The sequence below is a fragment of the Diadema antillarum genome, unplaced genomic scaffold (genome assembly GCF_040938485.1).
Source record: "Diadema antillarum isolate AM-2024a unplaced genomic scaffold, OU_Dant_1.0 seq00000161_RagTag, whole genome shotgun sequence".
NCBI lineage: Eukaryota > Metazoa > Echinodermata > Echinoidea > Diadematoida > Diadematidae > Diadema > Diadema antillarum.
In genome coordinates, this window is record NW_027271232.1 from 2274586 (window position 1) to 2338953 (window position 64368).

Here is a 64368-nt window from a genome sequence, read left to right on the forward strand (position 1 = left end):
AATGACAAATCAACCGTACGTTGCAATTATTTGTGTTTGATTCTACTAAGATGAATTCAGTGCAGTGATGGTATTACTTAGTGATAATGGAAGTAAGACACAATGGGATAACAGATAGCGTACTTTCAATGTATACGCCACACTGGCTTGACACAAGAAAAGCCTTTGCAACCGATTGACACATTGCCCTACATCAGTGTAAAGTGCCATTTGTCAATCAGTAACAACAAAAGCAAATTAATGCAAGAATTTCATTACTTTGAAGTAAAGCCTTGAGCTGTGCAGCAGACTGGAAAACTATTCTTTTCATGAAAAGATATATATGATTTAAAAGGGTAGAGGGAGAGACCAAGCATCATGATATATTAATATCACACAGCACAATTTTTCTTGTTGTTCAGATTCATATTTACACTGTGCTGACAGGAAGTAAATACACAAAGAATAAAAACACATTGGCACTCTCAATATGGAGCTACTAAATACCTGGTCCTTTCATTGATTGCAAGATGTTTAAATGAGAAGCACAAGTGAGGGCAGCATTTGGAAAAATCATTCAGCATGTTACGTGAGTAATAGCTATATATAATCCCACAAGGTAACACATGACAGAAAAACCTTGATGTTCAGCAGCATTCACCTTTCAAATGATGTGACCTAACGAAAGTGAAAAATCAAATCATGCTAGTATTTGTCTTGGTGTCATGTAGAGACAAAAGTGTAATGTTTTGCTAGTTAGAGATATCATGGCAATGACACAAGGTTGCACTAATTTTTTTATTCCTCCTCATGAGTTGCATTTATATTCATACTGTTTTACTTTACAGAAGTTACAAGCATGAATTACAGCAGGCATAAAGAGTAAACTTTCCTTGACACTTCGACATTCTTTACATGCAGGCATGTATGACTTCCTACACCAAAAAGGCTTATAAATGCTTGTATATCTACCAGTATATGACTTTCATGACAATTCTTCTGCAACCTTTTTCTTGCAGTGGCATCAGTCCTATCCATGGACATAATGCCTATCCCTTACATTTGCAGGATGATGTGGAATTCTTTAAGGTCCAATCATCACACTTTTCTCACACTATGTAACTCATCAAACTGCATGTCCCAAAGAAGGCATTCTCTCATGTCAATGTACTCTGTACACACCAATTATAGTTGAATTTGCATTGTTGTAGTCACTGTATGCCTACTGACATGGACTGATAAATGCACACTACAGAAGCACACATTAGGTAGTATTATCATTATGGAACTCCAACTTTGGCACCACCTGACAGTTCTACAGTAAATTTACAGGCCAACAGAACATCCCAGTTAAGCTGCTACTCTCAAGCCTACACAGACTAATCCAAATACAATGACATTCACTCTCCTACCAGGTACCAATTTACACACCTGCCAAGAGGGGAGTTTGGATGAAGTGCTGTGATCATGTACACCAGTGCTACTGGAAGGCTTGAACCTAGAACCTTATTGATTGAAACCATAGTTTGCAACCCACTAGACCAAGATACCTTCACATTCCTGAAGAGAAGCCACAGTATCTTTGTGACTACTGCAAGACCTGACACCAGTCAAATATGACAACACCAACCTGGAATGTTCTTGATTGGCTTGACATGTACAATCTAGACTCCCGGAATACAGAGGCTTGATTAAGAAATCACTTTTAAAGTATAAGGCAATCAGGCAACAGACTCAAACAAACTTTATCACAAACACTGAATACCTTTTTCATTTTCCATGTATCTTTCGACACATACATTGTATGTATGTGCAACTGGGATGCATACTCCACTAGAAACAAACTGACAAAGAAGAATATCTAACTATGTGCATTTATCACTATTAGCTGCAGCTTTGTTCAAACTGACTCTGGCTAGAAGGTGAGCCCTATGATACCAAAATGTTGCAGAACTCATTGAAATATCACTTATCTACCAGAAGCACTGAATGTCATCATTCCTGTTTCAAAACAACAAGTCCTCACTAGAACAGGGACCCTGGCTGGGGAGAGATAGATAGAGGCCAGGTGGGAGGAAATGTGGTTATAGTGACACCAGCAAGCTGAGTGAGCCCAAGAAACCAAGACCCTGATGTCACCTGCAGCACCAGCAACAGGGCCTGGTGCTTGAGGATTGGATGGTTGCTTGAGGATTGGCCTGCTTGGTGAAGCAAATCAATAACAGATTGGCCACACCAGGCACAACATTGTTGCCTTCCAAGACAGATAGATGCCAATGTTTGCTAGTTTTCTCAATCAAAAAACCTGGCATATATTCGATGAACACACACTTCCGTACATCTTTTGATAAACCACTCCTTCTCATGCATTTCTCTGAATAGATTATATTCCAGCATAAAATGGTGCTCCACTAATTTTTTTTTGTGCATAAATGAATGAAGTTCAAAACATTGCACTGTTCAAGAAATGTTGATTGCAACTGGAGTATCACAGGCACAATGATCAACTGCATGATTATTAGAGGCTAATGACTACTTTTAAACTGTTTATAATCGTGTCAATCATTCGTTCTTCATAAAACAGGATCTGTTTGTTCTTCTTACATGATGAGATGCAACAATTGAAAATAGTAATTGTTTTATTCTGTCTAGCACTGACCTTATTTCTCCACACAACAAGGTAGTAGACATCAATGCAATAATGCCTTAGGCAGTTTACTCATGAAATGCGTATTTGTAAGATTAATAATCTGGTTTAATTTGTGCAGTAATTACATCATATCAGTAGACATTATGGCATATCAATGACAATTAGGTGAGTTATTAGTCGGGTAACCAGAAGATGCCTGAAATATTCAAAGGAATCGAGACACATCTGGTTCCTCCAACTGTTCAATCCTTAGTGTGTTCCTTTTGCTCCAGGACATGAAAACCTCTGAACATTGGCATCCCTAGTAATACTAATCCTTTTGATGGGCCAGCAGCTTCTCAGAATACTTGTGGTTGAGGACACGTAGATCAACTACTACCTGCAGACACTTGTGGAACACTAGGTTGTCCGGGGCATGGGTAGCATAGAGAAAGTTCTCTAGGACCTCCAAGAGGTGTGTCTGAAGACTCCTCACAGCATCCACATTTTGGATTCCTTTGCGATCTAATAGAGGAGGCAAGAAATATGAAGGAGATTAAAGATTGTAGCCTGTATGTGTTTAAGGAGACCTCCGGATGATTGTCAGATTGTTACATTTGAACATTGATAAACTACTTATACTGAGGACAGTTTCAGAATTTATGATAATTGGGATAAAGAATAAGAATATTTTCGAACTTTATAACAAATTGCCATGAACAAGGATGATGACATGGCAGGGTCACCATAAGAATGCGTGAGTTGGGGCTCAAGGAAGCAGAACAAAAGAAGAAGGCATGGATAGATTATATACAGGTGAACTCGCAAGCAAGCGGTATTGTAATAGAATTACACTACTACATTTCTGAAATATGTAACCCTCCAGTGTCATCATCCTTGTTCAGTGTAATTTATTTCAGGTTTTTCAAAGTATTGTTTCTCTGCTCAAGAACCACAATAAATTCCACAAATCTATACTTGGAGCTGTTGATTTATGTACTACATGATGTGAAATTATGAAAATCATCTGGAATGCCTCTTTAAGCAATGTTTTGGCTGAGGTGGGGTCTGCAAGTAGAAATGGATCTTTCTAGTTTAAAATGACTTGGTTAGTAAACACATAACATACATTTGACCATGCAACTATCATATATGAACTTAAAATGCATACACCTCCATAAGAGCATATATAAGAGAAGATGAACGCTTGTAGCCTTCTTTTGTGGCACATCACAGGCGAGACTTAAATAACTTACGTGCAAAGTATTAGCTGAAATAACATTGTGATCATGAATTGAGAGATATCCCAAAAGGTACTAGTTTAAGCCAAAAGAAATCCATACCAGCAACGAAATGCTGCTTATTAGAGAAATAATTTGAAGCTTTTTAAAATTGCAGATGCTTTCTACCCAAAATGATATTCATGGGCTTGTAGGGTCAGTGTTTCCACCTGAACAACCTCTGGTTTGGTTTCCTTGGTAGCTGAAATCTACCTTTTTTGCCTTGTCAAGATGGTTAGAATGAAGAAAGTTTACACAACAAGCACTAGACAGTGAGTTACACTGCACATAAGTCTGTATCATATCCCTGCAAAACACCAGCAGACTTACCAAATGCAACCAGCACAGATGCCTGTAACAGCGCCCTCTCAGGCAAGGATAAGTTGAGTTGGTTGAGTTGCAAGGCAACCTTAGCAAGGGCTGTGACGAGATCACCTACATCTGTTTGAAGCAATCATGAAAAGCACAGTCAGAGGTAGACTTAATTTTTTAAGTTACAAACAGTGTTCATGTTTCTACATATCTTGCTCTTGTACAAGATAAACACATATTTCCTGGTAGAAAACAAAATCTCTGGACATTGAGGGTTTAGAAAATGATCAATCATTCAATGATGAAATATTTTCTCAATGTCAACATTAGAGAAAGAATTCCATATCACAAATTAGACACAGGTTATCAGCTGGTTCTTTTTCATTTCCTGTTACTTTGCACCATTTTTAATTTGATTTTTTTATTACCATTTTCAGATTATAAATAATATATTTTTTTTAATACTATAAACATGACTGGTTAGAGTCTTTGTAACTGTTTGTGCAATCATCCGTTTACACATATGTTTCATAACAACATGCGTGGATCAATTATTCTCCTACCCTGAATAAGAATTTCAATGACTGTGCCTTAAATAGATATCTAAAACCCTGTTTTGCCAGCCCTTTTGCACAAAAGTCAACTGTGACGGGATTAACAGCAGAGCCCTGGAAGAATAACGCACACAGACAAATGGGACTAAAAAGCACTACCAGAAAAAAAAAAAACTAACAAAATGAAGATATGAAAAACATGCGAAAGATCAGACGGATTAATGCAAAAATAGGGCATTGGGACTTTTTGTTTGGTGCATAGGCTCGTATTCTTGAAAGTTAGTGGAATCTTCGAGCAGAATCAATGTACATGCTTAAATGGACAGACAAAAACACATATAAATGTGCACAAACACACAAATATGAATGTATAATACACAAATGCATATATGTACACATATTTACTTGGATAATTGATATGGGATAAGAGTTTTCAGCAACATAAGTACAAATAAACTTGAAGGTTGTAGATACAATTGCATTGACAAGGCACATGACAAAATGTGTACTTGATTAAAAGAAACTACAGATTATACGAGAGCAATTTGACTGCAGTGCATAGTGGAATGGGATGCCTCAGTTTTCTCACACTTTCACTATGTACTGCATAAAGTTCAGCCCTGTATTCACATTTACACGTAGTCAAAGTGCACTGACCTAGATAATTGACTACAAGGATGCACTGTTAATTTCTGTTTTCTTTTCTCCCACAGAAATATGTGTACTTCTTTCTACTGAGACTTTTGTAACTGATGTCATGGCTGGAATTGACATTTTTAACTTAACCACAGAGACCTTTGACTTTGACCCAGCACCACTTTCATGTTCATACAAGTAATATCTTTTCCTTTATACCCTTTCCAGCATATCTATACTTCCAAAGGACATCTGCAACCTAAACAAATTTGAAAGTGACCAGACTCTCTGACCTTTGACACTGACCTTTAATTTTAGCTTATAACATAGTAATATCCCAAACAACTGTTTACTTCTTTATCTGCTGTCTGCCAAATTATAATACCACTGGACAATGGATGCTTAGTAATGGCTGGAATTACAATGAAGTATTGTGAAATTTGACTGTGACTGTTGACCAGTATCAAATCATAAGACTGACTTAAGTCTACCCACATTTCTTTCTAATCCACAGAATGCTGCCCTTTTTTAACCAAAATTCAATGACTTCTTACCTATAAGGATTTTACCTAATATCTAATTATGTATACAGTGCATCTACATCCAGTGCAGAAGAAGCAAAATCAAATTGTACGAGTGAGATCGAGGAAAGATGGATGGACAAATAGAAGGACAGACAAACAGATGAATAACTAAAAGACAAAATGTCTTAGCCATCCTTTATTGTGGAGGCGCAGAAAGTTGCCTAAGGCAATAGTGCAATATATACTTTCATGTTATGATGTTTTTACTCAAGTCTACCAACCTGAGTTCTCGAGGAGGTTTTTGGGGTATTGCTCTTGATTTGAAAATGTAACACGGTCACTCTCAGGGTCCAAAATCTGGCTGAGTTGGAGAAGAAGGACCTCAAAGCATCCGGCTTTCAGGAGTGTCAGCTGGAAAACAAATTCCTCAAATTAATTACAGAGTCACATGGGATTAAAAAAAAATTTCCTGCTATGTCTCTTCTCCTGCAATATATTTCACAGCAAATGTAGAACAAAGAAATAATACTATAGTAAACCAATGTAACAGAACTTGTACAACTTTGGTAAAGAAGGAAGTTATCATTTCAGAGTTAAAGGATGTGACTAAACAGCAAACAGACAATTTAGCCTTTTGAACCCTAACAATTTATGCAGAATCACTGATGAATAAAAAACAAAAAACAAAAAACATAGAACACCTGATGCTGGATATTGGCATACACAGATAACATGACACAAATATCAGTAGAACCTGATCCCCAAGCCTGATGTGTAGTATCTGTATTATAATCTGATTTCTGTTTGTTGAATGACCTTTAAATATTTCCTTTAAAACTGACTCAACTGTCACCTTCTGCTGAACTACTGAATTTCCATGAGGAAAAATACAATATGAACGGAACATTTCAAACTGATGTCTCTGTCAAAGTAGAATAAATGGATTCCCTTCCAGTCAAGCCATATTCTTACATATTTGCCTGATTTGAGATACTATTCCTGAATGAGCAGTTAAATCCACATTCATATGAGAATAATGAAAATACAGATATTAAGTTTTTTTCTTTGACCTGATTTTCAAACATGTTCAAAACTATACTTGCGTCTCATAAAAGGCTGGTTTTGCTGAGCACGCAAATGATTTGCGAAGGAAGTGAATGTCGAAAAATGACAAAGTCTAACATTCAAAACTTTTCTCCAAATTGCATTCTGACAATGCAGTCAAAAAACCTCAGACACAAAGTCAGAATCCTTGGCCATGTGCTTTATAGAGGTCAGACATCATGTAATGCAGATTTGCCCCCCAAACATGCAGCAAACTTTCATGAGAATGTTCCAAAAAGTAAGCGAACAGTCCGCAGTTGTGTCAGGGATTTTGCCAAACAAATGTGAGACATTCTCTCGATAACTGTTGGGACCTGTTTGGGGTTTCACAAAGATTTTGCAAATATTGCGCACATCTTGCGTAGGTCGCGCGCATATGATGAGGCTTTCAAGAGCAAATCATGAGCCAATCAAGACCCAGTGGGAGGAAAACGTTCGAACGAAATGTAAAAATTTAGTGAAATTACTGGTGAACTAAAAACTACAACCACAAGCAGTTGACGCTTCCAAACCACTGCTGGTTTGGTGATCTTTTGCAGACTGAAATACAAATGTCAGATTTTGTCAATTTTGCAACATTTGCATTTTTTGAAAATCGTTCATGTGCTCCATGAAATCAACCCTTAAGAAGATAAAAGCAACAGTGAGTTCTATCTTGCATCCAAAACATGGTTTACATCTGGAATAGTTCTACAAATGTTAGAGGTAAAATCAGCCTATAAATGTGAACATCATCATTTTGTACCAGTATTTTTCTACACTAAGACATTTGGCAGGTGTACGGATGCCTAAAATATGACCTGGCATCATAAAACCATAAAAAGTCTGTAAATAGCATTTTTCATTAAGATCAAGTTATGAAAGAAGAGATTCTCAGCTTTAGAACTCCTCCAGTGGATATTTCTTATCCAACTGAAATAAGCATTAAGGAACTCAAACTCTAGGAGCTTGAGTTTTGAGAAACAGGAATTTTGTATTTCAGGATTAATTGAACTGCCTCAAGTCACTATTAATTGTGTGCACACCAAAACAGAATTTGGCAATGCCTTAAAGGGATCGTATAGTTATGATATATGAAAGAGCATGTCATTCCAAGAGGAATTCAACATTTATTTGATGAAAATTGGTTTTGAAAAGACTGAGATATCTAAAATAGAGCAATGCATAATAAAAGGTAATAAAAGGTGGGATTCACCTTTCATTATGACTGCTATGTTTTACTTTGTTTTTGAAAGTCTCATTTATTCCAAAACAAATTTTCATCAAATAAACTTTGAATTACTCTTAGAGTGGTATGCTCTGTACTATTAAGTGGTTTCTTGGTATCTCGCAAAAAGTAAAAAGCCCAATCCTCATCCCCACCGATACTATACCATCCCTTTGATAGCAAGCACTATCATGGCACTATCAGGATATTTGAAACTTGGTATACTCCTTTAATATGTTCCATCAAGGACTTTCTAAAAATATCACCTCTATCATTGATTGTTTGAAAAGTTCTTAAAGGGTTTTCATGACCCAAAATGCATACTTTCACTCCACCAGTAATGGTAAAATTGTTCCATCAACGACTAATTAGTGACTTTTGTGATGCAAGGTCACAAAGTTCTCATTCTTTATTCAAAACATTGAAATTGACTGCATATTGAATTGAATTCCTGATAGTCTATGGTACCATGTGTTTCATACCCAATCTGCAACCAACCTGATCTTCATGAGGAATGTCTTCAAACCCTTCCACGGCCTTGGCAAAGCTAACGATACGACTGATGATGGGAGCAAAACGGTCACAGAAGGCACTGTCCTTGTCATCAGCAGATATCTCCTGAGGAATTCCACCTGGCTTTGATAGCTCAGTGACCTGCTGAGTGAAGTTCAGTATCATCATCTTTTTAATACCTAAATATTTGTATCCATGAATCTTTACCTGTGAGAAAGTAATCACACTCCAAACTTTCAATATACACTGTATTTTCCTAGAGAATATATAAATATTTTTTTAAATTTGAGAATTGAGCATTCAAAATAAGGGTAAGGAATATTGTATTTTTCAGTTATCGTTTACAAATGTTAAACCAGATTTTTGTCAATGGCTCTGGCCAACTGTTTACCTTCCCGACCTAGTGACCAATTAACACACCATATCAGCTTGGCTCTAGTAGTTTTGGAAACTTGGAAGTATTTTCATTTTTACACTGGGTCCTCTCTATGGGCTTCCACAGGCCAAGGTACAGTGTATCCACAGAAAAGTTAAAAAGTCTGCTCAATGAACTTTCACTTTTGGTGCTTGGTTCTCAGATCTGTACGGCTTCCGTCCAAATCAGAAAATCTGATATTTACCATTAATCCTTCAATCAGTATTACCCTGTGATGTTCACCATTAAAGGTTCATTAATCCAAAGATGAAACAAGGTTCATTATTTCGAAGGTTCGTCATTCCAAAATACACAAATTCCTCATACATATGAGTTAGTTAAATTCCCTATACATATGGGTTAGTTAATCCGGAAAATGAAAAAGGGTTTGTTAATCCAAGCATTTGTGGTGTTATTCCTAAGGTGTGTTATTCCAAAGTTTTGTCATTCTGAAAATGAAATAAGATTTGTTAATCCGAAAATGAAATAAGATTTGTTGATCCAAAAATGTCAAGACAGTGTGTACTTATACAGTTGAACCTCTCTTATCCGGCCTCCCTTTATCCGGATCTCTCTATTATACGGACGCAATATCGCCGTGATTTTTTTTTTATGATTACGGGAGGAAAGGGGGATTCCCAACTCCTTGAGATCTCCTACACAAACACAATGAATTACATATACTTGATACATTTCTTAATAATTATTTAGGTAAATCATCCCAAGAATTTATAAAAGAAAATGATTTCATTCTTGCAAACACGAACCTCTATTTTGGGGTCTGTTACTGAGTGTAACAATGAAAAGGTTGCAGTATACAGATTACTACATGTGGTACTACAATGGGCTACATCAGTACATGTGTATGTATATGTACATGTATAAAGCATTGAGTCTCCCGTATCCGGCCAAATCCCTTATCCGGATGAGCCCCGGTCCCGACTTTTCCGGATACGAGAGGTTCAACTGTATTAAATAAACCTTCAGAATTACGAACCTTATTTCGTGTTCTGATGAATGAACCTCGTAATGGCACACCTTATTTCATTTTTGGATTAATGAACCTTCGCAATAATGAACTGTAACCTTTTCACCTACCCATCTTGCAGGCTTGCTTGATCGGAGGTGTTTTCTGATGGCTACCAACAGAATCTCCTCTAGGCTGGCAAACTGGGCATCAATTTCAGTACAGTAGGCCTTACTCAGTGAATCCACCAATCCCATGCCTTGCAAAAGGTGAAGCATATGTGGATGCTGCCCATTGGCTGGCTCCTTTGGCAGAGTGAGCTGTTGCTTGGGATGAGGCACAGCACTGTCTGATGACTGCCGCTGGTCTGACACTCTGTCACTGAACGTCCTTCCATTCTGCCTCGTCTCCACTGCTGTCTGCCTTCTGGAGTGGTGGCATCCACTCTTGAATTCACAGAAAGTCTTAGATTCCACAGAAGCAGTGTCTAGACTGTGGGGCACATTATACCTGTACCAATTATTTGATGACGATGTTTGGGTAGCTGATGGGGTATGGGTGGTACTTTGGAGGGCTTGTGTCACATGGTTTGAGTGGTTCGAGTCAATGGAACTCATGAGATGTCCATTTATCACAGTACTCTTCTTTTTATTAATCTTTCTTGCTTCTTCCTCATGATGGAGTCGTGCAATTTGTTTGCGTCGTGGCAGGAGATATTGCTTCTCTTCTGGTCCAGAGTGGGGGGCATTTTGTATGTGATGGGCAGTAGGTTCTTCTTTTTTGACAAAAAATGGTGATCTCTCATGCAAGTCTGCATGCTGCGGTATGTTAGTGTTGTTAATTCTCATACTTTTATAGTCACTTGGTAAATCCTGCTCAAGTTTAATGTTGTTACTAACCATTCCATTATGAAACTTATTTAATCCATTGCTCGGTAAATATCCATTCATCTGTCCACTACAGTATTGTGTCAATAGCAGGTCATGTATTCCTGGCTTTTTCTCAACTACCTGAGCATCTTGCACACTATTCCTGAAACCATTCCTTCCATTACATTCCATCCATCCATCATGAGTGATGCCAGACACGTTGGATAGGCTAACTTTGGAAACAGACCATTTGGGAGGGATGTTGTGCAAGCCATCACTACTTTCATTGAGTCCCTGTCTCCTGTCCTTCAGGTCCCCACTATCCAGGAGGAGCTCAGATATTGCACTTTGGTGAGTTTTGGCAGCTGCAATTGCATCATCACTGGTGACCATTGCTTCTTGGCTTGGGGGTCGGCTCAGGTCAAGCGGCTTTTCATCTCGACCAGTACCATCTTCAGTCTTATTTGCAATTTCCTTCATGACTTGTGTGAGCTTCATCTTTTCTCGCTTAGACATCCTTCCAAACCGCACAGCTAGTATAAACAAAAGAATGAAAAGAATCATGATTCTAACAAATATTGCAGTTGAAATTTTCATTCCTAGATATCATTCTTATTCAAAATCAGACATGCATCATTGCAAAAACACAGGGAAACCTAAAATACTGACATACTGACATATGCTTCACTGGTTCTATTTTCAGCTAAAATTAATTTCTTGAGTCAATGACAACACTAACCATTCTTGGACATTCCCATGACAATGCACTTCCTAAGCCTGCAGGACTGGCACTGGTTCCTATTCTTCCGTTGGATGACACACTTTCCTCCATTGGGGCAGGGTCGGTAGGCTAGATTGTGCTGGACAGTTCTCCTGAAGAAGCCCTAGGATGACACAAAAGTGAAATGACTTTAAAAAAAGACAAGGAAAAATGTATCAAATCAAAGTGGGAGTGATAGTCTTGAGTCTGTGGAAAGCCCCTTCATGTATGCAGTCTATGTTTGCGGGTAAAGGGAGCAGGAAACAAGTTTTGCTCAGTAAGTTTACCCAGTCTAACTTTCACATGTGTGCTTCTACATGATTTTTTTTTTAAAGGCCATGGAATTCAACATAACAGTTACAATTGAAGTTAGAGATGAAAACGACCGGTTAATTTGATGATAGAAGGAAAACTTTCTTCCTGGAGTACTGGTGGGTTTTCAACTACTTCTGAAATCATCAGGGATGGTGGGTTTCCACTGAAAATGTTACATTACTGTATCAAGTATTTTTCTTCTTGTTTTTGGTATGAGTATCCATTTTGAAATTCATGTCATGTACTTCTACCAAAATGAAAGCTACCACCTGTGACCACTGACATAATAGAAGCAAAGAAAAGATAGTGACTGCAGAACAAGTCTCAGGTGATTGGGGCATACAATGTAAGAGGACAATTCAATCACTCTCAATATTCCAAGAACTTGTGTAATTCTTCCATTAAAATGATCAGTATGTACACAGTAATTCTGATGCTTCGCTGTAAAGTGCCGTTCATTCTATGATTCTCTCAGTATTTTGTATATTACTGAAGTGCTGAAAAAATAGTTGTTTAGATCATATCACAAAAATATCTGTACCTTTTTCATTTTTTTTTTTTCTGAATGTGGGGAAACTTGTTGTCTCACAAAGATTATCTCACAGTAATTCAGGCCATGAAAACTAGCATTTTGAGGTAGGAGTTAACATAATATACATATGAGAATTGCACAACTGAAATACAGGCATACCCTGTTATCACAAGATAGGCCTACATTGTATTTGGCTCTGCAACAAAACAAAATTCCATAATACACACATGTAGAACTACAGATGGTCTCGACACATTAAACCTCACTTGCAGGTGGCAGAAAACTCACAAGGGGGGGGGGGGGGGGGGGGAGTGGAAGAGTTCTCCACCACCTGACTATTTTGTATGAATATTCATTTTGTGGGTCTGCAAAGTGCAAACATCATGTCAAGAGAGATGGGAGGGGGAGGGGAGGGAATAGAAAGTTTTGATGACAAACTCTGGCCCTTCTTTCCTTCCTTCAATATGATAGTGGAAATATCCACTGGTCATAGCCTACAAACCCCCTTCTTCCACCTCACGCATATATCAGTAGATAGTATGCTGTATATATAGGCCTGTACTGCTTACTGCAGATGCAAAACTTATGTACACTGCACAATGATTAGTACCTCTCCACTGTGCACATGATAGCTGCAATGTGCGCCACATGATTACGTGCAGGTACTTGTAATGTGTACAAGCTGTGCGTCTGATTGTATATCCTTAAAGGCATACATTTTAATTTACCATTTGCAGATGAAACAAAAACCCTGCATTAGTTCTACAATGTGAGTTTGGGATAGAAACAACCACTGTAAAGATTTGAATCCGTATAATAGATGTTAAGTATTGTTAGATACACAAAATATGAACAATAGTTATAATAAAATGTTTCCAGACTAAACCGTCTACAGTTATGGTTTAATGAGAAAAATACTGATATCTCCTTATATTTTAGGCTTTATTGCAAAAACTTAATACGGTAGGATGTTTTGTGATGCAACAGACCTACACATATACATCAAATGCGATATCTTGAATATCTTTTAAATCACTGTTCCCAAAGATAAAACAGGATCTTTACAGTATATTTAAGGGAAGTTGAGCATTCCCCCCCCCCCCCCCCCCCTTTCAATCTTCTTGCAATGGACAAACAAATGAGAGAAACAGTGACACTTAGCAGTAAAATCCTCTGGCACTAAGAAAAAAAATACATATTTTTCAAAATTACCTTGCTTTATTAAGTGAATTGTGCTATTACAGTATGTTGGCTGAGAATGGTCTAAGGGCGTTAAATTGCCTCTAAAGCCATAGTGTTCAAGACACCTTAACGCCCTTCTCATTCTCAGCTGACGAACTGTATGTGTGTGTGTCAAAAATTTGTGCTAGGAAAATCTTCTTGCAATTAATGACATTTTGTTGTATCTGTGTTTGTCATAACAGGGTTCGTTTGTACTATTGTACTTTATTTCCAGTATTTCTAGTCTCAACCTCACTATAAATGTATTTGACGGCAATAAACTTGATCTAAATGTTAATGTAGTTCGAGTTACCTCATATTGAGATGCATTAGCAGCTACAGAGCATTGCTTTTATCACACAGAATATCAATTTTTATTTTTCATATATGTACAGATATTTTGTTGGTTCAAGGCAGGTTGTTTTATACTGTATGCTACTTGCACTTTTTTAGCATGTCAAATGTTCAAGCCTATATGCAACTCACTCTCTCAGCTGTTTAACTATCTTATGTAGTTTTATTTTCATATCATAATCATTTTTTTTAAACAAGTCCTCATGTTTTTCAAAGAGCACCATCTCATTACACACAAACAGCTGGGTAAATCGGAATGTCTTTGAAGAAATTAAAAAGAAAAGTACAAATACATACAAGCTTTGATAAATTTGCCTTGCATCTGTAATGTCAAGGAAGCATTTGAGCACTTTGATCACTTATGGTGAATTTGTCTGCTGTTGATAAATCAACCCTTTATGTGCACAGACACTTAAGCTTAAACCAGCCAAATGTCGTCTTCAGCATTTAGTAGTTTGTCCAAGCTTGATATAGGCCTACATGTAGTTGTAGATTAGCAAACCCATTCAGGAGTAGCAATGTGCCTCAGTCAAACAGGAAAGACATGGTGATACAATGGGGATTACAAGGGTTAAATACAAATGTGATATCTCATATATAAATTTATTGATTATTAATTTCCAGACATCTGTGCCAATTGCCTAAGAAAGCACATACCCCAGTGTGCATATGGCAATCTGTGAACAAAGCACAGAAAGGGTTCACTTGAGTTGCAATTATGCTTCAATAGGCCAATTCCTGCATATGTTTTCAACTTAAAGGGCTGGAACTTTCAACACAAACCTAGTATACGATTACATAGCAGCAGAAATAAGTTTAAAAGGCTTTCAAGTACCATTTACAGCTTTTCTGAGGAAACAAATTACTTCTTTCCTGGCAATTATAAAATTACTTTCTATCAAACTACAAATGCCTGAAAACCAATTCTCTTACAACTGGCCAATTGTCCATTCATACCACCACTGACCACATAGAAATCAGTGTGGGCCTGACCTCTCTCTTTCACTGGTTAACAGATGTGAGAGGCATACGAGCATGACTGATGGCTAGACAAAACAAAAAAATGCACACCAACAGAAATACTCCCAACTTTCTCAGAAGATTGACCCCGCTATTCTGCATATTAGAATGACAAAAACAGAGGGGTAGTGGCTTGCTTTAAGAGGGCACGCATATTTTGACTTCAAAAGAAAAAGATGGATAAAGAACAATGTTGTACTAGTATACAGTAGTGTAGACATTGGGCATATGGGGGCACACTTGTTACTCACTCCAAGGGTCCCTTGACCACACCACAGCTATGGGTCAAGGATGGTTTCATTACTGTGGTAGAATGCTTCCAGGAATGTGTTCCCCCATCTCAACCCCCATCAAGCACAGCTTGCTTCCTCTTCACACACAATGCCTCTATCTTTTGTTCGATTGTGCTCCCAGGTCAACTGATCAAAGCAAATTTCCATGCACACTTTCCTACACCATACTTTTTTATCAACTTCTTCATCCCTGAAAAACATCATTAAATTGAAAATGGTACTATCATTTCAGAAGCTCATAATTACAAAGAGATACAGGTACATCTTATAGCTCCTACCCCTCACCCATCTCTGCAGGGATGAGAAAACATTACATTTATTTGGTTAAAACATATTTCAGTTTTATCTATTATGGACAGGTATAGCTTCGGCTCCATCATTTATCTAAATATATCTGGTGTGTTGTTTACCTCTTCATGCATCATTGCATCTATTCTTATAATCAGTTTGGAACTGCAGTTTCATTTCTTCTTTTTGTTCAGTGGTATGCATTGTTTTTCTTATGAAGTACATGTATCAGAAATAAATTCAATTCAGTATGTGCTAAAGTTTTATCAATGAACAAGTGATGGAATTGAGGAATAAATACTTTCTGCACATGAATTAACATTCTTTCCAAATCATCAGAGAAATGATTATAAGGTGCACTGCAAAATTTTAATGATAGAACTGCAAGGTTGTCTACAACTTGAAATTTTAGCATGTTGGAAGGAAGGAAAAAAAAATCTTGAGAGTGAGTGTGAATGTATGTGTGTGAAGTGCCAAGTCTCCTACCTTGTTGCTACCCTTGACAAGATTTATATTTGGACAGAGCAAATTAGCTGTAATACCAGGATAAAATTCTTCAGGGACCATTACATTTGCTGACATATTTAACTCATTTGAAAGTTTCTGATTTTATGCTCGTCAATGATTTTTGGCATTGTTTTAAGAAAGTTGCATATCATTGAACATAATGTTATATGTTTTCATTTACATTTTTCATTTTCAAAAGCTTCCTGATTCCACAGCAGATTTGGTTGGTTATAACATACCATCCTGGTCTTCATACTGTCACACAGTATTGTGTGATGATAGCAGTCAGATTTTAGAGATCAACTGTAGGTCAGGAAACAAGCTTGAAAGCGACAAGAAGGTGGAGATAGTCAGACTTTTGGGCTGCAATGTGTTTTTTGTCTATCCATTTTCTGATCTTTTCTTTATCCCAAACATGAAGCCATGTACAGTTCATACCAGGAGAAACTTTAGTGACTGCATAGGGAAAATCAAGGCAGATGGTTATCCATGAACTGATGCAGGCCTGGTTACCAGGGGCAATATTCTGAAAGCACTTAGCAGCTAAAAATGTTCCTATCTACGTCACAACTTTATTTCTTTCTTCTTTTTTTCTGGCAGATTTTTCTGATCCTTCTGATATTTGTATTCTGAACCCATGCCTTGACATCAATTTAGCTCACTTAAAAAAATCTTCCCATATAAAAAATGTTATTTAATAAAAATGCAAATGACTCAAATTTGTATCCCAAAGTCACTTATGAACTAAAAATTATGCTGAAACTGAAGATCAAATCAATGTTAAAAATGGAAACAAAGTCATTCTATTTTGTGGAGAGTAAAGCACAATAAATATAGCCTGCTATTTTGCGGTTATGAAACTAGCCCGATGTCAAAATAGCGCGCTATTTGTGTAGTGAAGACGCAAATACACGTAGCACGCCATTTGATGGGGAAAATTTTCCTTAAAATCTTGGGCTCGTTCCTGTGTGTCTCCATCAGCCCCAAAATTTCTTGATCCAATGCATTCCGGGGAAGCACTGGCTGGTGCACGTAAACAACAGATGTTACAAACTGTTCCCTTCATTTTGCTTCCCGGCAAAGGCCCTGTCTACTTATCGCGGATACGGTGTCCCGTAAACTGTCAACGTTGAAATGATTTGCACACTAATGTGCCAACAGAATGTTAGAAAATAGACCTGAAAGCTCATTACATGTATTGTGTATGCGATCGAGATCAACGTGACGAACGTGAGTGATCGAGCTTGTTACTTTTCCGATACAAGTGTAGGCCTACCTACTGCCCTGAAACACGTGTCCATACCAGTCCGTTGTGTATCGTACATACGGTGATACAGGGGATTTGCACAGGGAAATCCACTTTCGAACTAAAGAGTGATGCAAAGTATGCATACGTCAAATTTCGGGCTAATTACCCCAAGTGGGCTGTTTTGAGCTGATGAAGATGCACAATTGCAATATTGAGCCATTTTCCCAGACCACAAACTGTCCCGCTAGTTTGAACTTCAGGCTGATGAAGACATGCCTATTGATGATCCCCACCAAGTCTGTTCAAAATCCGCCCCCCTCCCAGTTATCATGAACATAAAAATGTACAAAATCATAAAAATTTGCAAATTTGGGATATTTCGGCCCATCCTCAGGCCCCTGGGGCATTACCACCATTTGTACGATCTATGAGCCCCTTTCTCCATTGCTAATTCTTACAAAGTTTGGTCAAAATCTAGCCATCTGTTTTCAAGAAGAAGATGTAAATGTGAACAATTTTAGGTACAACCAACACTGCACGACAGTTGCCGGATGGTGAGCAAGCACATTTAGCTTACAAAAAAAGGAAAGGAAAAATAAATGCTGCATAATGCACAGCCTCTGTAACATGAAGACTCTAAAATCATTCAAAATACAATCTGTAAATTGTGTTGGCAGTCACTGCTTTGAATTCAAGAATGCAAGATTAACCTTTACTCCACTATTATCCATTACTTAACCCTAATTAATACTTGTGACTTGGGTTTATATGCTCACAAAAACACTTTAATAGGAACTTTTAAAAAATAGTTTCTTCCTCCCCAATGAGTACATATGGATCATCCCCAGTGGGATGCAACATGACTTTGGCATTGTCACTGTGTGTTTATTTATTCTATAAAAAAAAAATAAGAATTTGACACTTGATGAATTGATATAAATCACCACCAGGAGTTGAAAAGTGATAGAGATTGTGGCTGTGGCAAAAGAGGGCTACTTCTGCCTGGTCAAGTAATCAAAAAGAAATAGGTGAGAGCGATGAATACAATCTTGTGATTCTTGTTTTTTTCTCCTACTGAAAAAAAAAGACACTACACGCATATCTTCTCACAATGTATTATGGTTTGATTATAATTCAAGCTCACCCACTCATAACACATCTTATCTATATGTTTTATGATATTGTTCATTTTTCTTCTAATGCAAAATCAGAAACACTTATGCTGGTAGGATGTAGAGGAAATGGGGACACATGCAATGAGCTCTATAATATCAGTTCATAATTATGATTAGCAGTCACTGACCTCTGGACCGAGTTCACGCTGGTGTAACTGAAATAAAGATATCATAGCACTTTCAAACAAAGCTCTCGGAATATATATATATTCTGTTATATAAATTTTTTCCCAAACCAAGGACTAAGTTTAAAAGAAATTCTTTTTGTATATATGTCAACACCAGTTTGTTTGATGCATAACACTCCCTGTAAATGTTCAAACATGTAGATCCCTTTATAGATTTGAAAAATGATGCAAACCCTTATTGATTGAATTGATTTATAACAGTGCTATATATCCATGTATATAAGTGTACTTATTTACCATTAATCTGCTCTCCATGTTTGTATTTTACAATGTTACAAGTGTACCTATATCTACTGTTATGTATTTTGTATTTTCATGTACACCATAGAATGACGTCTGTTATTACTGCATGGCACCTTTGGAGAGTAGTTTTACAAAACTGAACAAGCCAGCCTTGCAGTATAGCATGAATAAAACAAAATAAATAAACAAATATTCCTAAAAAGAGCTATTTGAGGACTCATGTGTTTGTGTGCATGTGATCATGAATGTGTTGAGAGTATCATATTTTTAACTGTACTTTTCTTTCCTTTCTTTTTGATCTCCCATTTCACCATCTACAAAGATTGGCGATACAACAGTACCAGGATGGGTGAGCATACACTAAATATAATAGCAGATATACCAGCACAAAAATATCCAGGTTTATGGTTATCACACTCATATCACTATTAACCCATTGAAGACGAGTCCTAAGAATACTCGGGCAGGTGTCTATAGAAAATCAGTCGGTCCTCAATGGGTTAAAGACAGGTTTCCCACTGGATGACGTGAGAAACGGGTTTCATTCAAAGAAACCTTTCATAACAATGAGAAGGGTGGGCTCTGAAGTGGATCTAAACTTTCCATCCTGGAATAAACTAAAAGATGGATTCATTTGAGTCTTTTTTTTTAGAATGCATAGAGAAGTAATCCTTTCTGAGTTTCAACTTATCACTGGGTATCAAGGCAGATTTTTTTTTTTTAAGTATTAAAAAGAAGATCATGCCAGTAAAGAGTACACATACCAAAACACCTTTCAATAGATACTATGAAGAACAAGAGTGTATAGGAACACAGTGCTGAAAAAAGCAGTGGGACACAGATACTAGCTATCTGTCTTAAGCTGCCTTTCTGTGTCAATGAATGCATTTTCTCTTTTTTTTTTCATTTTTTCCCTGCTTAACCACCAGATCCCTTCCCACAAACATCTATCAATATTTGAGTGTGGTTTGTTCACAACATTACCCAGCTAAGAGTGAACTAGATTACATGCCCCATATTCTCAGCATATTCCTGGGCCTATTAACCTCAATACATCACAAAAGGGATACAAAAAAAATGATGGGGGGGGGGGGGTGGTGAGGAGGAAAGAGCGAAGTACAGCAAAGAGCAACCTAACACAGCACAAAGAAACAACATAAAGGGAGACAATATGTCAAATCTGTCCACCAATGCACTCTACAAGAACCATCAATATGTTTTATGTGTGCACTTATGTGCATGTATATGCCTCTCAATGTTTCCTTTTCATAGCCTCTTATCAAATAGTTTGATTGATGGCAAATTTTGGCATGGAATATGAACTGTTTTGGAAAAGAGTGTTGAATTCATTTGTAAGTCTCATATGAAAAAAAAAATAATTGCATTTGGCAGAGGCAACACATGCCATAGTAAAAAAAGAAATAAATCAGACAGGTCTCCACCGATTATAACTTTCAAAATTTAACCTTGAAATGTGGTACATTGACATCAAAATGTCCAAATGCATGAAGCATCACTGCATCCTCCATTAAGCACATTACTTTTTCTGCATCTGTGCTGCAGCTAGTATTGAATCAGTCAATCACTTTGTAATTCAACATCTGCACAGCAACATCAACAGCAAGAAACTGCCACTGATACTGTATTTCTCTTCTGCATTATGAGTTGATAATAACTTGCACAGATACATTTCAGAATTTGGTCCTTACCTTGGACCCAACTGCATTAAAATGTTATTCTAAACCTAATCCGCAGCTTCCTTTGATAATATATATGCTTGTATCACTGCGAAAAAGCAACAAATAAGGCACCTACAATCATTATGCGTCAAACTAAAAGTAGGTTAAATGGCTATTAGCCACTCAAATAAATCATGCTCATGTGAAAAAGGAGCTATTTCCTAAAGGTAGATAATTTCCGATTCATCAACACAAAAATAAGGAAGTACATCCTTTTAAGAGCCATTCAACTTCATATGACATGTATGCTGCTATTCATGAAAAAGAGAGAAAAAATCTGCTATAATTCAAAGTACTCAAAGTCATTTTGTCTGAAAAGGGCAGAAGCGTGTCTGAAATTAGGTACATAAAACTGAATTGTATCCACCAACAAACTGGAACTCTAATAACAATCATCTTATTGTCTGTAAAGGAAACAGTTACAGCTGACAAAAGAGGTAACAGCGGAATGGAAAAAAAAAATCCAATTTGAAAAAATAGAGCATGGACAAAACATTATGTGATTATTCAATTTCATCTTGCAAAAAACGCTGGCAAAAATTTGTGGCTATTAAGCACTTTCAATTTACTCTATTCAGGAACCCCACTCAAGCATTCAACAACTACCACTTAGGCTCAGCAGAGATGTGATGTAGTGCATGACAAGGGGGGGGGGGGGGGGCAATTGACGGAGAGAAAAAGGATAACATGTCATGTTGTTACTGAACTAGTTCATGACCCAGATACTCCAGTTTTACTTCCAAAAAAGATCTGACATTCAAATCATTTCCGATAATAGAAACCTAGATATTATTTCCTCCTACTCTCTTAAGATGGGATCTAAGTGCACCACACGGAACCAGCACCCTGTTCTGTCTTCTCTCTCTCAGTCTTTTTATGGTCTCTTCTTGGCCTTTTTTTTTATTGCATGTGTGTGTGTGTGTGTGTGTGTGTGTGTGCGTGCAAGTGCGTGCATGTGTGTGTATGTTGTGTTCAGTGATGCTCACATGGTGAGGGTTTAATTCTCTCAGGTCAAGTATGTCACGCAAGAATCCTGATCACAGACACACTGTTCTGCCTCCAACCCCCCCCCCCCCCCCATTTCACATAGGTGGGGCAGAATGTGCAGATACCCTCTTGTTAAAAAAAAAACAAAACAAAAAAAAAAACAAAAACACACCTTTATGCAGAATCCTGTCCTTTTGATATTTCTGAAAGCTTTTAATGTTGTTTTCTTCTGACCCATTAAAAAGCTGCTGAAGAAGCCTTGCTCAATACTCTGTCAGACCTGGACATTTGTTTCAGTGAAGATGCAAGGTGTCCTATACTTGATTTGACTTACTTTTCCACATACTGAATCTTTATAGCCCTAGATATTCCACAATACGATAATTATTAGAATGACATGCTATACCAAGAGAAAAACTCATTTTAACTGTACATGTAGTAAAGCGGATTTACAGCCTCCTAAATCCCCCTCTTCATTGTGAATACATACAGTACACTGTACATGCACCTTGCTGGGTAATACCTGTATGCATGGGTCAACACTGCCACACTGATTTCATTGAATTCACCCAATAAGAAAATTGTTTCAGTATTTGCAGTGAAGGACACATAATAGATAGATTGTGATTTCAAGCAGTATGACAGGAGGACAATGACAGTGGGCAGTGATAACAAGGCATTGTCTCACTTCCATAATGACCATGACATCTTCAGACTTTTCAGTTGTTTTGTACAATGTATACAGAAAAACAACATCAAAGAGATTGGCATACTTTGTTACACTAACTGCCATCCTTTTGTCTTGTGAAATGTACAAGAATGTCACTGACTACTTACTTCTGTTTCATTCCCAGCAAATTATGGAAAAGGGATTTTGAGAAAAAAACAACAACAACTTATGAATACTTTTTCAACCAAGGGGCTATATTATATGATGGAGTTGTTCTCCATTACATCTACTCTGGTTCAGGTCATGGGACCAGGACTAAGATCATAGAACAGGATAGGACGTCACATTACATGGCTCGCTCATAATACGACTCTTAAGAGTCACAAATTTCTTGACAATTCCAACAATGAATGTATCCTACCAAACCTCCAGTTCAGTTCAGTTCTTTTTTTCGCAAAGTCTCCATATGGCCATCATTCAGAATGAGCTCCATGGTCTGTTTTTGTTTAAATCAATGTTTACCTAAGTAATTACTTGTTGAATTTTGACCATAGGGTCAAAAAATAAAAAACAGAATGCAAAGATCAAAATAAAACAATTGTTGTACAATATGAGTGGAAATGATAAGTAGAAGATGAAAATGTTTGATTGAAGAACATACATTAAAACATTAATATCATTGATGTAAACATGATTATAGTCCCTCCCACTATAATTATACATATCAAATAATTTCACTGAATATGATCTGTTCTTCATTCATAAACACTATGGCATCAATGACAAATGAGGTAAAAGGATGATGTTAACTGTTTCAAAGTGTTCATGGCAATTATAAGGGATACAGATCAATGAAGCTCTGATTTTTTTTTATTTCTCGACAATCTACTACTTCTGCTAAAATAGTATAGAATAGAACATTTCCTGTAATCTTTACATCAAACTTGACATCATTTGTGACATTTGTGTTATTTGTGACTTGATATCATTTGTTTGTAACATCAACAACTTGACATCATCATGACATCATTTGAAAGAATAGTCTCAATATGACAATGTGAATGAACTTAAAGAAGTTTCCTGCAGTGGTTGCTATACTCAGGCTACCAAATATGCTACATGTAATCTATACCAGTCCCCTCTGAATTTGCCTGAGGGTGCACTTTAAAAAAATAAAATGCTTTCCTAAAGAACAACAAAGCATCGCATCCTTGGATAGGAGGAAATGCAATGTCATTTCTATTTATGTGAATACAAGAGAGACAGATAAATAGTGAGAGAGAGAGAGAGAGAGAGAGAGAGAAAGCAAGGAAGAGGGAGGGACAGCAAGAGAGGGAGAGAAGATAAAATAGAAAGAGAAATCAGAACAACCAAACACTATCGACAGCCACCGAAGCCAACTTGCCAATACCACAGCATCTTTACTGGGGCAGGGTAGGCTGGCTTGCTCGGGTGGGGCCTGGCGGTGTGGATGAGATAGGATGCAGCTTGCGTGGGGAAGGAAGAATTGGGCTACTGACCCAGTTTCGTCAGTGAAATTTAATGAGAGATTGTGGACAAAAGTAAATATTCTCTAACTGTTCAGCACTAATTGGGTTAATAGTGTGCCAATTTTGCGGAATAACAAACCACACTTCCACCTGGTGTCGACTCTGCTGGCGACATCACGAAAGAGTCGACATCACGAACAGTTTTACGTCAGGACCAGGAAAAGTTGATATTAATAACTGTGGCATTGCTATGCTTCTAACAGAGAGTTCACTTTTGAAGAGTCATGGCTGGAAAATGTCAATTGTGCTGACGTACTTTCTCTGTGCCAGTACCCTTTACAAGTCATGTGCTCATTAAAATTCACCTCCACCAACATAGTACAGTGATTATCTGTAGACCCTTTCAGGCCATGCCTACTTTAGAAAATGTCTTACCTGCTGATATTGATTTTCTTTTCCTTTTTTTTTTAAACATTCATCGATATTAAAGAAACATTATGCACTATTGACCCTTCATCCCCTACTCCCTCCCTGGAAATAAATAAAAATAAAAAATCCCACTTGGTAAATCTTACCTATCTGCAATCACATTACACTCTATTATGACATTCTTTTCAAGCAAGCTTTTCTTTCTGTTTCTAGATTCTGTCTTCATCTAGTTTTTGTATTTGTTTTTGCTGATCTATACTGATCCATCAAATAATGGAGATTTACACTTCCTGCTTTACCAGTCATTTGAGATGAATATCTTGATAGTTTCTCTGAATATAAATGACACTTCTAACACCACGTTGGCAAATACTAGTAATAGATTTGTGTTTATTGCTCCATGTATGTACTGCATGTCCACATGCATCAAGTACTGCTGAATCACTTTTTTTTAAACCTGATGTTCTACCACTGGAACATCTCCGGTGGGTATAATCACACACACAAGAAAAATGCTTGTAAAGATGTCTACACTCTATATGAATCATTGATAATGATTTTTATCAACTGCTTTGTGCCTTTTAAAGGGATGGTATAGTTTTAGTTGAGGAGGGAACTCAGACTTTAACTTTTTGCAAGATAATTAGTAACCATTTATATGAAATATAGAAGAGCATACAATTCTAAGAGGAGTTCAAAGTTCATCTGATGAAAATCAGTTTTGAAATGGCTGAGATATCCAAAACAAAGTAAAGCAAAGTTATCCTAATAAAAGGTGTGAGCTACTTTTTTTAGGACCACTTTGTTTTTGGATATCTCAGACATTTCAAAACCAATTTTAAACAGATAAACGTTGAATTCCTCTTAGAATTGTAGGCTCTTCTATATTTCATATAAACTATTGTAAAACGAAGAATGTTTGCATGCATTCTAATTTCATGAATTTTGCTAGAGCAGACTTTCGCGAAATTAAAATGCATGTTAAAGATCTTGTCTACACTATATGCATCGAATGTTAGAGGCAACTCACAAAAATTTCCTGCGAATAAGGCCGTCGGCTCCAATTCGTGAAAATTTCATGCTGCAAAAATATTGTGTTTTACAGTAAGTGGTTAGTACAACTATCTCGCAGGAAGTTAAAACCTGAATCCCCATCTCAACCAAAACTGTATCACCCCTTTAAACTGATGAAAGACATGACTCACTCTCATAATCCATACTCTTACACAAACTCATGATGATTAATGACATGTTCTATTTGACTGGCATGAGTCTGATGATTAACTACTCTCTCATATACATTATGTTGGACATCCATTTCTTTGTATTTCATGTGACTTTTCCTCCAAGCAAACTTTACTTCCATAGGGAATGGATGACTTTTAATAAGCAACCATGACAATTACAAGCACTTTGATTTTCATTTTCAAAATCTCATCTTTATGTTACAGTTTGATTTTGGAAGACGAAAACAAGATATATTGAAGTAAACAATTCTTAGTTTCCAAGAATAGGGAACTACATGTGACACTAACAACATTCCACACAGGAACTAAGGAATTAATATAAAACCATATCACAAGAGTATACAACACTTGTCAACTACAATAAGAAAAAAACAACAACTATCTAAACTCTCTTGAGATACCATCCTGTTTTTCTTTGGGCTTTCTCTGGTTTGCAGTTTTTCATTCATGTAAAATTATGCTATCAAGTGAACTTTCTTCAAAAATGTGATGTCGTGACATATTGCACCCGTCATACAGTACCTTGCATCCTTCACATGAGTGGACACCATAATGAAACCCAGATGCCTTGTCTCCGCATACTTGGCACAGAATGTTCATGTCTTTATCAAAATCTGCAAAGAGTGGAGAAAGGGAGAAAGAACAATATGATGAGCATTTCTATGTGTACTACCATCAAACCTAGGATAACAACATTAACTGCATCTCTGTCAGAGTGTACATATTAATTTCACACATACAAAGTCAACAGAGGATACTCATGATTCCAGTGCATGTCAGATACGAGAAACTTCATGACAACTTGAAGTAATTCCAAATTGTGTTGATGTATGCAAAAATTCACTTACCTGACAGCCACACAAAGTCTCTTTGATGAGTACCCTCTAATGCTTTCTAATTCTATATGTATGTCATACTTCCTGAGGCTTTGAAATAAGTAAGACTGACAGCAATTTGGCAAATACTAACAGACTCAAAATACTACTTTAAAATCTCTAAGAAATAGCTACCAAGTGTAACAGCAAATGAGATGATGGCTAAGACAGGAAAAGGTACCACCTGTGGGTGGCTCAGGCCAGCATGTCTCCTGTGCCATATCACTGGTGTCAAATGCTGTCCATATCCTAGTATTCTTTTTTGATATCCCTTCAGAAATTAGGCCAGGACAGGTTTATGAGGTTAACCGTGCAATTGAGCCACTTTGCCACTCCACTACAAAAGCTGGAGTAGTGCCACCGTAAGGCATTTCCCCCGACTACCTGAAAATCTGGATTAACAACCAAGTTATTTTCAACTAAAACCATGCATTCCCTCGATACCGTCTCAAAATCATTTGCCTGTCCAGTAGCACAAAGGGCATCTGGATATGTATGCCTACAGTAGAAAATATTCCAGTGGACTGTTCTAAACTGTTATGCTCTTTACTAATTGCTTACCATATCACAAAAGGTTTTGCAACTGATGTACCAAATATTAATGATATCGAATGGCCACTGGCATTCAACACACGGTGTACACATACACTTTAGAGTGCATTTTACTTTTGTGAACCTTGGCTCTTAAAAAAAAAAAAAAATTATTTGTGCAAGAATTTCTAGTGGTCTTAAAGTATTAAAGCTGAGGTACAGTAGGTTCTTTCACAATCAGGCTGTTCTTCCAGTCTGCCCTATAACATTATCATCATCCCAAAATTGCCAAATTCTGGTTAAAAACCCAGGTCTACAAGAAAATAAGTGAACATAAAACTTCTTGTCCAAGGATGTACCGTATGCAATGAAGGATTAAATTCGAGGAAATCCTGGTTAAATGAACGGTACAGTTTTGGTTTAGATGAGGAATTCTGATTTAACTTTTGCGAGATAATTAGATACCACTTACGATATATTAAAGAGCCTACAATTCTAAGAGGTATTCAAAAAATAATTGATGAAAATCGGGTTTGAAATGGCTAAGATATCCAAAAACTAAGTAAAACAAAGTGGTCCTAATAAAAGGTGCATCCCACCTTTTACTAGGACCACTTTGTTTGTGGATACCTCAGCCATTTCAAAACCAATTTTCACCAAATACATGTTGAATTCCTCTAAGAATTGTATGCTATTTCATATTTCATAAGAGGATTCTAATCATCTATTAAGGGTCCTACCAAGGTTGAAAACCAACAATCAATCATGTCTTGGGTTAATCATTTCGCAACTATAACCATATCCCCTTTAAAGAAAAAAGGAAAAAATAAAATTTGTACGTTACAGTAGGTTTCTTCAGCAACTATTATGCATTACTTTCGATTAATTTTATTTTAATAAAGGAAAGGTTAGTATTTTTGAGCAGGAAAACAGGACACTTGTGAGTCAGTGGATTGTGATCAATGTCAATATTTTCTGAAAACATTTAATAGATTTTGACATTCCATAATTTTCATATCTTATGTCTATTTTTCTATTAAATTTACACCATTATGATTATATGTGTGTGATATAATATTCTTGTTAGTAAAGTCATCTTGTATGCGTAATGGGTTTTCACTTTAAGTCACTCCATAGTACTGAAGCTAGAATTATGCTTAAAAACTTTTCTGGCCTGCCTGTGCCTTTTTCCATTCCATTATTGAATCAGTAGATTGGTCCTTATCTCTCTTCACCAGGCAACTGTGAGAGCAATCACATATCTTTCATTTTTATCAGATGAATTTGTTCTAATTTTCGAATCTCTTTTCTCTCTTGCCATCCTGTGGTTTTTAATACCCTTTCATGCAATTAGTGTGTGTCCTACTTAAAGCCCATGTTCTCATGGTCTGTGCCTAATTTTTGTAATGTCATTCTTCTGCCACTTCACCTTTGTTGTGTGGTCATGGCATACCTACAGGTGTAGAGTACTAATGTAGTATACATGTAAATGAGGACGGTTCCAAGGAGAAAGAAAGAAATAAACTCATATATCATGAAAAAATGCAACCTTCATGAAAAAAAAATGTTGAGGGGTCAACTTAGGAGAATAAGCATCAAACAGGGAACTGACTTTGACAGATATGCTATCCTTTGAATAAAATTCAAGTATTAGGAAAACAAAAAAGAAGTATTTGTAAAATGTGGGAAGCCGATTATAAACTTCAATTGTAAGCCAGGGTAGTGAAGGTTTACTTGTAATCACTCTGATATTCATATGACAGAATATAAAGTACAGTGACCATGAAAAATATATCAGAACTAATAGCATGCACTACACAGATATAGAGAAAAAAAAAGAAAGAGAGAAAGGTGAGATTGATCAGGTTCTAAAAATGTAGTGCTTTGGCATCGTAAACTTTCCAAGACAAACTATGCTGTAAGTTGTACTATGGTCTTTGCGTTACAGCCACTCTTTGATCACCATGTGCACATGTATTTACAACGTGCTGTGATATAAAGGAATGCAGTATGGTAGACGAGGTTGTGTAAAAAAAAAATAATAATAATAATAATGAATAATGATAATAATAATAATAATGATATTAATAACAATAATAATAATAATAATAATAATAATAATAATAATAATAATAATAATGATAATAATAATAATAATAATAATAATAATAATAATAATGAAAAGAAATGACCAACATAGTTGTCTATATTGTCTCTCATGTGAATTACAATCTTGTGAATCACAATTACAATAACTATAACCTCAATGCACACATGGTCACCAGAGACAGGCTGGCAGCCTTTCTAAATTCCAAATCTTGATGTGTATATCAATGCATGTCAAAGGTATACAGTACATATTGCATATCAATATGTGACACTCATTAATGGATAACCAGTGATAAGGATCGATATAGCAGTTATAATTCCTGATGAGCAATACAATCTAAACTTCACTCTATACTACAAGTATTCACAATTTTCCCAAGTCTTTGAAATTACAATTAATGTAAGTATGGTTACAAACAGATAGTCATGAAGTCTTTGAAATAGATCACTGTATCCTAGAATATGAGGAAGATAAGGGGGCTGGAAGGTTGATTTATGTCTATGGAGCTATGATGTACAGGAATATGTGTGATAATATGCCATCTAAAGTAAGACCCTACGGAGTTGTAGGTACTCACAAAAGAAATGGGGCAATTGCACACGAAAATATGTATGGACAAGAAAATAATTACATTGCTTCTGCTGTAGTAATGCACTTACACTTGTAGCTATACTTGGCAACACAGAAGACAAGAAAAAAGCAATCTAGATTACAAACCCAATATTTTCACATCTTCAGCAGCAAAATACTGAGAAAGATATAATTTGTAAGAAATACTGTAAAACATGATATATTCGCGGCACAAAATTTTCGGGAATTGGAGCCGTTGGCCTTTTTCGTGACAAGAAATTTTCGCGAATTGCCTCTTGCGTTCAATGCATATAGTGTAGATAAGAAATTTCGCATGCATTTTAATTTCGCGAATCTTGGCGCTCGCAAAATTCGCAAAATTAAAATGCACGTGAACATTTCTCGTTTTACAGTAAGTCATACATACATGTACATGTGCATGTGTTCAAAGCCATGTTGCACACCACACACATAACATCGCTCTCTACCCTTGATAATCACTTTGAGATAGTAGACTCTTATATTCTACACCTACAATTGTAATGTGTCTCTTCCCACATAATGGCTTCTTTCAAATCAATCCCTTTTTTAAATCTCTCTTTCACCTTCAATCTGATTTCCATCATGTATCCTTTGTCTGAAGCATTGTAAATATCTACATGTAGCTCTGAAATGATACCATAGTGCTCTTGATGTGGTATATATTTTCTGAGAAAAGTGCAAGTGACTGAAATTATCTTGATCTCTACAGTTAGACCTACAGTTCACCATGTCCATCTTCACTATACTTTAATAGGAAAAAATTATATTAAAAATTATTAACATCAGAAATATCAATAATTAAAAAATCTATAACTACATTTGTAGGCAGCTACCATGAACATGCTTGGTCCAACAAACAAATGAATATTTTCCCCAAACAACTGATGACACTGGATACTTGAAAAGCATTTGTCCGCACATAAACTTGTATCTGATATCACCATGACATGTGCCAATATCTCACAACTGATTCAAAAAAGCAGTCAATTCTACAATTTGTTAATGATGTGGGTACAAATGCAATATTTGTTCATAGGAACAAGGATGCAGAACCTACATACTACTAGCCCTTCTGCAATATGATTTGAAATCCCCCAGTTTGTGTTAAATAAAATGAGTTTAAGAGAAATGTACTATTGAACAGACTGTCAGTTTACCATAAATTCAAAATCATGGCATGAAGAAAAAGATGACTCAACCACTATAAAACCTATCATTCATCTTGCTCTCATCTCAATTTTACAGTTTCAATTATGAGCAGTCGCTTGAAAGAACCGATGACCGTATGAGGAGTCTGCTACAATCTACATCATTAAAGGGCACTATAGCTCTTTAAAAAGTGTTGAGAAAGCTTTCACAAAATATGAACATTCATGGTAAACTTATGACTAATATTGATAAGAAATATCACCAACCTACAATTGGTATGTATCATATGTATCCTACTTGAAGCTAAACTAGTGGCATATTCCAATTGGCAAGGGAAATTTCATTCTGACAAATTGCTAATGTGAAATTTTGTATGCATGACAAGATATCTTAAGAGATGTAACAGACATGATGCAAATACTGACAAAATTGAAGCACGTCAAGTTTGATTTCTTAGTATGACATTACACTGAGAACTAATTTAGGTTATGAGGTAATGAAAAAGGCAATTTGTTACAGTGATCTGATTTCAATCAAGTTTTTGTTTTCAACGCTCGCTAAGTGGCTCAATCGTCAACGAGGCACGCATTGAGAAACCAATCCAGCCAGAGCGGTTGCATCCACACAAGAGACTCATCACAAAATCATTGGCTGTGCCTGACATTATACTAGTGATATGGATGTTGGAGCTAGGTAGGGTTCCTCGCAGTGTGGAACCGCCCCCTTTGTTTACTCTTTTCTGGCTGTCATGCACAGAAGGAGGGAGGGAGGGAGCAGAGACATGCTTTAGTGTTCTCTTCTCGTCTCCTGCAATATGTGGGTCGCAGAGTGGCGTATTTGGGTCGGGGCACTGCCTGTCTGTATTATTAACTGGGTCGCATTTTTCTCTGACCCACTTTCGATTCATCCCGTGAAATCAGGCTTGAGACGGTGTGAGAGCTTGTTAACCTGTTTCCAGTCCTACGAACAATTTCGTTTTTTTCATCCTTATTTTTTTTATTACCGTTCAAAATTGAACTAGGTCTTGTATACTCTTTGGCGGCAATCTGCAGCCTGCATGGCGAAAGCAGCGTTGCTTGCCGATTCCTCCCATCCCTCCATCTCAGGCTCACTTTGCCTTTTGTTCCCCATCTGACTCTGTGGTATCTGGAACATCCATAAAAGGCTCTTGTTTTGGCAGACAAACCTCTTCCCCCCTCCACGATGATCTTCAAATATATCAATCTCTGGAAACATTCTGCGATTAAACTCCCCATGCCATACTCGGCTAGCTGTCCAGACATTCAATTTAATGATTACATTGGCCTCTTTCTCAGTGTTGATGAAAAGACACTAGGATTATTTTGAAGGATGGAAAGGGAGGCTGTAAATGTGTCAATTGGCCATTTGTATCCTCTTCACGTGATATGTTTTACTCGTTCCAGTTTGCTCTATTTTGTCTGCTCCAGTTGTGGGGAAGCCCATGAATAATTTGAAATTACCAAGCCTTTGTTGTAATTGGGTTTCAGACAAGCACTGTTAAATGGCATGACATAATTGGCAGTAAGTAACAGATATCACTGAGTGTGACGAATTGACTCGTCATGGTGGCATGATCCAGGTTTTAGTTTGTATCAACACTTGTGCTTGTAAATTATAAATTCAATGTTGCACATGTTATCAGTTGTGGTCTATATAACAGGTCTGTGAATGACATTCCACGTTCTGAAAAGTTGACTTAGTGAAATTGGAAATTATATAGAATAGATCTTTGCATGAAAGGAAGAGACTAAACATACATAATAAGATAACTGCTAGCTCACAGTCAGGCAGTATCATATCTTTCAAGGCATCTTTAATAAGTAAAGTGAACAAGTCTTTTCAGTAAAATATTATAGTTGAAACACACATTTCATGATGCTGAAAAAGATGATTACTGTCTATTGGCATAAAATTTGCAAAGTTTTTATTTCACAAAGTGTGCGACTGGTATTCACAAAGTGAACAAATTGCAAAAATATTGTTTTGTGATAAATAAATGCAATGATAAAAACTGCAAAGGTGGGAAATTTGGTACAGTTTTTCCTTTGACATGGGATAACACTAAATTTTCATTCTATTCCTGTGCTTCTTTTTGTAATGGAATTGTCTTTTATAGGAGAATGATACCCAATACAGACATGGATTGAGTGAATGCAGCAATGCTAGCAGAACATATCAGTGAAAGTTCGAGGAAAATTGGACAATCTGTGCAAAAGTTATGACATTTTAAAGGGGAAGGCTAGTAACTGATCAGTGGGAATCAGTGGAAATGCTGGGAGATGATTGTTCCAATCCTTATGGGATTCAGTCAAGAGTTCATTGTATATCTATTGTTCTGTGAAAATGATTTGCCTCAGAACGGTCTCATATTCAAGTAATGTGCAGATTAATGTTCCGTCACTGACCAGGGACGCTAACCTGGAAGCATTAAACTGCACATTACTTGAATATGAGACCATTCTGAAGCAAATCATTTTCACACAACAATAGATATACAATGAACTCTTGAATGAATCCCATAAGGATTGGAACAATCATCTCCCAGCATTTCCACTGATTCCCACTGATCAGTTACTAGCCTTCCCCTTTAAAGTGTTGGTATAGCCATTGCTGGATGAGAAGACGAACACAATAATGACATGACAAACAATGTAAAAAAGATATGAAATTCAATATATTTCCATCAGCTTTCAGAATATGTAAAGAAAATGGGGGGTCACCGTCCATTATGACGAGTAAAATCGGATTTAAAGGACAAGTTCACCTTCATAGACATGTGGGTTGAGTGAATGCAGCAATATTAGTAGAACACATCAATGAGAATTTGAAGAAAATCGGACAATCCGTTCAAAAGTTATGAATTTTTGAAGTTTCTGCTCAGTCACGGCTGAATGAGAAGACTACATGTACTATAGCTTGTGATGTCATATGAGTACAACTATATAAAGAAAGTATAAAGAAAATTCAAGATATTCTCACTTTTCTTACATAATAAAAGAACACTCGACTTCTCTCTTTCAGAAGTCAGGGGGAATAATATTACCCCTAACATAAGTCAGTAACAAGTCGAGGAAATGTGCACTTTTTTCAAAAAGTCAAGTTTTGTGAAATTCTCTTTTTATTTTCCTTTTATAAAATGGGTTCAAGAATGTAGCCAATAGGAAGCGCTGAAATGAGACACACCTCCTTCCTTTACTTCAGTACAACTGCACTGCCTGTAATCTTATGGTAGATTGCCGATCGTCTGTGCGCGCGGCGGCTCCTTTGATGAATTGCATGCATACGCGTACGCGCTGTCAATCCTGTAAACAACTTCTAGTTCGGGCTGCCGGCCGGCCGGCCTGTCTTCCCTTGTGCATAACATAATGTGGCGTACGTACGTATACTGTACTATACGTACACTTTGTACAGTACAGTAGACCAAGCGTTATGGGACCGGACGCGTACATGGAGTCACTTTGAAGAGCAAATCCAACGATTTAGCAGGTTAATTCTCACGCCGTTTTCAGAGTATGTTGTCTAGTAGGCCTATATGAGGAGTCTATATCAAGTCTTTAAGGTAAAGGGTGCATATTCTATGTAAAATAAGTAAGTTTTCATGCGGGTGTCCGGAAACCCAACCCCCCATTATACTTATACTGTATGTGCGGGACTTCCGCGAGTGCGACGTGCGTAAAAGTTTGGGACAAACATCTTCGGACGTCTTGACCCACAAAGGTACGTGAAAAACGCTGAAAAATGATGTTAGTTTTCGAATTTTCGACCCATTTTATAAAACAAATGATGCACAGGATTATTTCGTGGCGTTAGTGTAGGCGTAGTGCACTCGAGGGTATTTACAATTGTGAAACATGCACGAGGCGAACGCACTCTATCCTGTGCATCATTTGTATAATATCGTTGTACGCATGTGACATCATGCACTGTAGTAGTCTTCTCCTCCAGCAGTGATTGTACAGATATTTTAAGAATTCATTACTTTTGAACGGATTGTCGGATTTCCCCCAAACTTTCACTGATGTGTTCTACTAACATTGTTGCCTTCACTCAATCCACATGTATATGAAGGTGAACTTGTCCTTTAAAATTGGCGGTTTTTGGCATAGTTGCACTGTATATCGTCATTGACGCGCGTGTAGAATTCCAACTTTGACGGGGCCGTATGACATCATATTGAGTCGGATTGACTGGAAACTTGGTATAAATATTCCTTGACATTTCAGACATCCGATCCGTGTGAAAAAACAGGAAATTTCTATTGCATATGAGCTGTGTGTGCGTATATGCGCGCTCACGTAGGTGTCCATCCAATTTTTTCTATTTTTCAAATAATGCTCCAAATGATCTGAAACATGTGCAAAAGAGATTTGAGCTCGATTGGAGCATGTCAACATTTTAATGTGCGCGTACGCGCACGATTTAAGTGTAAACTGAAATTTGAGAATGTGAGTAGAATGCGCTTGACTTGAAATATATGTGACGTAAATTTCATTGAAAAATTTCATTCCATAAATGAGATATGAATGAAAATGTGTTTTCATATAATGACGTCATAGTGATATCACGGTCATTTGATCACTATGATTTTATAAGATCTGTCGTCTTTGCAACATGATACATATATGGTATAATTTTGAAATTGATAGGCTGAGGACTTTCTGAGCTAACCTTTGCACGACTTTTGTCCAGAAATAAAGAATCAGTACAGATACAGAAGGTGATCCGAAGGATACTCGGATCACCTAATTCAGTGTTTATTTGATGAAGTTCGGTTTTGAAATGTCTCGAGATATCTAAAAACATAGTAAAATAAAGTGATCCTAATGAAAGGTGGGTCCCACCTTTGATAAGGATTGCTTTGTTTTGCATATTCCAGCATTTTCAAAACCAATTTTCACCAAATGAATATTGAATTCCTCTTAGAAGTTTATGCTCTTTCATATTTAATAAAAGGTTCCTCATTTTCTCAAAAAAATCACCATCAAAAAGTGTTGGAAACACCAAGTCCCATCTCAACCGAAACTGTACCATCCCTCCATAAACACTATTGTCTGCCTTAATCAACTTGTGAAGGTGTTCATGGTAGTCAGTAAGGGATCCACCAACAGGGAACTTCATCTAATTCACTTATAAATGATAAGCCCAATGATCGTATCAATCATTATTATAGGAACTTTTATGGAAGACGCTTACATTTCTTAACTTTGCAAAAGCTTTTTTGTTACCTTTTTAACCTATGATACTGTAGTATGATTTTCAAAACATCTTAATTCAAAAGTCCCAATGAACTTAGATGTTGAAAAACAAATAAACTTCCTTGCCTATAGATTGTCAAAAATGTTTAATACTTCTGTGTTCATGGCTTTCATCGTCAAGAATGACATTGGGGCAACAATTCGAGTGATTCAGTAGGTAGCTTCCCTTGATCAGACTGAAATGATCAGGTAATCTCTGATAGTTCCTCCTTCAAAGTAAGAGCTGAAGAGAATAAGTGGAATCACTTTGTCTCTCACAAATACAATGTATGGAATCATGAGACACATTTACTCAAACATTTATTAGGTAAAAAATCACAATTATGGAATGTTAGAGCTACCCCTAATTATGCATTTTGAAATGTCATAAAACTTACTCTCTAAAAAAAAATTGAGTGAAAATATTCACTCTTAAAAGAGTGAATACAAAAAAAGAGTGAATTTAGAGTGAAATTGGAGTGAATTTTGAGTAAAAATGTTCATTTCCACTCATTTTGGAGTGACCTCAGGGATCACTCAAAGATTTTGACGTGATCCCTGAGGTCACTCTAAAACGAGTGAAAATGAACATTTTCACTCAAAATTCACTCCAATTTCACTCTAAATTCACTCTTTTTTTAATTCACTCTCTTAAGAGTGAATATTTTCACTCGATTTTTTTTTTAGAGAGTACTAAGACAAACTATCCATCAATTGTTTTTTCTACCACAATATCAAGCTTAAATTCTGAAGACAATATGAAAGATCACAGGTGACAATGGGTGATTACTGCAATCCACTTTGTTCGAACTGACCTCATAAAATTGCTTCAAGGGATCACTGTTTTGATGTATGTGTACTGATGTTTGATACAATAAGAAAACAGACTTGTGGCATATTAATAAATTGTTTCTGAGACAAGTGTTGAGAATTGTCCTCACCAGCACTAAAGATACATTGTAATGTAAACTCCACTCTCATGATTTCAACTACCATTGAAAATTAAGATGATGCAAACAGAATGGAAATCAAAATCATAACATTCAAATCAGACAAAGACTACTGTATTTATAAAAGTGAATATTTTAGCGTGAGTAATTTTTCAGGCTCGGCTGGGTAAGATGAGTTTTCGCATGTTTTTGATTCCGCAGAATCGAGACATCAACAACTGGGATATATGGCAAACACAAATGTTTGTGTGTTTTTATTTTCGCACTAGTTTCTGGTTGCGCAAAATGCAAGAAAATTTCAACACTGCAAAAATGTTCACATTTACAGTATGAAACATCACGGATTTGAAGAATTTGATATTTTAATGATGAAAAAAACTCTTGATTATAGTATGGAAATTAGATGTGGTGATAATTTTAGCTTCCCAAGTCTCAAATTTACTGGTACAGAAATCGTTTGATTCCCTTTTGCTGAGGTTCGAATTAATCTTCAAATGGGGGAAAAAAAAAACCCTACTTTGCTATATTCTAAAGTTGCAACGATTCAGCAATGCTGACTTCTTAAAATAGGAGTCTCTATTGTTATAATAGCTGTGTCATTGACAAAAACAATGCGTGCATATCTTTCTGAATACTGTAAAAGTGGACATTTTTGCGTGACTAATTTTTCACGTTCAGCGGGGTAAGAAGAGTTTTGCATGTTTTTAATTCCGCGGAATCAAGACATCAACTACTGGAGCACATGGCAAGCAAAAATATTCACGTGCTTTTATTTTCGCGCTAGTTTCAGCTTGCGCGAAATGCGCGAAAATTTCAACACCGCAAAAATTTCCACTTTTACAGTATACCAGAAACGAGACAAGATCAGTACTCATAATATGCCATAACACATATGTTTCAACAAACTTTCCTCTTTCTGTAACTGATGAAAGTTTTTTTGTATCACCCATAACGTGGTATTTGTATGATTGTGAGCATAACTTCTTGTCTCACAATAATTAAATTTCTATTGTTTTATGTGGGATGTCTTATTAAAGGCAACTTGCAAATAGAGTGGATTTTTCCTTTAAAGACCAGGCCTTACCATGTTTCAACTATCATTTGATGATACTATACACGTAGCTCCAGCGAAGAGGATTTAATCAATATTGTTTCATGTCAGACTCTCTGTTGAGGCCCCCTCTGTCTCATATCTCCTTCCTTCTAGGAAACAATCTATTTGGATATTCAGTCCAACAAAGCAGTTTAATTGGGTCACTAGAGCCAGGAAGAGACAGTAAAGTATTCTGACCCATTTCCTCGCATCATAATGACCCATATATTGACACAATAAAAACAAGCTCCAACCTGTGCCTGTAGTTCACTCAGAGAGCAAGCAAGTACAGTGCCAAACTCTGATTCTTCTTTCCATAAAAAGTCAATTGGTTGATGTTTCTCCGGAGGCAAAAAATATTTCTGTCACTAATATGAGCCAAATAATTGTAATCAGATCATTAAGAGTATTCCAAGTTTGGTAACACTCTCATACAATGTATATCACACCTTCATCATTAGACATGAAGCCCATAAATAGTTCCCACAACTACATGTATCATGATTTCAACACCAGCAACAGAACACCAACAGTGCAACTCAGTCTAATTGTAATGGGAAATGGCAAAATAACCTTTGTTTCCATCACTGTCAGCTTCTATGACACCAATTACATATGTACAATTGTACCTGCATTGTGAGTAAATAAAAAGGCCATTACTTACTGTTTTCTGCTATTGGGAGGCTACCATCAGTGGATTACATGTGTAGGTACTTTGTTTTATATAGAGGAATATAAAGCCCCGTTTTAATAGAGGCTTTCAAACTAGAGTTACAACTTGTACCGCAGCAATGTCCGGAACAATAGGTGGCACTGGCCAGTAGGCGTGCTAGTTGTAGTAGACACTTCTCCTTGCGAAAACCATCCGTGTAAGGTTTTCGGTGTGTGTCTGTTAAAATGGTACCCCTTACTCTCTCATGCAGTTTTATTGGAATTTTACAGGAATTTTGTTCTCCAGATGTTTGCTGCAGTAAGGTCTATTAAAACAGGGTTTTAGTGTGGTTATCTTAAGTCAAACAGGCTATACTTTTCCACGAAGAAATGGTATTATTGATACCTACTTGTACATTCTTGTACATGGTCCAATTTTAAGTACTTAATGCCTACAATTTCTGCAATATCGACTAAACTCCATAGCCTGCAAGAAATGGCACAGTGCAATTTGTACACACCTACTCTGGTCAGATTGATATGTGTAGCTGCAGTTATGAACCTCTGCCCTGCAGCATTACCCTAGATTGACAGCATTACCCCAGATTGATAGCTGTAGTTATAAACCTCCTGTATTCCAGCAACCACATTGCACGCTCTGATAAGAGTTACAGTTGTACACTAATAACATGTTTCGTGGACTGAAATAAGGTACAAAAGTGTACATGTACATGTAATCAGCACATTGAAATGACAGATTACATTTAGGGAATATGGTTTCAGAGCATCTACTATCTACACATAAACTACCCAAAACATATGGCTCCATCAGGCATAGTAGGTTAATATCTAAAGAGTCCATACCAAGAATAATTGCAAGCTACATGTATACTGTAAATAACAAAAACAGTAAAATAGGGGGTGGGAGTGGAGAATGTTCTACAAGAATATAATTGGAAAGTCAAACTCCATGACAAGAGGTTCACCAGAACTTTTGTGATACCCACACTGTATTCTATACGCTCTGTCAAGCAAGATATTTGATATTTCAGTGAGAGATACACCTTACCAGTGATTGGTAGTGCATATCCAACTACAATGTACTTTGTAAATCTATATAAACAAGATTGATTTTTATTCTTTTGCATCCATTGTAGCGGAGTGTAGCAATGTGTGAGTGATAACATGGCATACTTTCTGACTGACCACTTCAATTGAAATATGAAATATTCTCACATTCAGCGAAAGAAGAAGAAGAAGAAGAAGAAGAAGAATTATAAGGCTTTAAAATGGGGGAATTAGTCACCCAGTACTTTTTTTTTTTTTGGGGGGGGGGGGGGAGGGTTGTTTGTTTTTAGGCCCTCTTGATAACCATATTGCCTACTTGCAGTTGTACAACATGTATTAATGTAGCTGTCTTTGTTGCGCATCATGTACACTGCAAGTAATTTATAATACTGCACATTAAAACAGGGTTTTAGTGTGGTTATCTTAAGTCAAACAGGCTATACTTTTCCACAAAGAAATGGTATTATTGATACCTACTTGTACATTCTTGTACATGGTCCAATTTTAAGTACTTAATGCCTACAATTTCTGCAATATCGACTAAACTCCATAGCCTGCAAGAAATGGCACAGTGCAATTTGTACACACCTACTCTGGTCAGTTATATAAATTACAAATAATTTATATAACTGATTAATAATACAATATTTATAAACCTATAGAGCATCTTTGATCACTTTCATACAACTGGGGGTAAATTGCAAGATCACTCAAGCTCTTTTTACACTTGTGATTCTTAAAGATAATAACAAAGTTTTGGTACCTCAAAAGCTTCCCTGAATTTCCTTGTCTTGGTTTGTGTTTCGGGTTAAAGTACGTTGTCTGTGAGAATTACTCGCCCCAAAGTGCTCTCATGTCTTAGTAATCATGCAATAATGGTTTCGTACCAGAGCCGACGCTGACCAGCGTCGATAAATATTGTACGAAACCACTGACTGCGACCAGCAGCGTGCAGCCCATTGTACGCATAGCTAACTGCGACCAGCAGCCCCATACGCAGAGCATAATGGGGCTTCGCATTGTAGCATTCAGGATCATGACAGATTTAGTATCGTGGGTAAATGTCAACTTAAAATCCAAAAATTTCTTCGATTTGAAGACTTACCAATTAAGTTGAAGTATTGAAAACAGGCTTCGAACAACGTTTGGTTCTGCCAATAGTCCCTTTCTGTTCGAATTGATGACTGAATGTGACTCGGTCGAGAGGACCTTGGGAGAGCTACATACACTGGATACTATGGCCAGCGCATGCGCACACAAACATCTTATCCGTTCATGGATTTGAAATTTGTGTGCGGGCTGCATATGATGTGTTCGCAGGCACTGGCTGTAGTATTCAGTGTACTGTATGTAGCTCTCCTAGGGTCCTGTCGACCGAGTCACATTCAGTCATCAATTCGAACAGAAAGGGACTATAGGCAGAACCAAACGTTGCCCGAAGCCTGTTTTCAATACTTCAACTTAATTGGTAAGTCTTCAAATTGAAGAATTTATGGGATTTGAAGTTGACATTTACCCTGCGATACTAAATCTGTCATGATCCTGAATGCTACAATGCGAAGCCCGATTACGCTATGCGTATGGGACTGCTGGTCGCTATGCGTATGGGGCTGCTGGTCGCAGTTAATTGCATGATTACTAAGACATGAGAGCACTTTGGGGCGAGTAAGTCTCACAGTGTTAGTTATATGAAAGGTACTTTAACCTGAAACACAAACTAAGGCAAGGAAATTCAAGGACACTTTTGAGGTACCAAAACTTTTTATTATCTTTAACCCCGTAATTTCTCTGACCCAGGACTATCGTTAGTCCTGTACCAATTTTTTCAGCTTTTAAAACTAGCCAATAAATCCCGTACTAAGCTCTTGTCCTGGGCTAAGGAGAAAACTGACCTTTTTACACTCGTATTTCTCAGCCCCATACTTTCCAAACCACATGAATATTCATGATTATGCTGTGCACTGTACAAGTACACGCACGCACCACCAGCACTTGATTACCTCATTTCTGATTGGTCAGTGGGGGGTCGAACTTCGTCTCCGTCGCTCAGCCCCGGATTATTTCTTCGTTCTGTTTACACTCGCTTGCTTGGCACCGCAATTGCGGTGCTAACCCTGCTATTTTGCAGGGCCAGATAGTACGGGAGTATCGGTGGGGCTAGCCCACTTTCGCAAAAACAAGTGTAAACAGAAAGTGGGCTTCGGAAAGTCCGGTACCAACGGTGGGGCTAAGGCCCCCCCCTAGCCCCACCGTTGGTACGGGACTGTGCAAAAATTTGCAAGTGTAAAAAGCCCTTCAGGGTCCTACAGAGCGCAGTCTTTTAGACAGTTATTTAACATCAACTACACAAAAAGTGCCCTAAAGTTCATAGATTGTCCTATCAGTTTTGAGTGTACATAATGATAATAACAATAATAACCAATATTTATTTAACGCCTTCTCAAACATTTGTATATCAGAGCAAAGCATTCATGGCTCCATCTTTTCATATTTGAATATTTTACTATAACCAGACACATTCACTTTTTTTTGTCGTGCAATTTCCACACAACTCAGCGTTAATGTGAAGAACACAGTGTAGGGATCAATGATTATGATTGGCATTGCTTACAGTGTTAATCAGACCATCAGTGTTGGAGCTTGTTCTAGGGCAGTTGTTTGGGAGATGCATTGTAACATCGGCACCAGCACTAGCAACAGTTTTGAAATCACCCACTATCAATTTGGCTGTTGCTTCATTTTGACCAAACATCATTTCATCAATGGTCTTCTATTGATAGCCATCTAACACAACATGAGGCATTTAATGCCAATACTTAAAACAAGGAATGTGTGCATGCATTTTAATTTTGTGAATTTTGTGAGAGCCAAAATTCGTGAAATTAAAATGCACGCGAAATTTCATGCCACAAAAAAGGCCATCAGCTCCAATTCATGAAATTTCATGCCACAAAAATATTGTGTTTTACAGTATCATGCTGTATGATAGCAAATCCTGATCAACTGAAATGAGGATCTTGGTTTCTGTACATGATGCTATCTTGCATAAAAAATGAAGAAATGAATACATGTATTAGCATGACTACATACACTTGCGACTTTCTTCCAGACCATTTGAATGCTGATGGAAACCTTTAGACTGTATCCTTCAAACCAACATTCTTTTTTTTGCCCCAACCCCACAGAAATAGAAGAAAGATTCGTCTCATTTTACCTCCCTTTTGAATCAACAATCTTTCAACATTTGATTTCTGTCTGATTCATCATCACAGACTTTGACCCAGAAATGAAGATCAATGGAAATTGAAGTCTATGTACTGACAAAAGAAATAGATATGAGCTCACAAAGTGGTTGAAGATGAAACAGAAATATGCATTACATGACCTAAAATTGGAAGAACATCTAAGATGCATTGAAATCTACCGCATGAGGCGAAGCGTTCGTGCAACTTCAGCCAGTCACTATGACTTCATTCCTGGATGCCTGCGGCAGAGTCTGACTCAAGAGAAAACATGAAAATAATGACCTAATTCAAAACAATATCATTGACCCACAAACAAAGAGATATTTTGTTCCCTGCCTGCGGTATCTCATTCCGAGCTTTCCGTCTTGCTTCTTATCACAATTACAGTGGAAAGAAAGGAGGAAGGTTGGCTGGCTGTATCTTGTTTGTGTATTCTTGTTATATATGCACACAGCTTTGAAGATTCCATCAGCCCTTTGGGCATAGGTAAATAACTCATAATTTGTAAGTCAAATTGACTCATTCTCTGTAGCACATGCCCTGAAAATTACACCAAATGATTCCTTGCTCGTCAACTATTCATTACTTCCCTCCCCTCGATCTTCCCCTCAACTATCGGGTTGAAAATGAGATAAATCTGCCACATCCTAGAAGAAAAAAAAATGCTGCCATCATCTATCACAGCTGCTGAAATTAAACATTTATAAGTATTATTTCAAAGCACATTTCCACTAGCTATCCCCTGTCCTACTTGACTACTGTATTCCCGTATTGACTTGTATGTAAACTGTTTTCTTGGAATACAAAACTATATGTGACGGTGCACCTCAAAACGAACATAAAGTCGCACACACTGATTTTGCGTGAGGACTGAAAATAAGTGAAATGGGTCAACCTAGCCGAACTTGACTTTTTCGTATTTTCTGAAAGAGCGAGTCTTCTTTTACATTATGCTAAAATTTGGTATCATAAAACGGGCAGGAAAATGTGTTTTTTTAGCAGTTTATCTCGAACATTTTTGGTAGAATAGTGTGATTAGGTGTGTCTTTAGAATCCCTTTTTCATTTCTGAAAAACCTTGTCCACACTCTTCACTTTCAACTCTAATAACTTTTGAAAGGATAGTGCTACTGCTTTGAAAGTTGGCATTGATTATGGTCAGAATGTGTTAATGAGGCGTGCTTAATTTTAGTTTAATCTGATAATCCCTTCATTGTCGTTACTCTAGTGGTTTACTTCCTGTTTTTTGTCCCATTCATCGCACAGCCAGCACGGTTTGGTAAAGATTAAGCGCTTGAATAGACACTGTACTTCAGAGCCTCTTTTCTCAGTTCACACGTTTCCTGAGTTTGTGCTTTCCTTCCAATATTTAGATAGGTTAGGAGAGTCCCTTTGATTTGAGTTATACATCATTTTAAAGCTTAAAGTCTTCTCTTTCAGAATATGGTCTTAACTAAAAATTCATGTCTGGCGACTTTTTGTTTCTTTTGAGGTGCACAGTCACATATGAAAGTGAGCATCAATTAACTTAAAGAGAAGTTCATGAACAAGCTAAAAGTAATAGTCCCTTTCAAACATCACCTAAAAACAATAAATAGTGTACTCTATCTAGAAAATGTAGGTCCTACTGTATATGCCATATATATAGCGAGTCTATTTTTTTTGTGTGTGAATTGGGATTTCTGGAAAATTTCATGAGTGGTTAAATTCGCAAACGTGGGGGACAGTATTGAAAGGAGGGATGTACGCATGCACGTCACATCACAAAAAGTGATTTGCAAAATCTGCAAAAATAAAACCCCCCAAAAACATATGGCATATACAGTAGTTTAAACCTTATACTTCTGTCAAGGTGAAATCCAATCCAATCACATCAGCATTATATTTTAAGGACAAGACAATGTACATGTACACCGTACAGTACATAACTAGGGAAATACAAAATTTGCATTTGTATAGGGATTTGTAGGGGATATGGCAACACCTGTTCACTGAAACTATACAGGCTCAGCGATACGGTGCAATTATGCTAGACATACACACCTACAGTTGTAGATCTTCCTTCTACGCATGCGTTCTCTGTTGGTCACAGCAAACTTAGCCAATCAAGTATCAGCGGAAACTTAAACATCGGACTGTGTGACACTTCTACTAGATGGATTTTACATGTGCGTGCCGCGAAGATTTGATGGGTACTGAATGACATTGATCTTTTTTTTTTCGTGACATAACCATGTGACATAGATTTCAGAAAAGATATTGGAACATATTATGGACATACAACTGTACTACAACAAGCCATATTTTATACTAAAGTTTCATTTTTGGGCAAAATAAAAGTTTTTTACAGACCAAATTCTTTTTTTGTAAGCTAGGTTTCAAGGTTACATTTACAGGTTTATTCTCAATAAAACCAAAAATAACTATAATTTCGAATTAGCGAATAGCTTCTCCTTCAATTTGCAGTAATATTTTTCTCATTTAGTGGCTTAGATGTGGTGAGATATTGCGATTGTCTTGCATCACTTCTCAGTGGCTCTGTGTCAACAAGTTGTTTACTTTATGCAAATTAGGCCACGAGGGCAAAAGATTTTGGCAAGTTAGTACAGTCAAACCTGTCTTAGCGGCCACCTCTCTATAGCGGCCACCTGCTTATAGCGGCCACTGAAAAATCCCCCGTACGAAATTCCTGTACAGTTATGAACCCTTTCTATAGCGTCCACCTGCCTAACGCGGCCAGCGGCCACTCATTTTGTATCCCCTGGTGAATATCTACCTGCGTATAGCGGCCACAAAAATTTAGCTGAACCGTTGTATCAGCCATGATTTAACGGTTCATTGCTTTGATTTAACATTTATTGCGTGAATTCTACTGTGCCTAGCGCAGTCGCAATCACACAGACACGATTGACAAAATTAATGCAGCTTTTTGCCACGAAGAGCTGTCTTACCACTAACTTGACTAGATTAGATCGAGGCTTAGTTATGCCACCCTGAATAGATGCTACTAAGGCAAAGACAACTCCTAATAACATCTCAGAATATTTTACTAAAATGCCTACTAATTATTGTTTAAGTCTCTTTGAATAAGGACAGTATGCTACTTGCACTTATCTGGGTATTGCTTGTTGTTTATGTAAGTTTTACACATTATCAATCTCCATCGAACTCAGCACACGTGAATCCCGTTCATGCAAACCGGTACGAACCAGAGCAGTTCCTCAGGCACGAAATGTTGTTTTTAAAGTTTAAAAAAAAACAGAAGCAGGCAAAAAATAAAAAATAAAATGAAGTGAATTGTAACAAAAATACCCATAAAAGCTGCACTAACTTATTTGTTGGTTGTTGTTGGTTTTTTTTTTAAAGAATAGCACGTGGTATTTTCCGCTATTACAAAGTGCAAGTATTGAAATTCAAAATGGCCGTCAACCTGTCTATAGCGGCCACCTGTCTATAGCGGCCACTTTTGTTGTTTCATTTGAGTGGCCGCTATAGACAGGTTTGACTGTACCTCAATCATACACGGTTTACATTATACTTTTACAGCATACTGCAAGTCATGTCACTTAGAATATAAATATGCACTAGAAGACTGAATAAAAAAATAAAACAGACAAAAAATATGACAGTATTTTGCAGAAATGCTGTCATGGTAATAATGATAGTGATGGTGACTCACACACACACACACACACACACACACACACACACACACACACACAAAGATACACCTATGGACACAGATAAAAAACTGTCATCACCTTTAGTTTACTGAAAGTATACCCAAACACTACACATATGTATATCACATTGCAGGTGTTCTTTCACTTTTTAATAAAATCTGCACTAAAGCTATATTACATGCACATTTCCTAATCATTAAATGTGTATTTCAATGTTATCAAAATAAGAATATTTCAGCCAAGAAACTATTCATAATAATAGACTGGGGACAATAATCCACAATGTAAGCACAAATTTAGAGGAAAAAAAATCTGACATGTGCATCTTTTAGTATTCACTAAAAAGATTGAAAAAAAAGACAAACTGGCACACCAAATGACTGACCAAATATAATTTCAAATTGTAAATAAGAAAAACTGATGATAACCATTATCACTAAATGATCATGTACATGTATTAAATGTTGTTAGCACCACAACTTCTACTACTAAGAATATCGATACAATTACACATCATGCAGCACAATGAGCGAATCATAATTTCTCATTTCCATATTCTTTAGACGAAGTAAATGTAAGTACTTTTTCACTATCAAACTGATAATGAATGCAAGGAAATAAGATGCTGTTTGCAGTGAAACAGAATGAGATATATGAAAAGTTTTTCCCTACCAAACCACTCTGCTTTCAAATTTGATAAGGATGCTCTTTTGTTTTCGAATAAAATGCAAATTTTCACGAGGTATTTCAATGAGTTAGAAACATCCTGCAAAAAAAAAAGAGGAGCTACAACAGTCTTTGATGTCTGTAGTCTAAAAAAAGTCTCAATTTGTAGTAACTGACATCTGTTCTTTGCCATTCAACAAAAATTGATGAAGAAAAGCTATAAAGCGATATCAAGATACACTACAATATAGATTGTACACCTTCTGTCTATTTCATAGATTTCTGTGTATGTGTAGTATACATACAATGTAGGTCCAAATACGTGTACATTTGAACAAGGACTCCACTGTATAGCATCATTGCCTACAGTAAGACATACATTACATACCTGTTTACACTAAGCCTCTACTAAATAAACCCTGTTCAGCAATGTGAGACAGCTGCTCTAAGCATAAAATGTGCTTCAAGTAGCACTGCCTTCATCAGCCAGAGAAGAGCTCCACTTTTGTTTCCAGCGAAAAAGCTACCATATGCACTGAAAGCTGACCATAGGTGTGAGAGGTAAGAGTGCTATCACATTTTGATCATCCCAATATCTAAAACAGTTTAATACTACCCTGACACAAGAATACAATGTCAGTGGCATAATATACCATGAATATCACTTACAAACAAAATGGGTTTAACTCTACACATAAAATGTGACCCGCTACAGCTAAAGGATCCTAAAGTCGCTGACGGGTGAGCCGAGAAAATCGCGTTTGAAGTCAGATCATCAAATTCCATCAAAACATTCAGATTTCTGTTTTCTACATAATTTTGTAGTCGAATGTATTTTCTATTATCTGCTGAAATTTCGAAGCTAAATGATCAAAGGAAAGATAAAAAAATAGCATTTTTCTGGGCCATGATTTTCCGACTTTCAACAGAACAGAAATGTGTCTGAGGATTTGGATTTAGCGCCGCAGCTAGACTCCGCCCCTAGCAACGAGGGAGTGATCTCATTGGTCAGTGCATGGCATCCTGGTTACTAATTGGCCATGCATAGACCACTGGCGCTAAGCTTGAATGAACATCGCGGAGGTTGCTAGGAGTGTACCTTCTATTGTCAAACGGTGAAAACTGTCTTGCTGTCCCTTGATCATGATAGCGTTCATAAGGAAAGCTTTGAAGGCAGTTTTCTCGAAATGCTGATTTCTAAAACCACTCGACATACGCTAATAAAATCACCCATATCTCCGCAACCAGGAACTTTTATGAGTCATGTAATATATGACATTACAGTGGAAGAGTGAGGGAAAAATGTCATGTCATTTTCAGAAAATTGTCCTCCCTCGACTTTCGGATCCTTTTGTTGCAGCGGGTCACAAATGATTAGAGCCTCGTTTTATATGTAGGTCAACATTGTACACGTACATTGTATGAGACAAGCTACAATGTATCAGATTTGTTCATGAAGAGTTAAATTGTCCCATTCCCTTTCCACTCAGAGTCAATGCTGATGCGAAAATAAACTTCTTGCTAAATATCTGGATGTTTGTGTACAGACTGTGAGGTAAGATCTTGATCTTTAAATTATGTCACCCAGTAACCAATGTGCAGTACATGTATAATGTCAATCTCACAGGATGTGATGCTCGTATTGACCACAAATGCAATTTAAGAGGGAATGTGATTCCTGAACACTACCTGGAATTGAGGAAGAAGTAGGTCAAGAATGAAACTAGAGCACATTGCTGTATATCTATTCATATACTGTATACAGCCTGAGCAAGGGTTCTCCCTCCTTTGAGCTACAGTACGTTCAGAGGGACCATATAACAAAAATACACTGTACATGTACAAACGTACTATGCATTGGCTCTCATAAACCGTCATCATGTGATTACATATCTACAATATATATCACCCAAGTTCAAGGTGATATAATGAACTAAAGTGTGTCTAAATCAGTCTATGTACACTTTATCATACTTGTACATACACTGTATATCCTGTTCAATATTCTAAGAGTTCCATGAAACACAACTAAAAACAGGCATTCCGGAATTTCCTCAAACATTCCTCTCCCATTAAATTATCACTTTTGGGGTAGGAACCCTTTTCCAGAACATGAAAATATACTTATCTGCAACAAAACTCTTTACCCAAAGATACCAACTGAGAGTTGGTGCCAGATTCTGTCATGAATGCCAGATTCTGTCATGAATTTCCATGGAAGCTTAATCATGACCATGTTTTTTTTTCAATAGTTCAAATAACATCTCACGAAATGCATGAAAATTGCATGGAGTATACTACATATGTAGGCCCTACACAGTACACTGAACATTGCACAACATATCAATGCAACTTGTACAAATTATGAGAAGAGTTTCCAACAAGAATTGAGTTTAAAGGGATGGTATAGTTTTGGTTGAGATGGGGGATTTAGATTTTAACTTTCTGTGAAACAATTATAAACCACTTTAATATGAAATATCAAAGAGCATACAATTCGAGGAGATATTAAAAGATTATTTGATAAAAGTTGGTTTTGAAATGGCTAATATATGCAAAAAAAAAGTTAAACGAAGTGATCAAGAGGTGGTCCCATCTTTCATGATTGCTTGTGTTATGATACACATGTATCTCAGTTATTTCAAAACTGATTTTCATCAAATAAACTTTAGATTCCTCTTAGAATTGTATGCTCTTTTATATTCCGTATGAGGTTTCTTATCATCTCACAAAAAGTTGGAAACTTGAAGCCAAAACTATTCTCTCTCTTCAAGCTACAATGTATGTAACTATAACAACATATGTTTTCATTTTTCTATTTGTTTCTTTCATTCTTGTAACTCAAGACACCAGACGAAGCACTTGCATTTCAATAGGACTAAACGTCAATATCTTTGATATGCTTTGCAGAATATCATAGCCTACATACCAATGACACTCCAACCGTGGGTTATTACAAATACATTCATGCACCTGTAAAGCATAGTGGGGGTCCAAAAGCAGCGGTGGTAACATGATGAGAATAGCTGCTGGTTGGAAAAAGATTTGCACAGGAACATGTATCATATTTTCACTGAGATGGCAGAGGAAGTCCACGAAAACATGCAGAATTCCGCTCCTGATTGAACAGGAAGCTGATGATGATGATGATAGAGAGAGAGAGAAAGAGAGAGAGAGAGAGTTGGAATGGCAGTAGGATGTCTTTCAGTGTTCAGTAATATGAATCCACAACACATTTTCAACATGGCACTGGGTTGGAGACACAGTTGATGAATGGAGATCATGATTTTGATGTTTATTGCACATTTGTACCTGTACATTGCAATGAATAGAAACTAGTAAGGTTTCAAAAATTACATCATCCCCTGAAAAAAAAGACAATTTTCAGATTTGCAAATTTGTAACTAAGTCCCATAATGTTGAGTGTAGGATACAGAATCGTTCATTGTATATTATATACCTCATTTCTAGAATCCTCTCATCTGATTGGTTAAAAGGGGGGTTATGAAAATAGCTGTGCCCTATTTTTGAGTTACTGTGACCGGGGCCCGGGCACAGTTAGTAAATAGGTTTTAAAAACAGTCGCCACCCCGCACACATACATGTAGATCGCTCATATGTACGCACCAATGATACTACCGCCGGGCCCATAATTTTAACTGTGCCCCTCATAGCAGTCATTATTTGTATAATGCAACATACATACTAGTATACCCACAATGTTTAATAAATTCCACTTTGAGGGAAGTCTGCTTCACTACAAGAGTGTACAATTGTAGTTACAGATGAAACATACATTGTACATTTGTACTGTACACCTGTACTGTTAAATGGTCATGAGCTCTGTCAGTACATTTACTGTATATTGACAAACATGGTCTAGTCTAATCTATTTTTTAAATGTAAAACACTGTATAGGACTTTCTCAGAAGGGCTCAATTTAGGCCTATCTTCCACCATTTGGGATTTGCTTGCAATATACAATTTATTGAAAAGGTTTACCAAGAAACTTGTCTGGTTGACATGATTTGCCAGGATAATAATTGTTTTTGGAATACTTTGAGATCAAAAGTGTAAAGTGATTTCGGTAATAGTACCTTTAATCAGCTGACAGGAGGTAATTTCAAGAGGAGATTAAAGACATTTCACAGCTTTTAGTCAACAAGGTAGCAAGAAGCCTGAATGTTTTTGGCTACAATCTTAACGATAACTTAGATTTATAAAAATGCTTATTTTATCTATAATTATCTTATAATCATCATAACCATGACCTTTATCATGGTTATTATTGATAGAACAGAAAGATCTTTAATGGGGCCTCTGTGAAACAGAGGTTGCATGCAACACCACACTCCTGTCAAAAGTTGTTGTTGTTTTTTTTAAAACAATTTCCATCACCACCACCATTTATTCATCAATTGTATGATATGTTGCAGGTACAAGGATAGAAACAGAGTGAAAAAAAAACATTTCGGCTGATTCCTTTACCAAAGAAAACCTACATTGTACATCAAAGAAGTACACCTTTTATCACTCATTTTCTGCCATACAGTTACAGTAGTAATATTCATTGAATGCTCCAGTCCCAAGAATGTACCATTCAAATTGGCACAAGCACAGAGGAGCACCCAGGGGGCAACACTGGAGCCAAACATGCCATCATGGTGACGCAAGAGACTAAGAGCTGCCCACGTCATGATGTACAACAGATTTTGTTTCATCTTCACAGTGGAGAATGAACTGGGACCTGGCATGTCTACTGGAACAGGTTATTGCTGTTTCTTTTTTGGGGTGGGGGATATGAACAGTAATCTCTATAGGTGAAATGTCATTCAATGTTCACACATTGTATAAGGCGACTATAAAAAAAGAATTATTCCAATCAATACTTTCTTCACTTCCCTGGATTTTGATAACAAACTTAATTTGTATTTCTGCGTGTTTAGCTTGTTGACTTTTTGTGTACATCCTGTGAGTTTCCTTAGAAGTTTTAGGCCTACAGGGTATAAACCAAATGATGAAAGTTTCCAGTCAGGATTTTGATGAACTGAGCTTGAAATGTGAAGGATAATTGAGCATGTGTGCACAAAATGTTGATGTACAAGAGTATCAAACTTGAGAAAAATACTCGTATGAAAAAGACCATGCATGCAATCATAGTTGGACTGGACACACTGCGATGAATTGCATGAGATAGCGTTATGTGTGATGCATGCAGGGCAGGCAATTGTCTTACAATCACCGTTGTGGCTATGCAAACTCACTTGTTCCTGGTACACTCTGTGTTTAAGACTTTTTATCTCCTCAAAATTGACATGGAAACAACAGCAATTTAATACTGTAAAACACAATATTTTCGCGGCATGAAATTTTTGTGAATTGGAGCCAACGGCCTTTTTCGCCAGTTGCCTCTAACAGTCAATGCACAGTATAAACAAGAACTTCTGCATGCATTTTAATTTCGCGAATCTTGGCTCTCGCAAAATTTGCGAAATTAAAATGAATGCGAACATTCCTTGTTTTACAGTAGTAGTTGATGACATTAAAAGCTTTGCACATTGCATGGTACCATACTTAATTACATGTGCTGGTTAAGCAGGTGATTTGCTGGGTTGGAAAGACCAGATTTGGCTGTGGTGGCATTACAGGCTGCGTTTATTATCTTTCCCATGTTTGAAGCATGTTTCAATACCACTATCAAAATGTGTTTGCACATCGCATTTCTTGAGTTGTTGGATTTATCATCTCTATGGCAAGTCAAGAGGAAGGCCTTTTCACTGCACAGCTTTATTCCAACGTATGACCCGAGGAGTAGAGATCATGTAGTTGGCATGGGTAGGTCTGAGGTATAAAACACATTTCATATTGACTCTGTGTGTTAATCATCTCCACAGAAATGCATTTCTGGCTCAAACGCGTTTGAGGTCACACTTTATTTCGGCATTTTAGAAAGGCATTTCTAACTCCATAATAAAAACAGCTTTTCATTTATCAACTGCCCAAGTATCCCTGAAATTCGTTTCTATACCAGAAGAGAGTTGATAAACCCACAGGTAGGCTGCACCCTCCATTTATTGTTGAACTCAACGCTGCTTTTTTCTGTTAAACATAGTGTGGCCTTACCACCGCCAAACACAGAAATTGCATCATTCCCACCAGATCACTGCATTTTCGTACACACAGCAATCATGACTTCCAAGTGGAGGGGTTGTAGTTGTTGAGTCACTTAATACAAACATATCGTACTTACAATCATATGCATGCAAACCAACAGAGGCAGGCAGCAACATTATCAGTTTATTTCCAATTACAGTATACATTAAGTACATGTATGTGGGCACCACCAGTATCACTGTTTTGTGGCAAAATATGATAATCATCCATTATATGACTTCTCATTGATACCTAATTTTAATGAAATATGATAAATGTACCTTTTTGGTTAGTTTTCTAAATATGAAGTCAATTTGGGAATGGATGGAAGTTTCACTGTAAACCTTCCTTCACTAATGTTCAATGTTGTATCAGAATTACAGATCTATCTCAAAATGTCATCTCACAGTGACACTACTTCTTCACAAGTGGATCTCAAATCAAAATATGATAGGAAAGGACTTGCAGTTTCATTTAGTGTCATTGGCATCATTAGGAAAGACAAATATAAACCACATCATGATTTTTTCATTCATACATTAGATTTTAGCTGTGAATCAAATTGTCATACTTGTACACTATATGTAGGTTAAGACATAATTTGTCACTTCAAACCTACACTGTAGGAGCTAATTTCAGCTCAAGCTGAGGTTAGAAACTTGTGGAAGCTGATCAATGGTTTTCTTGATGATGTCTCTTTATGATACTGTTTGGTTTGAAATGTATCATCATTATCTTTTCCAGGAATTTAGCCAAAAAAGAAGAAGAAGTGGTGTCTACTTAGATCAAAAGTTTTATGGGGCAATTTGAGGCAGTACAAATTGTTCATCAGACCACATAATGCTAAATGTACTGGTTACAAACCTGTGAAACTATACATGTACAAGCATAAATTCAATATGATTAAGAATAATAGCCGAAATACAAACCCAACAATAATACAAAAATAAACACACACACATACAACTCTGACCCAGTATCCATATTTCTACTGCCTTGGGCCCCACCAGCAAGCAATGGTACAATTGTACCCAGCATTAAGAATTTGCTGCTAAACATGAATAATCAGAGATGCACATTGGAAATTATGCTACAACTCACCCAGAGCACCTGGTTCTGTCCTGTCTCGCAGCTCCCATTCCACCGGCAGCTTGCGTTTGGCTCCAAGAGATGAAGACGTGGATGGCCCTGCCAGAGATCCCTCCATCATCGCCATGGTAATGATGGCAATGCAAAATGCTCCTAATGTGAGAACTGTAGAGCAACCCTTTCTCTTCAGTCACAGTCGATGGTCCTCAGATGTAAAAGACTGTCAAAAGAAGAGTTATATTTGAAGTTTGTGAAGGCCAGACACAATGTAACAAGACAAACAAGCAAGAGATGTACTTTCAGAAAATTTCTCCTTTGGTTTTCTTTGTGAAGCAAGACTAAAGTAATGTGAAGTTATACTATGGATATAAAGACAAATACCTAGCTGCTGTCACTTTTCAGTTATTGGGGTACTTGAACACTAACTCCTGTAAAACAAATTTATATGAAATATATTGACACGTTTTATATAACCATGGTACTAATGGATGACAATCAACATGATTTACATTGTATGTGAGTTAAATGTGAACATTCCATTTGATTGTCACTATGACTGTGATCATTCATGGTTATATACATGTAGCTGTATGGTTCCATTAGGAAGAGATCCCCCCATTCAAATTCTACAATCTCTCCGCTCCAGCAAAGTGAGTTTAATAGTTAAGTCCACATTATCACTGATTAATTCAATTGTACAAAGCAAGAAGCAGACTATGTCCCACATTTCTAACTGCCATTCAGTTATTGCATATCTTGCAACAATGGACGGCTTAAAAAAAATCACTTTACATTTGCTGAAAATATCTTGTATCTTGTCAAAGAGGAAACTAAACAACATCACCTGAGTGACATTAAACCCCAGTTCATGTTTTAATCTATAGTAGTGCGTCAATTTCTTCTGGATGAACCCAAAGAGCATCAGATGCATCTTTTCCAAATTCTGATTGATTCATTCATTCCAACAGGATGTAAACACAAAGAATAGAAGGAAAAAGGAATAAAAAGGAAATCCTGTGCTTTAAGAGCAAGACATTTAGGAGTGTCATGAGACAAGGAATGCCACGAAAAAGTATTGACCTATATCCATTAGGTAACCTACATCCTAGAAAAGTGTGACCTGTAATTGTGAAGCCAAGGACTTGGCTGCTCTCCCAGCTGATGTAGGCTGTGCCAATTCTGCTACCTTATGATTAATTGATCACCTCATTATACGGACTGGCCTATAAATTTTTAACTGCCAGTTCACATTCTTCTTGCCTCACAGTAGACTTGGGGGGGGGGGGGGTAGCTTCCATGAATATGAATACAACTGCCTTTATATCATGTGACTTTTAGAAAACTGAGCAAAGCTTGGTCTTTATCAATTTTGTTTGCAAGACTGCCTTCTTTGTACATTGGGCCAAAATATCGACATGCCAACCTGAGTCAAATTGGGGGGGGGGGGGGGGAAGAAGCCATTTTAGAAACATTTTATTCATGTCATTCAACAAGCCAACTACCTCTATAAACAAAAATCCAAGTGACCAATAACCCTAATCCATAGCAATCAATTCAAAGAGGAAAAGAAGAAGAATGAATAAGGAAGAGCTGAGAAATGAGAAGGAGTAGTTTCTGCATATAATTACTGGAAAAAAAACTTCTGTTCTAAGAAACTACATGGCAGAACTGTTAGCTGTTTTCATTTTGTGATTGTACATTGTAGCATACACAGTAAATTTATGACACACAATCTGCATAAATACAGCTACAAACAAAATATCAAAAAGATTTGTACAGAAATTGATTCTTTTGGCCGAGCTGATCTTGAATTGGACTGATTTATATCAGCCTTTGTTGCTAAGGTACAATGTAGTTAAGACATCTTTTTAATCTGTTTGTCAAATGATACTGGCTGATATCATCACTAAATGTGAACAGGGACCTAAAATCCTGAGGTTAGTCTGTTGCAAATCCACCTTAAAAATATTCACCAAAAATGCCACCATTGTATGAACAACATTACAGTATTCTGACGGCTGGAAAAAGTGTATTTATGTTGGAAAACATTATTTTTCCCTCACTTGCTATGTGCCATTATGAAATCTGGAGAGAAAAAAAAAATAGTATTTTCTGTGAAACCTGCAGTATTTGGGGCAAAATCAAAACAAAACAGTACTCTCTAAAAAGAATCGAGTGAAAATTTTCACTCTGAAAGGAGTGAATACAAAAAAGAGTGAATTTCGAGTGAATTTCGAGTGAATTTCGAGTGAAAATGTTCATTTTCACTCATTTTGGAGTGACCTCAGGGACCACTCGAAGATTTTGGAGTGATCCCTGACGTCACTCTAAAACGAGTGAAAATGAACATTTTCACTCAATTTTCACTCCAATTTCACTCTAAATTCACTCTTTTTTGTATTCACTCCTTTTAGAGTGAAAATTTTCACTCAATTTTTTTTTAGAGAGTACTAAATACTGTAAAAAAAAATAGTTGGCATCTCTATTTCACCCACTGAGATTGCTATAATTTCCTTGATTGGTCAGGCCATTGAGGGAAATTTGAGTTGGATATTTGTCCAACTACATCGTCTATAGACAAGAACTACACTGCCAAACAACTCAGGAGTGACAGGAATTATTCCAATCAATTTAAACTGTCACAAACTAAATTTAGATCATACACAACTGTGAGGTCAAAATCTAACTGCAATGTCTGACAAGTGATGAATAGAAGAAAGGCATACCAAAAGTAATACAAACTAAGCAGGTAGACTCCACTAGTATTTTCTATCATTGATGTACAAAAGATTTGATCCCGTAATCCATTGGCTAAGCATGTCTCTATAAAATTACCACAAAATATTTGCACATCTTACAGGAGCAGTGGAAACAGTGGTACAAACTGCAGGAGGCAACAATGGTACAGGCTGTCATAATTTAGTATAAATGATAATAAAACACTTACATTTCTGTATGTAATTTTCCATACATGTATGCTTGCATCTGTTTCGTAAACCATTAAGAACAAGCTGATTTTGCTATTTCAACACGTTTCCAATAGACACCTGCCCGAGTATACTTGGGACTATTTTAAAGGTTTTAATACCCCCCCCCCCCCCCCACCCAAAGGGAAAAAATCCTGTTACCTTCAGAACAAAATGATAGTTGAAGATAACCAACCACCTGGCTTTACACTGACTGACTAACATCATGAATTCAGCTAAACCTAGCAGAACAATTGCTGAAGTATTGCCAACTTGGAAGTATTGTACTTTCTTCCTGCACCTGATTCTCTAGGGTTTCAACTCTACTCATTATTTTGATGCATCTTCAGACCTCATTTCCAACTTCTGGCTCTCTGCCTCAGAGTGATTGCTCCTGAGTTTGTTATGCAATCTTTGTCATGAATGTGTGTTGTTGTTTTTGTGTGTGTGTGACTATATGAATATATATCATAAAGATATGTTTCTATACATATACTAATATTATATAAACGGAATGTGTACTCATGTGTGAAGTTTACATCGAATTACAGGTTTCCCATACGCCGAGTTCTACACCGCCTCTAAGTTTGCTTTGGAAGGATTCTTTGAATCGCTGCTCTGCACTGTCAAGTCATTCAACATCAAGTATGTATTTATTGTGGTGTTAATTTGTCTAAAAAAAAAAAAAAACTCTTTTAAACTCTAGGAAGTAAGAATCTACCCGTTTATGTGAGTTTAGTGCATGAAGAAATATTATACATACTTATTTATTTCCTGTTGTATTTTTTAAGCTTTATTTAATTCCATGTGCTGTCATCAAGTAGATTACTGCAATTCGTGATGTCACAGCAGGGAAACGATATAAAGGTAATATAGAGAGAATGCGCGATGTGTCAAAAGTCTGTTTTCATGAAAAGGACTAATTACTTCCATCATTTACTGGCATAAAAGAATGTGATAGTATATCCCTTGCCTTCTGAAAGAACCAAATGAAAATGTATTGCATCCCAATTGTTGTAATCTTCTTATCAAACGATGTCGGCACATGAATTAATAAAAAGTGTAAGAATTACTTTTAAACCGATTATCCGAGTTTCCTCAAATTCACTTTCCGTGTTACTAATATTGCTGCATTGAATAAATGCACAATTTAATTATGTTTATTTCAACTGTAAGAGGAGATAATTCATTAACCCTCCCGAGACAAAGGCTCCGCTGAGCTATTCCGATTAGACCGTCCATAATCTTCTCTGTTACATAATCAAACCCTCGAAAACGCGAGGTCGAATTTACATATTGCAACCCTAAAATCAAGAAATCCTTATACGTCTTCATTTCCAAAAAAAAAAAAAAAAAACCAACAGAGATAGAGCTAATTTAGAACCATCAGTACGTACATTTAGCGACTCTTTTCCAATTTTGTTCATGGTGAATCTGGACGTGCACCCTTGGAGGAACTGGGTCAAATTTCCACATTTTCATCATCTTCTTTAAAAAAAAACAGAACATTTTTTTCGCCAAATTGCAGAAGCATTCCAATGGTAATAAGATTTCAGTGGTAATAAGTTTTAGGTTTGTGCGTGTTATAGATCCAGGACTTTTTTTGTTTTGGCCAAGCGGAGGGGAAAATGTGGGGACTGATTTTCAAATTTCCATCTTCTTTTTCAAAACACATCCCTCAAACCCGGGCAAATATCCCAGTATCATCCAAGTAGTATCCAAGTATTATCGACAGAATAATAATAATATAGGCAATTGTACAAATGGGCACCATTTTGGGGACTATGGGGGTCATGGGGGACGGGGGTGCAAAGTACCCAAAGACCCCGACAATCAGAACCTGTAAAAAACAACAACAACAGATCTGAATTCATAATCAAAAGGTATAAATGCTCTAGGTGAATATTAACTGTATCAGTCATAATACAAGATATCAATAGGTCCTATACGTGTACGGCGTGCAGTGAGGCCTGGGCCAAATTGGGGCAAGTTTTCACATTTCAACCTTAAAAAAAGAATGCATGGTATAACAAACTTAGCCGGTATTATTGAGTGAAAGAATATTCCCAACAAGAATGATAAAGATTGGTTAAAATGGTCTGGTAGATTTATAATTCATTAATCAAAACCTCTAGTGTGTCTTCATATCTTGTGTCATAATGTGTATACGCAAAACATTGTCTATATTACGTTATGAGACACGGCATTGTACTTACCTAGAAGATTTTATTACCAGCGATACGTCAGTCTACTTTTTCTAGAGAAAGGTGTCACGAAAGCCATACACGGTATATCTATGTTCTTCAGAAAATACTTCCAGATATTTTTAGGTAAGTGGTCATGTACTGAAACGATCCTGACTGACTGATTTGATTTTGACGGGTAGGGCAATTACTCCTTTTATCCTAATGCTAATCCTAATCCTGAACCTAATCGAAACCCAAACTCCTAACCATTGCTAACCCTAAATCTTTACTCTAACCTTACCATTAATCAGTATTTAGCGGGGGGGGGGGGGGGTTAATTTCCCAGATACGGATTTTGGAAATCATCTTGAAAACAAAGACCACAAAGTCACTGTTACTAGAAGATGTCGATCTGACAACAAATCTCCCCTCGTGTCTCGAGCTTCATTAGATAGAAGCGAAAGTCTTGTTCGCGTGGCTTGTGCTTTTCTTTGTGCGTGCGTGTGTGTGTTTGTGTGCGCGCGCGTGTAGGTGTGCTGTCATCGGGATTGTGACAGTATGTTTAGTTTAAACGTTCTTCCGATTTCACTCTAGGATATGCATGATCGAACCAACTCTGGTCAAGACAGGAATGTTACAGTGGGGCTGTGTCTGAAATCGACGGCTTGAGTAAAGACGATACCGTTAATGAAATCGATCGACGTCAGATGAGATGTCTCTACGACCATATGTCTTCGTTTCGCTCCATGGCGGTGGCCGATGTGGTCGACGTCTTGATGACGAAATGCGTCGAGGTCGACGACCCGGTTTTCAGACACCTGGTCGTTTCCGCGGAGGACAAGGAGGCGATGGGAGAAGCCGTTGCTGACCTGACGGGGGAAAAGTCTATCGCAGCACTGCGCAAGATTTTCGGGGCTATGTAGACAGTTAGATACATTATAGGGCTCACACCTGTAAATAACATGGACTGTCCAGACCCCTTCACAAATTCGTACCAAAGATACCAAAATAAATGAAGAAAAAAATTGATTAAAAATCAATGATGTAGTTTGGCAAAAAACTGAATAGCTGTAGATATTGAGTATGGATTCCTCTACAAACTGCATTTTGGTTGGAAGATGAAAGCTTTTCTGATGGAATTTGAGGGGACTATATTTCATTGGGTACGTGTACGGAAAATAGGTGATTTTTTGAGTGACAAGAACTCGTAGTCTGGCTTTGCGGACCCCTGGACAGAATTAGAGCAGAACAACTCACCCTGGCAATCTGATGGATGAAAGGTAATATCTCACTTATTCAGGTTAGTGAAGATGAAACACCTCATTTCTCCCAGCTATTTTACAGAATTTTTTGAAATTTGAATTTTAACACACGTCTCTATGGGGAATTATTTACCCGTGTGAGCCCTATAGAGAATGCACGCAATACATGCAAGTCTATGGGAAGTATTCATCCCATACAAGCTCTGCTCGTTTATGTTGATCTTGTATTGTGTCAGATCTCTCTTCCTCCCTCCCCTTCTCCTCCCTACTCCCCCCCTCTACCTCTCTCCTCTACTCCCCCCCCCCCCCCAACTCTATCTTGCTACAATTTCTTTTCTTAATATTATGTTCTTGTGGTACTAGATCTTAGTAAATAGCAGTCATTAGTATCACACAACTTTGAATGACTTCTTGTATTGTGTATCTTGTATTGTGTCAGATCTCTTCCTCCCTCCCCCTTCTGCTCCCTACCCCCCTCCCTCTACCTCTCTCCTCTACTCCCCCCCCCCCCCACTCTTCCTTGCTACAATTTCTTTTCTTAATATTATGTTCTTGTGGTACTAGATCTTAGTAAATAGCAGTCATCAGTATCACACAACTTTGAATGACTGTTAATCTTGTATTGTGTATCTTGTATTCTGTCAGATCTCTTCCTCCCTCCCCTTCCCCTCCCTACCCCCCTCTCTCTACCTCTCTCCTCTACTCCCCCTCCTCATCTGCCTTGCTACTATTTCTTTTCTTAATATTATGTTCTTGTCACTAGATCTTAGTACATAGCAGTCAGTCATCAGTATCACACAACTTTGAATGACTGTGTTATTTTAATGTATTTCTTTGTTTTGGCTACCACTGAAACAGCTCAAAATACATAAAGTTAGTCTGTTTAACAAAACAAAGTCTTATCAAGTACTTTGTAGGCTATAAGGTGATGATGGCACACCCACAATCAAGGATAACTGCCTGGATCTATGCATTCATCTTATGAAGAACTGATCAAAACTGCAAGATTTATTTAAAAAAAAACCCTAAAGGGCATGATTTTCTAAAAGTGTCCCTTTGAGAAGCTTTATAATCCTTGAAAGTGTAATTTCTCATATGATGTAGGGGCAAATATCATAAAAAACACATTTATGATGTTTAAAAGTCAAATAAGAAATATGACCTCCACTATAGAGCTCATACCTGTAAATAAAATGGACTGTCCCAGACCCCATCACAAATTCGTACCAAAGATACCAAAATAAATGAAGAAAAAAATTGATTAAAAATCAATAATGTAGTTTGGCAAAAAACTGAATAGCTGTAGATATTGAGTATGAATAATTCCTCTACAAACTGCATTTTGGTTGGAAGATGAAAGCTTTTCTGATGGAATTTGAGGGGACTATATTTCATTGGGTACGTGTACGGAAAATAGGTGATTTTTTGAGTGACAAGAACTCGTAGTCTGGCTTTGCGGACCCCTGGACAGAATTAGAGCAGAACAACTCACCCTGGCAATCTGATGGATGAAAGGTAATATGTCACTTATTCAGGTTAGTGAAGATGAAACACCTCATTTCTCCCAGCTATTTTACAGAATTTTTTGAAATTTGAATTTTAACACACGTCTCTATGGGGAATTATTTACCCGTGTGAGCCCTATATTCTATATTATGTCATAGCACCTATATCAATACAAAAATATAGATATAACATTATATCAATAAAATGAAGTTCAATCATCATCGGATGTATACACGCATACATTTGTACTTGAATTGTCCATGCGTTATTGTTATGATTGAGTGGCTGGTTCTAGCATCTGTAGTTCTCACATATCAACGCAAGGAAACAAAAACGGTCGGAATGATTACTGGTCAAATAGAGTAGAGAAGTTTCCAAAGGGTTAAGGTAATTTTCTAACCTATTGGATGATTTTCACTTTAAAGAGCAGGATTATCTACAACGTCAAAGACCATTCTCTAACGTAATGTTGGCAACACCTTATTCAATAAAAATATTTTTATCGAGTAATCGTGAGGATTCTGTCGCTTTCACAAGCCTCTTTGTTTAATGAAAATTTGATCGACGTCAAGTCCGGTGGTATTCATGCCCAACTTTATCATTACCTCTCCCATCAAGTTGGTGGAAGTCTTGTTGACAGAAAGCGTGGAGCTCGACGACCCAATTCGGTCACCTCATGGTGACCACCTCATGGTACGTGGTGCACGCGAAGGGATCAAGAAGGTGCCGAGCTTAGACGTTGATGGCGGCTGTGGCTTAACGCCAAGCAATTGGGCTTTTAACATTGTGTCTAATTGATGTAGTTTCTGATATGAGAAAACAAATTACGAGATATTTTGAAGAATCATTTTAAACAGGGTGTGGCCAATGTGTGTTTGTGTATTCACAAACAATATTTTGAATAAGTTGAATTAAAAGAGTAACATTATAAAGTGCTATTGGGCAGTACCAAAAGCTCTGATTTATTGATCTTGCAGAAAGATGTGCAGAATTTTTATGAAGACATTTGTCATTTCTTCACAAAGCTTGTCGCACATGCACTTTTGTTTTAGAGTACAGTGTATATTACATTGTTACTCTGAACTTTGCATGTCACACATTTATGCCTTTTATTCCTAAAATCATCGTAGCAATAGAAAGTGCAATATACGCGCATTTGTTTCTTAAAACAGAAATTGCAAATTTCTTTAATCCTTTTTAAACATTCACATTAAAAAAATGAAATGGTAAATTAACATCTTAAATAAAGTCACTTCTCCAACCATTTGTAAAGTGTTCAAGTTAATACAATGAAGTAAAGATGTTTGATGTACCCTTTCATTAATTCTATCTAGAATATGAAACAGTAAAACCAAAATTTCGAGTGTTAAATTTTACAGTTTTTTAAATTTTACGTTACGAATGGTTGGAGGAGTGACGACATTTAAAATGTTGATTTATATCTGGAAATTATTAGGTCGCATACATTCATATATGTCTTTGTTTTAGGCAAACGAATACAGTTGAAACAGTTACTCTTCAGTGCAAGGTATACAAACTGAGCGTATTAAGTAGCACATCTGAACACCACCAGTATTACAAGTTTATGCAATCGTCAGTAAGAGGCCGCACGTTCACATCCCA

At 37.0% G+C, this 64368-nt stretch overlaps 1 protein-coding gene across 1 annotated transcript; it reads right to left on the minus strand.

Annotated features, from left to right (window-relative positions):
• Positions 1–2939: 2939 nt before the first annotated feature.
• Positions 2940–54952, minus strand: LOC139727990 (nuclear receptor subfamily 1 group D member 2-like). Its single transcript, XM_071638959.1, has 9 exons — positions 54838–54952; positions 26219–26310; positions 11729–11873; positions 10218–11522; positions 9468–9473; positions 8724–8857; positions 6196–6325; positions 4219–4329; positions 2940–3133 (listed from the first exon to the last, which is right to left on the minus strand). The coding sequence occupies exons 1-9, from the start codon at positions 54950–54952 to the stop codon at positions 2940–2942; spliced, it is 2232 nt and encodes a 743-aa protein (XP_071495060.1).
• Positions 54953–64368: the final 9416 nt, after the last annotated feature.

Coding starts and splice junctions, on each gene's coding strand:
- LOC139727990 (XM_071638959.1), bottom strand. CDS start 54,952: ATGGCGATGATGGAGGGATCTCTGGCAGGGCCATCCACGTCTTCATCT. Junction 26,311..54,837: donor GACAGAACCAGGTGCTCTGG/GTGAGTTGTAGC, acceptor CACTCTTTGCAG/ATTTTGATAAAGACATGAAC. Junction 4,330..6,195: donor AAACCTCCTCGAGAACTCAG/GTTGGTAGACTT, acceptor TGCTTCAAACAG/ATGTAGGTGATCTCGTCACA.